At 36.0% G+C, this 66,002-nt stretch overlaps 1 protein-coding gene across 4 annotated transcripts; it reads left to right on the top strand.

Annotated features, from left to right (window-relative positions):
- The first annotated feature begins 5,264 nt into the window (after positions 1-5,264).
- LOC128998788 (LIM/homeobox protein Lhx1) lies at positions 5,265-64,903 on the top strand. Of its 4 annotated transcripts, none has more exons than XM_054425145.1 (8): positions 5,265-5,749; positions 18,701-18,908; positions 30,148-30,347; positions 54,712-54,930; positions 55,473-55,690; positions 62,852-63,122; positions 63,213-63,368; positions 64,377-64,903. In XM_054425145.1, exons 2-8 carry the CDS (start codon positions 18,736-18,738, stop codon positions 64,436-64,438), a joined length of 1,299 nt encoding a protein of 432 aa, XP_054281120.1. In that variant the 5' UTR covers positions 5,265-5,749; positions 18,701-18,735; the 3' UTR covers positions 64,439-64,903. The 4 variants fall into 4 exon arrangements, with proteins under 4 accessions (XP_054281120.1, XP_054281118.1, XP_054281119.1 ...); XM_054425143.1 differs by having other exon boundaries at positions 63,195-63,368; XM_054425144.1 differs by having other exon boundaries at positions 55,455-55,690.
- Positions 64,904-66,002: the final 1,099 nt, after the last annotated feature.

Here is a 66,002-nt window from a genome sequence, read left to right as displayed (position 1 = left end):
AAAATTAATGTAGCAATACTCTCAAGGGTTGGCTTAATGACTGCTTTACAAACTGACAAAATACGTATTAACATTACGCCATACTTATATGTAATAGTAGTTTACGCAACGATTGCGTTAAGTGAGTCTTTACGACACGAGTAGAAAATTTAAGGCACGAGCCTTGGCGAGTGCCTTAAAAACTTCTACGAGTGTCGTAAAGACTATTAACGCGAGTTGCGTACACTACTTTACCTACGACCGTTTTTTAATTACTATCAATCTGGATTTCATTACTAACAATCACTAATGATAACTTTTTAGAGAGGTTATGTTTTCGTGTATTGTCATTGCCACTGAAAGTGATGCAACGACTTGTTGTATAATCTGCTGATTTCCTGTAATTACGTGTTTGTTAAACTTCGTTAAATATTACATCGCTAGCAGCATTCTTACCATAAATAATATTGTATCAGGTACAATTCGGCAAATATTTCATTTATTCTTGGACTTCCACCAACTTAATTAAAAATACGCGAGTATCAACTTGAACAAGTCGGATCAACAATTAAATTGGTCAACTGATCAGCTGATCAGCTGATTAGTTGACGTTCGAAGCATTACAATTTTTAATTCTTTTCTCTCAATACTTGAACCTCATTGGTCCGTTACCTGTGTGGATATGAGAAAACTATGCGGATATGAAATGAAACTATGCGGATATGAAAGTAAACAGCTGTAAAGTGAAACTTTTCAATTCTAAGAACTGGACTGAAATGGCTACTTTAAAAAACGGTCGTAGGTAAAAAATATTATCGTTCAGATTTGAGTGAAAAGCGTTCTTCAATACAAAATAGGTTCTTCACGTCTAACTTTTTCTGTTGTTTTAAAGTGGACCTTCATATATAGATATATATATATTTATCGTTGCTTAAGGTGGGTTTTGAGGGAATCAGCACATTGGTGATTAGCGGGATTTGAACTCTGACCTTCAGACCAGTAGCAACGAACACATGAAAAACATGGACATCATGATATTGATTAGCAGGTATTATATCATAATGTAATAAGACTTTAACCTGAGGTCTGTGTAAGTCAACTGATCTCTAACACAAAGCTCGGCAACCTACACAAAGCACTCAAGAGCGTGACTCGTGCGTATTTCTACTTTATGACACCACTCTGGTCCTGGCAATGCTTTTATATTGTACCTTTCAACTTTTATCAAACTACTAGATTGTATCTCGTGGTAGCGGAATAAACTTTCATGTAGTTAATGCAGTTTTTAAACGACGATATTACGATGTAATCACTTTATTAGCAATTCAATTTTTGTTTCTTAACACTAGTGAATATCAAAGGCGGTTTAAGATCGTCTATCAGAGTTATTAGAGAAGAAAGGTAGCTCCATATTGGTCCTGGGAAAAATAAGGTCTTAACTTAAGGTCATTGAATTCTGAGAGGTTGTGATTCGGGTTTGAGATGTCAATGGTACTTATTTATTTAATGTTAGCATGGATACCAATAACAATAGGGTTTATGAATCTTTTTTTATTTTCAAAAGTATACGTGACATCTCCAACAAATGCCGCACGTCCTAGAGGCCACACCAGTAACATTTTTACCACAAGGTAAGGTCAGGAGGACATATTATCCAGGGTTGATTGTTATTTAAATACAGTTGTGGGTAAGAATTAATACCCACAACCATAAACTCAGGCGATCATAAACAAAATTGATTTCTTCTGATTCTGAAAATATTTAAATTCCTATAACGATTCAACAAACGAAATAAAATACGCAGTAAGTTTTAGATTTCATGTTAAAAAAATATGTTGTTGCATGTTGTTATACTGCCCCTGGATAGAGATTTACGCCATTTAGGGATATGTCTCACTTATCATTTATTTGTTGATGTGGTTTTCCAGCCTGCTGAAACCAAAAATGATAAAAACACAAAAAAAAAAATAAAAATCCAAATAAACATTATACGAAAATTGTTATAGGAAAATCACCATTAAAATAAAAAATTCAAAAAAAAATTCCCGGAAATAGTTTACTATGGTTAACCCCACATACCGAATTTCATCAAAATCGGACGACAGGTGTAGTCTGCACACATCCGCAAACACAAATACACACATCACTTCAAAAACCACTTTTTTGGGCTTCAGACTTCAGGGTGGCCCAAAATAGATATTTCCACCCAAAAATCAAGCTCAAACATTTTGAAAATACCCCCACCGCAAGCAAACCTGCAGACGAAGCGAATTTCCATTTGCCTGATTTGATTTTCACTTAAATCTGTTTAAATAACATTACGTTTAACGAGTGCCTAGGTTTGCTGCTACAGAAAGGATAATAAAGAATGTTTTTAGAAAAATATTAATAGTTTAGTATAAAATAAATACATTTGCCAAGTTTGATAAAAATATATCTTTAAACAAGCAAACTACAACAGTAAACTAATTCTCACTAAGAATAACATTGGAATTTTAAATTTACATTTATTTGAATTTTCTTCTTGATCAATGACCGTACAAAAACACTTCAATGTACAAAATTATTTGTTATTTTAAGCTCTCTTTAACAAACTATTTATACAATAATTTCCCGTTTTATCACAAAACTATATGGTGAGAACTTATGACTCCAAGTGGTAAAGATTGTATATTTTACACAGATCGTGATAGCTCAGAATCTATATTTGTATTTAGACCATTGAATCGTAAAATACAGTTAGGAGATGGTTTTTAGAGGTCGTCCAATGGTCGAAAACTCGACCTTAAATATGTAATGTACAAAATTTCCACCCCACTCTGTAAATAAAACATGTGATTGGAGTTGTTTCCATTTGTTTTGATTTTCTGTTTATATTTCATTGTTATTTCGTCACCAGCATGGCAACCCATAAGGCCCATGTTAATTTTTCTAAATTTTAAACAAATTTTTGTGCTTATTTTCGAGCATATTTTAATCTATAAAGGGATTCTGTACATCTACAGGAAAATATCTTTCCAACAGTATGCGTAGATTTTCCTTCCGATGCACTAGCTGAGAAAACAGGTTTAAAGAAACATATTTGCCTATTAGGCCTAATATATAGATGTGGTTAAAAGCACTTTTAGTTGTGGTACAGTAAATGAAGGTACAATAGTTGTAAATGTTATATTTTAGGAAGTAAGTAGACAGTTGATCTGACGAGTTTGCACCACGTTCTCGTTTGTGGGGACGGACGAGATAAACTACAATTTTACATACACGCGCTCCCTTCTCCCCAAGGGTTTGAAGTTTGGGGTTTGAGCTGCAGAGGGGTCGGTTGGACATCATTACAAAGTTATTCCTACTAAAACCTCCAACCGAACTTTATTTTTTTCGCCTTTCTTACCGCTGCAACGATTTTTATTATTCATTTAAAAACATAGACTTTATATTTTACGTAAAATCATCCATTACGTTAGACATAGCATTGCCCATCTTTAGACTTTATTACAAATTATAGTCTGCAAATATAAATTAAATCAATCAGGTGGATTAGTTATACAATCAGGTTGTATTTAAAATAAAACATTTTTAATTGTTTTCATATTCAATTTATTATATTAATGCCCGGTTATGCCCGCTGTTAATATTATGCCCGGTTTTTTTATTTGCATTTAAATAATGTTACCAAGTGTGGGAACTCAGTTTTTTCTTTACTAGATCTACCGGTAGACAATGTGTTGAAATTTTTAATTTTTAATTTAGATGTACACTGATTAAACTGCAAAATCTAGAAATCCAAAACTTCGATTATGTATACATCTGCGTTGATTTTCTTTTGTTCACATTAACAAATTAACAGTTCTTCAAATATTTTATCTCAAGTTATTGTTATTGGGCAATATGCGATAGGGATACATTAAGATTCACGATGTAGAATACAATTTTTCGTAAAGTCACCTGCATTTTTAAAGACAGTTGATGAGCTAACTCTGAAGATTATCTCACTAATAACTTAAACAGCTTTTCATGACCAATACACTCTGTACACCTAGATATGAGTATACCCACAATTATCGACACAACTGAGCATTTTAGACCAGCTAAATGAAATAATTATTCATGGCGTGGTTTTCTCAAATTTATATATATTCAAAGGTGGCTCAGCAAATTTTCCAAACACACTTCCACAAACTAATATTCTACAACGAAGGAAAGATGTCTAATGGGTATATTCACTGTATGTCTATTAGTCACTTAGTCAATCAATAAATCTACTTACAAAATTAAACATTAATTTTTAGTTTTATTTTGTGATGAGAGTAAAATCCTCTTACAAAACAAGATCAAGAAAAATAACATGTTGGAGGTCAACTAACAACACTAAGGGTTATACAAAAGAGCTACAGTAAATCTTCTAAAATAACAATCTAACAGTAGTATAGTAAGAGTTGCCTATTTGAAACACAATTTCTGTCAGTGGAATTTAAATCCAAACTAAATAATAAACCAAGTTTTGCTTGTTGTTTTTAAACATTTTACATAACCTACAAAAAACTAAGCTGTAAAATATCACGTGGAATTACAAGACCTCTTCCCTTTAAACAATTCCAATTTCTGAATCTCTAACTCGGACTACGCAGTTAAAACCACTTTTGGGTTTCGTAAAACATAACTCAACACTTTTAAAAATAAACAAACAATTTAGAAACAACTCTGCTAATCCTGAATATCCCAAATAGACTTCACACGCTCACGCCGACGATTTTCTTACAGTATTCTCAGGATTATGTACTAAGATAAGCATTTTAATAAATCATATGGTTGAAAATTAACAAATACTGTATGCTGAAATCCGTAACACAAATAATACATCATGCAGTCAACTGTTAACTCTTCTTTTAACGCATTCATTGCTAAGATTTATATCAATAGAAAAATCAAATAAGTAAAGTGAAATTTTAGTTGGTCAACCCGTCTACAGCAAAGTGAGATTGAGACATGTGATGACCGGGAACAGTATCAGTAGGCTAACAGTGCATAGACCGCGTATTGAACTGGCGAGTGGCGTGGTCCAAGGCAACCGAGGTAGCGTAATTAGTACAGTAGCGGACAGCGGTCCTGAGTCCGGAGCGGGCGAGGTACACGGGCGAAATGTCGATGTTGGCGAGGCGTATAATAACATCTGGCCAAAGCGCAGGGGATTAGACGCCATACGACGCGCTCCCCGAGACCGACTCCGGTCGAAAATCGCATCCAACAGAACCGCACTCGATATTTCCTCCCCGCGGGAGGGGGGTGAGTGTCTGTGAGGGGGTCGGTGATACGTCGTCATGGCCACGGGGAGGGCCTGCGCTTGGCGATTTATCACGTGATTGGTCGAGAACGCGCATGCGCAGAGGGAGTTGTCGGCGCGCCGGTGTGCGGCGGGTCGCGGCGATGTCAGTTTGAGTTGACTCTCGTGCGGTGCGGACTGTGGACTGTGTGACGAACGTTATGACCCTGTAGTGTTGGTCCCGGTGTAGGGGCCAGTGTCGTAGGAACCCGTGAATCTCCACCGCCACCACGACGCCGATCAAGCAAGATCTACACCAGGCACCGCCCCCGTATGGTAGGCGCCGCGGCGGCAAGCCGTCGTCCCTCGCATCCACGTTCGGACTGCAATACTTCCAGGAGGACGGAGGCTCCGGATCAGGGGCTCTCCTCGGGACCCCGGGTCCTAGGGCCCACGCTCCCCTACTGGCACCGTGCTGCGTACCTCTACCCGTCACACAGACTCACAACATAGGTACAACAGTTCTCCAAGTAGGCCTACTCGTGTATAGTGCCGATGCCGTCGTGCCCGTAACATTGTCACGGAGAACGGGCACGGTCGACATGTGTTTGTATACATCCTCTAGGACAAACACTATCGTCCTGTCCATATCTTCCCGTGACAACGCGTCTAAACTAATCAAGGCGTCAATAACAATGTCAACATACAATTACTCACTCTTTCATTCATGTTTGCATTCAGTTACAGCTTTGATTAACCGGAGCACCTAATCAACCACATTGCCCCAACATTGATTGACCACACGAACCATAACGTGTTATCATAGTATGTAGCTCGGCAAATATAGTTAAAAGGCATAGGCCGCTACTTATAATACTATAATCGACTTGTTTCATGCGATTAAAAAGTATTCTATTGAGAACACCCTTAGTGAGAGCACGATTAGTTTTAGTCTATTCTAAAGGAAGCTGTTTTAGCAAGCAATCGGTTAGTACTCTTACGGGTTATTTGTTATTTTAATCAGGTTTATCCTATAATCTACATATAAGCCAGCTAAAACTAAATGCGTACAGTAGTTTAATATGATCAATGAATAATATTTTTGTTATCTTCTGAGCGATTCGACTTTCAACTAATTTTAAATAATAATATTGTAGCCAATAAAATAAGATAACACCATAAGGTTATAATTGTAATAAAGTTATACTAGCAAAGTTATATACCGAACGTAATCAAAATGTTTTTTCCTTAGCCTACGTGTTATCAGTCAAATGTAAGGCATATTTCTGGAAATAGATAGTATTTTGCGGGATTCGTTGCATGGTAATACAAACCTTTACAGCAAGATCTATTTATACTTAAAATTTAAAATACAACTTTTTGTATAACTATTTTTGTGCGTTATAGGATACATAGCACGACCTACTTATTTATTTCTAAAAATCGTTGTATGGATAAAACAAAGTAATAACAATGGTTTATATATTACGAAATAACATTTTAAGCGTTGACTAACACTTAATCGCGATTGCATCGGAAAACTGCTATAATTTTATTTTTAAAGTCAAACGATTTAAATAAATATAATGTGTTATTTTTAGGAAAAAGTATAAAAATAAAGACAAATTATAAAATGAGCCCTAAAAATAAAATTGGTTACTTTTTAAAAGATAGTGTTAATATATAGTGTATATAGTATACACGAATGTATTTTTGTATTCCTGAGAAGTACTGTATACAGTCCGGGTGTCGCAGGTAGTTTCCGAGTGGCCCCCGGGTCTGTACCCGTATAATTGAGGCCCGATTTTGATTATAGTGATTACCCGGTCGTGGTGACACTGTCAGCACCATGTGCCCCTGGAGGCCCGCGATTTTGAAACTCCCAAACGAGACCAAAATATGGAAAAAGCCCTAGAATCTGTGTGAAAATATATATTTCTACATGACTACAACATATTTTATGCTTATTGATTTTCTAAAAGGAAACCAAAAAGTCTTGAAACCCCTCAACGGAACTAAAATATCGAAAAAGCTGTAGTTAAAATATTTGTTCGACCACAATACAAAATGTTTTACGATTATGGATTTCATAAATCGAACTAAAAAGTGTTGAGACCCCTAATGAGATTAATATACATTCAAAGCTCTAAAATCAGTGTAAATATATTTATTTCTATGTGACTAATACAAGATATATTATTATCGATTTCTATTTTTAAATCTTAAACGAGACTGAAGTGTTAAAAAAGCTCTAAAATCAGAATATATATCATGTTTATTTATATATGACTATAGTATATAATTCTAAATATTTTAGCTTTCGACTTCTTAAAACCAACTAAAACTACTTTAAGCCCAAAACGAGACTACAAAATAGAAAAAAGCTCTATAATCAATGCGAAAATATTTATTTCTATGTGACTACTTAATTATTAAAGCAAACTAATTGGTTTTACAACACCCTACACAGTGAGATTTATTGAAATTTATTGATATGTCACTTCAATGCAAAATAATGTACGCTTATCAATTTTTCTAAAGCAGACCAAGTTTTTAAAACCCCTATTTGTACATTTTATAGAATATATAGTTATGTCGCTTGCTAAAAAGCAAAATAGAAAAATGTTAAATACAAAAATATTGAAAGAGCTCTAGAATCATGGTGAATATATTCATTCCTATATGACTTGAGTAAAATATCATACAGAACATTTTATTTTGAAAACCCTCTTTTTTAGAATCTTGTCGTGTTACAAGAGTAAAAGATAGGAAAATATTAAACATAACATTTTGGCTAAACCATAAAATAATGATAAACAAAATTCATAGACTTATTCTTGTATATTACAATTAGAGAATATTAGAGACAGCACAATTAACTTTATAGATTTACAAATTATTCAATAATTAATATATTTACTTTATTTTACAGTGGTTTGAGTTCATTCATTTTCATACATTTTAAATATTTTGTATCGGTGAATTTAAATTAATAAACGTCCTAAGTTATGATATAGGTTATGTCTGCAAATATATTTTAGCAACATTAAAGGCCAAGGCATAGTTGTAGGACATTCATTTACTATAGGCTATATAATGAAATTTTCTAAATCACGGTCGCCCATTTTTTAAATTTTAAGCCATCCGAAAACTATTTAAACCCTGAATGACATTCATACACAAAGTAAAATTATTTTCCTCTTATTTTAAATACGTTATTTATTCCTAAAGATATCAATAATCGCTGTTGGTGTGAAAACAGCCTAACAAATTAAAAAGGTTTTGCATTTAACTATATTTGAGTGGTGTATAACATCAATTTTACACAAGTTTTCATCCAACAAAATTTTTGTTTTAACATTCAAATACTGGCAATGTGTTTTAAATGAACCCACTTAACCGGTAGGTAAGTAATTAGAATTACCAAAAATCATATTTGAGCTTGTTATGGTAATGGTTTTGGACTAGAGCTGATAATAAATAAATTTATTGATATATTTGACACCTATTATTACAAATAATAATATTGAGACACAAATGAAAGTTGATCATCCAATTTGTCAATTAGTAAACTACATATGCAAGAAATAGTGACTAGTCTTATTGCATTAATATGTGGCCAAGAACTCATTTGAGACTAAGAACATGGATCGGGCACCAATATTATAATCCGCTTTTTGAAAATTTAGTTACAATTTACTCGAATTGCGCTGGAGTAAGACATTTTTCATTTTGTAATTAATTAAATTAAGTCTAAATAATAACCGCATGATCACTTTATATTTTCGCACCAAGTTTATCCTACTGTTGGTATCTTCTTTACAACTTAACGATCTATAATAGGTTAAATATGTGGATTACTTATTGAACTTGATTACATCCTTACATACATTTTATACATCTATTATAGGGTGCGTTAGGTATCGTTCATATCGTCACAACATTGCATGAAATCGTTTACTTCAAAGTAGACATACATAAAATACAATAAAAACATAAAATACACATAATAATATAAAATTACAAGATTTAGTTCAATTATTTTCTCAAAAAGGACATTTTAATGCTTGCAAAAATTAAAGAAAAAATTAATGTATGGTGACGTTTAGTTTATGATACTATTTTTATAGTATATTGTACTACTTTATAATCTTATTTTAATGCAATAAGTATACGAAAATCGTCGTGCTTCAAACATGAATAAAAATGTATTGGTAGCTTATTACATTCACATAATTTTGTAGTTTTTTTTTTAAATTATAAATTAACTAAAGAGAAGATTTAAACACATAAGATACACACTATTCTTGATTGAAATTCTTATATTAACAGTTAATTTTGTCAGTGATGACAAAAATAATAACTAACATAATACATCTAAAAAAACGATCTCAAAATAAGTAACCATTGGCACAAGAATGTCAAAAAGAAATTGAATTTGAAACATGGCCTGCGCAAAAAGTATTCATACTTTTTTACATTGTTGAAAAACATCAATGCCGAAAAATATACTTGCCAGACTAAGTTACACTGTTGATGTTGATACAGTTAGAAATTTATTGGAAAATGCTGTAGGTATGTACTCTAGGAGATGATAATTTTATCAGTATGTAAACATGTCATGTATGTATCAGTGGTATGTTTAGGTATTTTTAAAATCACTCTATTATCGCATGAAGCTGTTGGTAAAAGCAGGGTTAAACTTAGTAATAAAAAGTAGGCATATAGTAGTCTATATATAGTAGTCTATATAAATTAGACTATAGTTTATATAAAAATATACTTTAGCATAAGTAGTCATTAAACCTAATTTTATGCATCATAAGGTGAATATCATGATCATTTTACTATAAGACATTATCTTTATTCCTACGAATTCATATTTATCTAAATTAAAACCCATTATTAAAATATTCTGTGTCGTAAAGAGATAGTATGACATAAATACCTCGTCACAAAATTTTGGAAAAAAAAAACAAAAACTTGGAAGGCAAACCTAATTTTCCAATTACTCGATATTACATTATGAACATTTATTGATTTCCATGAACCAGTATTAAGATCAATATTTGGTCACTTGAATAGTACAAACTAAAGTAGTAAACACCATTTAAAAATGCTATGTTGAATAGGTAATTGTGTGATAAATACTTCACTTCATCTTTCCAAATGTACATCGAGGGTTTTACAATATATAAATATGTTTATATTTTAAGCCATCCGAAAACTATTAAAACCCTGAATTGCATTCATCTTCTATATCAATGAGAATTTCGTGTACAGATGTTTAAAAGATTGGAAGGTAAATATAGTAGGATAAAGCCTGATACTTATACTGTAGGATCATCGTAGGATAAATTAACTTGAACAATATTTTTGATTACCACGAGTAGTTTTCCGCTAAATTGAAAACGAATATTTAATATTCTATGTGGAATAGAAACAAGGCCGAGACTTTAACAATCTACATTTTGTCAATAGTTCACTTCACAAAAATGAAATACAATTTAGTGGATAGGATAAGAGTATAAACATCATATACTATATTCTTATTTAAACAATTGAATATGTATTATGCATGTATGTAATATGTATATATTATTTAAAATACGTGGAAAGTAAATACATATAACATTGAAATCACCCATAAGCCATAGAGATAAATAAGTAACATGTGTATTGATTTCTATAAGTAGTAGTATCCAACTAAAGCAATAACAACTGTTCAAATAGTGTATGTCGAATAGAAACACTTTTGTAGTATTCTAAACACAATTTTGTTAAGCGTTCATTTAAAAATACAAAATATAATTTCGTTGACGTCGTACCACTTTACAATTTGTCAGTATAAAAATCATCAGTAAATTGGCAGTTTTAATGTAGTATATATAAGTTAAAACGTGAAAGGTAGACCTAAAATTAAGATCGTCCAAGTTGTGATAAAGTAGTCCTTGTATATTGGGTGGAGTGGAGGCCCATTTTCGGCATTACCAGTCCCCAGTGGCTAGCTCTGTACTGAGCCGCCATTTTCACACAATCCAATACCTTCCCCTGACGCACCCTCCTCATCCTGCGAGTGTTAAATCTCCATTCCTTGCATAAGATGTCGTCATAATGAATTTGTGGCTGTAAATAGTCCTCAAACTCCTTGAGATACTTTTGACGGTTACATTTTGGTTTAGTAGTACCTATTTAGTCGTTTATTGCTATAGGATAAACTAATTAAGTTTTATTTTGTAAAACAGTACGTGAAATACAGTGATATCAAATTTGTAAATTTACACAAAATTTAAATACCCTAAGAATAGTATGAGAATGATTGGAATGATTATCATTATAAACCAAGCAAACTATCTTATCAAATGTACGCTCCATTAAAATTTGTTTCTCGTACTTAATTGAAAGCTACTACTTTTATACTTTACAAGTTAAGGTCGTTATGATTCAATGGTTTCAATAAAGAACGGAAAAGTTTGTCCTTGAAATTTAAAATCTGCAAACATTTTTAATATTTTACGTTCTCTCCAATGCGAATTACATGCAATATGTAATCGTTCTAAATTTTAAATTCGAAGCTATTTAAATTAAGATAATTTAATTGTTTTTATGCAAACATTCTATTGAGGTATGTGTTATATTATTTTACATAATAGTGTATAACACGATTCAATACAAATTGTCGGAAAGTAAAATAAATAAAATATCTTAACATGGAAATCTAGATTGCTATAAGTAATATGGGATTTTATCAACATTTTTGTTTAGGTGGTCCTTAATGCTAAGTTATCTCAAATTACTTAATATTCAACCTAAAAAAATTTCGATCATAAATGACAAATCTTCGTCGATAAGTATTTATAAGGATTCAAAACTCTTTAATTAAATTGCGTTTATATATTTTTGAAGTTGAACCGTACATGCACTGATGGTAATATGTACTTACTGTGTATGACTAGTATGCAATGAACATCGACAAATTTGGAAAGCCATCTTTACGATAAAAGTCATTTAATTATAGAAGATATTATTTAGTACAATAATAGTTGTCTCTTCTAATGTGTTGCTAACACGCCTTCCTGCTCTGTAATATATTAAAGGCTCCTAATTTTGAAAAAAATATCCAAATATAGGAAACTCTTACCGCAGTGAATTAAATACAGTAGGTAGGGTTTTTGTTATTAAATAAGTTAGAAAATGATCAAAATTCTATGGAAGGAAAATATATTATGCCAAAATAAGGATTTAATAAATTAATTAATGTATCTTACAAAATAAATACCAATATAGGCGGAAAAAGCAAAACCTACTAGTTGTGCATATGATGATAATATTTGAGCACGACATGATAGTATTTTACTTTAAACAAGTGTTTTGTAATAAATTAAGAAGAAGAATAGCTCGTATTTATGACGTTCTATATCCTTTTGAATGTACTACCACTTTGGTTTTAACTAGGAGATTGGTAATTTATTTTCAAAATAGTGATATATAAGACCTTAAATAATAGTGATTTTTCAATTGACCCTACTTTCATAAGACCGGGGTTTTTCAGTTCCGTGTTGATACATTTTTATCGGTAAAGTTTAAAATCGCTAATTTATACATTTACCTTGTAAATGAATACATTATAACTGTGAATACATATTCTTTAGGGGTTGTTAACGTTTTAAATTACATCCAGTTCGTAGAATTGTCATTGTTATCAGTAAAATAGATTCTATGGCCATCTTATTTTGCCCTTACATATTAATAGTATATTAGACTAGAAGATTTACATTGGATAAACCATTCGCATTCTATAATTTTCAATTGATACTAGGTAATATTCCAAATAAGTAATGTAAATAATAATAGTTTGAGTGAATAGAAAATGCTTTTGAAGTTTTAAATACATTTTCGCATACAAGAGTATTGCACCGAAAAACATTACTGACACATACAATTTGCAGACTACGGCTATTTCCAATTATTTATTTAATTTTGACTCGAAGAGTTTCACAATAAGTTTCCAAATTTGATAGAATTAGAAACACCAAGCTATGTTTCACTGTGTATATTACAATCGGTTGTCTAAGATAAACCATTGGAAATGTTTAAAACAAACCAAAAGTGTAACTCTTAAGCTAATTCACCTAAATTTAATCAATGTATTTTACAAAATTGTACGAAACCTTACTGAAATTGGTCATTTTAATAGAGTTTTAAAATTAAAACTAGTATGAACTAGAAGATAGTAAATACTACTATCTTCAAAAATAACAAAAGCAAAAGATTTTGAAAAGAAGCCTTGTTTGTTACAAGGCCCTATGGTAAAACTAGAAGTAAATAAAATCCACAGATAGGCCTATATACAAATGGCTAAGATCTTGTAAATATAAATTAGTAGGGGAGTGATAATAATAGCTTATTCCAATATAAGAAATTCGTCAAAAATTACTATTTTGCAAGTTACTAACTTGAGTTTGTTATTTGGTTTCTAGACAATAGAACTACTCAATATATTTTGTAGAATAAAATATATTCTAATTCTAATTATAATATTAATACTAATATTAATATTAGTAATATAATTAAGACTAAATAGTTTCAATAAAAATAGACGGTTAGCAGGGGAATAAATAAATACTATGTATGAATAAATTAAAGGAACTTACTAGAAATATTACAGAATAAGTTATATTTAAAAAACTCAATGAAATTACATAAATAAAAGCGTTGATACATGTAAGATTATAAACAGTTCATGGTTACCGAAATAATACCGATTTGCCAATCCACGGAATAGTTTGGATAATTTAGGGAATTTTTATTGAAAATTAATTAATGGTGCTTTAAAACTAAGAACACTTTGTAGATAATACACCCAATGGCTTAGAAAATCTCAAATATATAATCCAGTCTAAATAACGTGTTGCAATGATCATTTAGCGATACTATAACCTAATATTAAAGTGATAAAATATGAAATGTTGGATTAATCAAACATTTAACAGTTCTGATAAAATGTTAGAATTCAGACCCGGTAACGTAGAAACACACAGATTTAGAACACGTGATTTGATTGTCATGCGCTAGGTTTGAACGCGTAGTTTCATTATATCATTATATTGTTGCAGTTAATCCACAGTGTTTTCTGGTAAGAACTTGACAAGTGTGAACCTTTTCAAGACTCAATTTAGAGTAAACCCCTTTAAACAATTTTTTTTCGATGTGTCCTGGTGTAGAAGTGTCTTTTTGTGGTCAAGTCAGCTTATGTTTTCTCAGCTTCAAAATAAAACAAACATAAATAACAAAAAATGCAGCAAACACAGCTTAAAGTTTTGTAATGTAATGTAGTCTCATATTACTAATAATATATAGTTATTTAGAACGATTTATATTTTTTTTACACAATCGTTGCACCTATAACAAATTTAAATAAATTAACATACACGAGAAAACATTAGAAAATATTATATTTACGTTATAAAAACGTTACTGAACAGTTTTTTAAGCATGACCAGTGAAATGCAAAATACTCAAATGTCACTATCATGAGCGACTCATATTTTGCACGTCATGTTTTTACAGCTCTCCAGTTATGTTGACGTTTTATTGTCCAATGAAATATAAACTATAAATTCGATATATAATAAAAACGCAATTCTATTTGGATGTAGAAATTAACTAAATTTTATATTTTTGTAATAGTTAGACGTTAACTAAAATTTGACGCATGCTATAACACAAACCTTATGATTTTTAACTTACATTTCATACCATAAACTCCAAAACGTCCGATCAACGTGTGGAATACTAGGTACCTTTTAATATATTTGTGTAAATATTTATTTAAGTAGTTGCAAATATTTTAAATATATAACAATATTCGCAATGAATTTATTTTTATGGTCGTAAACTCGTTACCTCGTCTTAACAATATTAACATTGCAGAGAGATTGATCCAAATTTGCCCTTTTGGATTCCTTGTGCTAATCATGTATTGATGTTTTGCAAAAATTCAACTTTGTGAGAAGTACTCTCTTGTTGTTAACTCATCTCCAATCTTAAATAATAAACATAGTACAAAATACGTTTATTATTTAAAATAAATTTGTTTTTGAAGTTTTCGAAATCATCCCGGTGGTTGTTTAAATTTTTTTTAACTTTTCATTGACAACATGTTATTGAATTAAATAATATAAAAAGGACATGTTTTAAGAGGTAGACATTGTGCTTTACTTTACCCAGATTGTGATACAGTTTATCAATGATGTTCTGCCAAGTTACGAAAGATTTCGATTTTAAATGGTATTGCAATTAATTTTGACATCCCCAATAGCATTTAATATTTTCTATATGAATGCCTACAGAATTTGCAATTATTGGCAAAAAGGTATGTATACATTTTTGAAGTAAAAATGATAATTGGTGATGATAATGATGAAAATGATAACATGATAATGATCTTGGTCTATAATCCTTTGCCCGATTTCCGAAAGATAGATGAATGTTTATTTCCTTGCATATTTATACAATTTGTTACAAACTCTCCCTAAACTTTATCTAGAATAGGAACCATAGTAACTAACAACGCCCTATCAAGTGTTTGGTACTCTACAATGTAAACTATAAAAGACTACGGAACATTCGGCCACCGACGATTCACGGCACGCCTGCTCAAATCGTGACTACACCTTTCCTCTCCAAATATTTATGGGTACCAAATTACCTACTACAACTTTTGGAATGTAAATTACATAATGATCTATTTCAGTAATAATAACATTCTTTTATACGAAGTATTTTCGGTACAAACTCCTGTATAACCTCACATTATGAATCGATTTAAAAAGCATTACGACAACTTAACTTGCTACAATTACTTTTGTGTTTTCTGAAGGTTAGGAATTTCGGAAACTATGCTTTGGTACTCATTTAAAATAATATATTAATTAACTAAGGTTACAAATCTGTATTTTAGATTTAGAGTACATTTTACTAACTGGCATAGAGATACACACACAAAATAAATAATAATATAACTGGTATTAACAAATACCTGCTTTTAAAATCTGTGACCTGTAAACTATATGGTTAAATGAAAAATAACGAAACTTAACACTGTTGTTAAAATTTATTATATTCACACAACTGTGCATTTATGAAGACTATTTTCTCGTCAACAAGTCTCAACCGGTCACAAAAAAGAATGTTTTTGAGGGGAAACACTCATTTAAACATCTACAAACACATTTTGACTCGAGCCATTTTTCACAAACTATAAGTTACTAATTCCTCAGACCCTTTATTGTGGTTTGAATTAATGTCTATGTTAGTTTTATACAATATACCTAATTGTTGCGTCAACTATTACAAATAGTTATCATCTTAAAATCAACTTACCCCATCCTCCCATGATATTTATCTTGTAAACGACTTTTCAGTTTCATCAGTTCATGAGTGAATATGTTATATGCTAAAACACTCACAGTAAAAAAATTATCGTAAATACATATTTTATGGTGTACAAATAAAAAATAGTATCAGTAAACACGATTAAGGCAATTTTAATTTTAATGAGATAGTTTGCGGTTCATTCATTGTTAAAATTCACCCGGTTCCGATACAAATTGAAAACGCATGGCTATCGAAGCAGCTCAGAACTTCGTTATAAAAACCAAATTTTGAGTCTTTGAAGATCAAACGCGTTAAAAGAACGATTACATGGGGCTCTTAGCCAAGAGGGTTGTAGCCGATTTAAAAACGCTCTGGAATAATCGCCCCGTAATACAATTGCGTGAATTATGCCATTTGAGAGGGTCGGAGATCCGGTTAGAGCAAACGCTCGCTTTGTGAAGCACTGAGTACTCTACAATACATTACTTGTACATCGCGATTGTCTTATTTAGACGCTAAAATCTTTGTAATAAATCAAATTAATATTATTTGTTTCGCTAGTTTTGTTTAATACTTTCTTTAACCCACTGAGAACAATGAGAACCAAATATGGTGTAAGATAATTATCGCGTTTCTTTTTATTATTTCTACTTTAGCTTGGATTTTGTTACCTTGTTATAGAATTTTTCACATAAAAAAAACCCTGCATTGTTGCATATGACTATTTAAAATTATAAAGACTTTATATATGAATTAGCTTCTACAGTTAAAATGGTTAGATGAATATAAATAATCAACCGATTTTAATGAGATTTGGATAAACATTTTAGTAAAAACATGTGCTCTTCTCTCGACATTTTCCAAAATACAAACAATGTGTTTACCATTAACATCAACCCATAAGACTTTCATTTATAGTGTTTAATTTCTTCATTTGTTCAAAATAAACGTGATGAACGCGGCACGTAAACTTCAATGTTAATATTTTGAAGAACGAATTGTTAGACTTTTTAGTTTGTAAATATACTTTCATTTTAGCTTGGGTTATTCACTTTATGGCAAGCTTTTGAAATGTTATAAAACGTCCAATTTTAGCGCCCCTTTTAACCGTAGACCTAAGTATTACAACTACTTTCCATATAATGTACAAGTTTGAACATAAGTTTTATGAGGAAGAACTTCAAGCGTTCATCGGAATTATATTTTAAATGTCGTTTATGCATAAAAACATGATCCAACGTTACTTACTACGATTATATGATAACTATTTCCCCCGTTTTTAAAGTCATTTACAACCTTTTGGCCATGAATGGAACTTAGAGAGCAGTCAGGCTACCATTCAGTTGTCCGAGAAAATTGGTCGAATTCGGAACGTTTTGCGAAAAACAATAAAACTCCCAGTCATTAGCCTACCTTCCTGTCGAGGCCCTCTAATTTCCTTCTCGGGTTTTTGTGTTATTGGCGAACACAATTCTAGTTTTACACTAGACAGAGAAGTGGTCACAAGAAATCAATAGAAGGGCGTAAACACCGTGTCCGCGACGGTATCGCGCGTTGCCGTCCGCGTCCGTACCTCCCGCCGCCTCTGTCCGTCACCGCGCGTGCTACATTCGTCACGGCTTAAATGAATTTATGATGATTTTGCTGAAATTTCAAACACAAGCGTCTTTTTCCGCCACGGAGAATGTAAAAAGAGCGTCCAGCGGGTTTGGTCACCGGACCGAAGAACCAGAGATTGGCTACGCGTGGCACTCGCTCCTGCAAAAACTCGGGCCCACTCCAAAAACTGTTCCCCCACACAAAACCTGGATCCGTTCGTGCAGCAAGCTGATGCCTCATGGCTGATTATGCACGCTGCAGTGAGTACTCCCACCACACTAACCGATCATGTTTGTTTTGTTTTGGGACTTAACTATAGGGTTCACTCTGCAGTGGGATAATTCTAAAAAAAGACACGTTGGTCTCGAATCCCTTTGACGTGTGACGCATATTCAAAGTTCTTGCAACAAAGCTCGAGTTCAAAAGTTGTTTATTTAAAATTAGCTGAGTATTTTTGCATTTGTTCCTACGACTGGTGTGTTACAGGCCGAGCTCCAGGGTCGGCGTCGTCCGCCAACACCATGATCATCGCCTGTGCCGGCTGTGACAAGCCAATCCTGGACAAATTCCTTCTGAATGTTCTCGACAGGCCGTGGCACGCCGAGTGTGTCCGCTGTGTGGACTGCCACAACAACCTCACCGACAAGTGCTTCAGCCGCGAGGGGAAACTCTTCTGCAGGAATGACTTCTTCAGGTGAGATTCTTGTCAATACATGCATATCCCAAAGACATTTTAATAAGACGGAAGTAACAGTAAACCTGTAGATATTGATAATACTGGCATGAAATTAGTATTATAAGTGCTGAAAAGGTCGTGGGCAGCAAGTTTAAACTAAAAGACGCGAATGACTCATTTTGTATGAAATAGTCTACTCGAATGTCAGGCAAAAGCACACGCTTTTCCTAAAACAAATATACTATTTATATACCCAGGTATTTTTTTTTGAACTCATTTCATTGTATGTTGGTTGTCCATAGCGGTTGTGGAGTCATAATTTGTATAAAAGAGTCTCAAAAAGCAAAGAAACAAAAACAGACCGGCGAATGGAGTCCGTCTTGCATACTAGTCTTGCCAGTACAAGGTTATTCAAACAAGGTAGAGAGAGGCCGGCATATAAGCCTACAATTTGACATAGATTACCGATAAAACGACTCCGGGACCGCAAAACAGTAAATACTGACATGTTTGTGGCATTTTTTCCAAGAAATATCACATTTCTTTACGACCCGGCGTCACACAATATTCACTGATTTTTAATAGTCTTGGAGGTCGGCGCGGCTGCCGAAAACCTAAAGAATTCATAACCCTATAAACACATTCCTGAAACGCATAAATAAGGGAGTCGGCGGGTGACAATGGAGGGGCGATTTCACGGTGCACCCGCACGCACATGCGCGCTAATCCACCGACTCCGCCACCTCGTAATCACTCCTGACTCTACCACGATGTCCACCTCTACACAATGCATACTTACAATTACACATTGTAGTAGCTAATCTACCTACTCCGCCACCTCGTAATCACTCCTGACTCTACCACGATGTCCACCTCTACACAATGCATACTTACAATTACACATTGTAGTAGCTAATCCACCGACTCCGCCACCTCGTAATCACTCCTGACTCTACCACGATGTCCACCTCTATACAATGCATACTTACAATTACACATTGTAGTAGCTAATCCACCTACTCCGCCACCTCGTAATCACTCCTGACTCTACCACGATGTCCACCTCTACACAATGCATACTTACAATTACACATTGTAGTAGCTAATCCACCTACTCCGCCACCTCGTAATCACTCCTGACTCTACCACGATGTCCACCTCTACACAATGCATACTTACAATTACACATTGTAGTAGCTAATCCACCTACTCCGCCACCTCGTAATCACTCCTGACTCTACCACGATGTCCACCTCTACACAATGCATACTTACAATTACACATTGTAGTAGCTAATCTACCTACTCCGCCACCTCGTAATCACTCCTGACTCTACCACGATGTCCACCTCTACACAATGCATACTTACAATTACACATTGTAGTAGCTAATCCACCTACTCCGCCACCTCGTAATCACTCCTGACTCTACCACGATGTCCACCTCTACACAATGCATACTTACAATTACACATTGTAGTAGCTAATCTACCTACTCCGCCACCTCGTAATCACTCCTGACTCTACCACGATGTCCACCTCTACACAATGCATACTTACAATTACACATTGTAGTAGCTAATCCACCGACTCCGCCACCTCGTAATCACTCCTGACTCTACCACGATGTCCACCTCTACACAATGCATACTTACAATTACACATTGTAGTAGCTAATCTACCTACTCCGCCACCTCGTAATCACTCCTGACTCTACCACGATGTCCTCCTCTACACAATGCATACTTACAATTACACATTGTAGTACAGTCTAACCTTGATATAACGAACCTCGATATAACGAATTCCTTGATATAACGAATTTTTTTTTTTAATCCCCTAGAACTCTCCATAAGACACAATGTATATTTTACCTCTACATAACGAACAAACCATAACAACGACCTTGATTTAACGAATATTTCGTGATTTCGGCTAAAATAAGACACCTCAATATAACGAATTTATCATTGTCAGAACCTCTACATTGCGAATTTAACCTCTGCATAAAGAATTGTCTACGTCTTTCCCTCGATATAACAAATCCCCCACCCAATTATTGTTTTGGGAAAATCTGTTTCTTTATCAAATGAAATGGGAAGGTCACGTCATCGCTTGCGCTAACATTCGTCTGCTCCGTTTTACCTCTTTGTATGATGTCAATCTGCTGTGCGCGCTATGTTGCAACTGAACTGAACTGATTTCATTCACTGAGGACTGATGACGACGTAATGTCTAGTAAGCTGTGATTGGGCGATATGAAATAACTATGGTGAATTGTACAATTTTTGGATGAAGAGAAAACTAAGAAAGAATATAAAAACAAAACCAAAGAGAAAGAATAGCAACATCGTTATCTTAACATTCCTTTTACGAGTGTTTTTATTACCCTTAAGTTGGCTATGATTATACACTTTTATAATAGCTTATCTAATAATTTATTGTTTTCAATACGATTTGTTTCAACTAGCAACACCAATGCTATAGTCAATGATTATTATTGACATTCCTCTGTTGTGATAAATCAGTACTGTACTGTAAGTAGCCTACCGGCCTATCACGAGCACTAGCTTACAAAACTTTCTACTGTTTTGTTTTGTTCTTTACATGGTTTATGACTACGCAATACAGTGTTTGGCTAGGTTTTAGGAGGGTTAGAACAAGCTGTGATTTTAAACTTACAGTGTTTAACCTGTACCAAGGTCAATGCCATTGTCATGATTGCGCAATATTCAAGATCCCTCCCGTTTATTTTGCCGGATAATTTAGGTTCTACTGTACAATGTAAACACTGTACTGTTAAGTATTGTAGCGTAGCCTATGCTACTTTAATTGTATTTTAATGAGGTCAAATCCCGACTTATATTGACCTACGCTGGTTCTGAACCTCGACTTAGCGAAATTCCTGCAAACCTAACCTCTATATAACGAACCTCGTTTTAACAAAATCCTTGATATAACGAATATTCAGTTCGGTCCCTTCAGATTCGTTATACTGAGGTTGGACTGTAGCTAATCTCTGGCAATACATAATTTGACCTACAAATTTGTAAGTTGATTACGTTTAAAATAGTAACATTTGTTGTTATGTGTTCACAAGATTAGAATACAACGGTTATCCGAAAACATATTAGAATAATTAGGAAGTTTAGATGCAGTTTGACTTAAAACATGCATTTAAAGTTATATGGTTTAGGTACATTTTATGTACTAAGATATTGTGTGACTGTAATTTATTTAGTATCGGAACTAAGCTATAATGTTATCAAATGGCAATTCCACGGTTCAAGGACACTTGTATTAAAGTGATTGGTTGGATGCAGAGTGTGTTATTGTTTCTGCATGGAATTATTTATAGGCATGAATGGAACTTTGGCAAGAACTCTTCTCATATCCCGGATTGAAATTCGACTGTGGGTTAAATACCTCATAGCCCACAAGAAAACGAGACAAAGTTCTAAAGTCTTAAATGATGAAGTTTTTTTAATTGAACCTACAATCACCAATACCTTACTCCTTTAGACAAGTGAATAAACATTGTTGAAAAATATAGCCTCCTATTTGTGTTTCTGTGTAGGCCTGTATACCGCAAAAATCTTCACCTGCCTTTTAAGTGATACCAAGAAGCGAATTAGTATGCTAGGGTCTTAAAAATTCGCAAAAACCATCAAATATAAAAAGTATAATAGGGGATGGATGTTGTTCCGCAAAATACGGTATATAAATTAGCATTTTGATGGTTCTCTCTTGGTTCTCCCAGAAATGATTTAATACCCGAGTAAAAAATTAACGATGTTAGACGTTAGGACCAAGCCGTTCGCCGACCGCTCCAGAACACCCAGGCCCGGCGCGGTTGGTTTTTGAAGCTTTAGACCCCAAAATCCACTTTCTTTAAATACATTTTGTAAACTTATTTGCATTCATTTTTATCAAACTTAATCGAAATAATTCAATTACTGATTTGATTTATGACGACATTATAGTTTTTTGATCATACGTTAGTGTATTGTAAACTTTGTAATATTGCAAGGTATAAGTTATCAATAGGCCTACTATTGATAAACCTTTAGTTAACACACCAATTTAGTTCAATTATTAACTGTAGGCTGCGGTTGTGGATTCTCGATTAAAAATAGTCGCAAATAAATTGTTAATATGCAACCAAATTAAACGTGCATTAATTCTGATTTCAAAACTTTAAATGAAAAACAATGCGCCGCTCACATTAGGTGTCAAACAAGTCTGAAACGAAACATTAATTACTACAAAACACAATTAGACCAACACTTATAAGAATCCAAAGATAGCGAGGAGACGAGAAATAGACGGAGTTATTTTGAATAATTCACATGAGTGGCTATGACTTGACAGCTATTTCTGAGGCAATCTCGTGTCTTCAGGCAATGGTGCGTAGTACAACAGTTCAACACGATCGCGCTTGTCTTCGGACACGTTCAACACGCGTGAAGACACGGGACTAGACTCGCGGGTGATGCGACGACTAAAACACTACGAGAAGTAGAACAGGCTCAAGTACCGTCATACTACTAGGGTTCTTAGATTTTTTACCTGAAAATATATTTTCCAATAAAAGATTCCACGTTGTGTAACATATTTCAATATTGTCTGCATAAATCAAACTGAAATAACAATACAAATTTTCTGATCCGAAAACCTTTTTCGGAAATCTAACCTAAAGAAATATCACGGATGGTTCACTAATATACTTAGTACATAAAAATGGTTTCCTTATATTCCAGCTGATACCCATGCTACCTGGTTAAAAATTACTATACCTCAGTATGAACTTCAAGGACCAAGAAAAATAGTCTTATAGAACATAATATTTAATGAATGTAATACAGTAGTATCAGTTAAATGTATTTACAAGTCGAAATGCGGGTACCAAACATATCATTGTTATTAGTTCTGATTTCATTCGTTATTCACTTTTGATATTTTTGTCATTGGCACTAGGCCACTCCAGCAGACTACTTACTACCTGAACCCATTATTATTAGAAATGGCAAAAGAAGCCAGCTGATACTGTAATGATCATTTAGGTAACAGTTTGGTAAAACAATGCAAACCGTCTGAATCTTTGTGATGATTAAATGTATCCACAATATTGATCCAAAACACACCTACCTACGTTAAATATGACGGAAAGTAAATAAGAGAAACGTCTTATAACACTTAAAAGATATATTTACACTTATACTGTTACTCACAAGACGGTAAATATACAAAAAAGATGGTAAGTGGTGATCGATTTCGATTGGACACTCCAATCATCATCAGACCCAATCGGCGAATCTGGGTCTTTTTTCGCTGAATTTCGCCTATTGGGTCTGATGATGATTGGAGTGTCCAATCGAAATCGATCACCACTTACCATCTTTTTTGTATATTTGCCGTCTTGTGAGTAACAGTATAAGCGTAAATATATCTTTTAAGTGTTATAAGACGTTTCTCTTATTTACTTTCCGTAAATTTAATAACACGTACAATGCTGATCAAGAAGTTATTTAGTTAAATATGAGTCAGTGATGCGATAGTATTTCACTACAAATTTACAGGTCTATTGCCGGCATGAAGTAATTCCATGTTGGAAAATGAATTAGTTTTGCATAGGAATTCATTTATTTCGGACATTGAATCCTGAATTCTTACGGTGCGGTGTGGAGTCAAAAATGTTACTAATTTTTATAATCACATCAAAATCACTACTATTGGCTAATTTAATCTCAAATGATTATGATCACGGTGTATGAATGTAAGAAATATTTTTAGTGAGATTATATAGTAGATGGTAAAAATGATTGTATTCGACATTGTTGTTCTATTTGGGTGACCACTCGAAATGTTATTATTTTCTCACTTTTTTTAGCGTTTCTATGGTTTTACACATGAGTTGGGTTAGATCCGATGTCAGTCCATAAACTGTGTTATGGATAGATAATTTCCGCATCAGGAGGGGTCGAGTCGTACTCCATATTTTCAGCCTCTTCAACCGATCTTTTATCGAATATGGTAACTCATCGAACTCATTCTGAAATTTTAAAACATCGTTTTTAATTCAAATCACAAACTAAATTTACTCATTGTAATAACTAATCCAAGCGTTATGTAATTTTTTATAGAGATATTCAAAACACTTATCAAAATGTTTACTCGCTTAGTAGCTTTGTAAGTAGGATTGGGTTTGTTTTCCTCACGTGTCAATTTCGTGACAGTATATTTGAGGCGAGGTACATGATTAACTTTAAACGTACATTCTGTGTTTTAAGTAACTAAATAACTATGTTTCCAAGTCTAAATCAAAAGTCAAATTAACGAACATTATGGGTATACAAAATTATCACAAGGGCCTCTGTCTGTATGTGATTAAAGAGTTCACACTAAAGGAGATTGTGTAACTGATAAAAGTCCAGTGCATTGTCCCTAAATTATTTTACCATAATTTTAATTCCAATTAATTTTAACAATACATGGTACCCATCTAGGTCCAAGCTTATATTGAGAGCTTAGAGTGTAATACTAGGGTTCCGGTGCCAATGGTTTAAATTATAATGGTTCCAAGTACAGATTATATTTCCAACGTATATTCAAAGCTTAGCATCCAATACTAGAGTGCGCTGCCTAAGTTAAAATCACTATGTTCCAAGTACAGATATATTCAACGCTTGGGCGGGGGTGCCTCTATTTCTACGTTGACAGCACGTCGACGCGACTGTAGCGGGATGACTGTTCGCCATGACAATCCATCCTCCATGATGGATGTACCGCCTCTCCAATCTACAACGGAATGTTTTCATCTCCCCACAGCTATTTTTACCAAAACCAATTTCAGCGCGAGCCGGAAAATGCTCGCGCTCGCTGTGACGCGCCGTTCCATCCATCCCGAGTGATCCCTGTGATAGCTTTCCCTCCCCGAGTTTATTTTTCTATTTACGCTGCACATAACAAGCTTTTTTGGTGGCTTGGAAACATTCATATATAGGCTAGAGTACTGTCACAGAGTGAACGGACTTGATTCCTTATATTTTTTATATGACCATAACATGAGTGATACATTACGATAAGCGATGCAGTTTTTACTTCTTGTATTGATATTTTTGTTCAGCATGTTTGTTTGCTCGGGTTTGTTTCTTTTCTCTTCGTCCAACCTGATTTTCAAATAAATGTGTAAGTGGATCGCGAAAATTTATTTTAGGCATGAACTCTTGTAACTATTGTTAATTAAAAGTTAACACTCGAAGTAGGCCTAAATTTTAAATTCCGTGTTCAATGTGTATGTGTGGACTCTGGACATTCTTCTCCCCGACACCGTCAGTTCCAGTCCCGGAGGCCGCTGTCCCGGCGCACGTCAGATTTCGGATGACGCCTGTCCCGGGATGTGTGTGGGATGTACGCCCGCGGTCACTTTTTGTTAAGCCAATGCCGCGTCCACAATGCCCAGAACCCACCAGCGCGTGGTTCAGACCGTTGACATGACAGCAACCCTTTTGTTGCTCTTTTCAAACTGATATTTCGTTTCGAGTCAGCGGCCGTCAAGTGTTGCCCTCTAAGCAAATCTAACCCCACTTTTTGTGCACCTGCGTAGATTTCGTTAACGATTTAGGTTTAACGAGCGGCTTTGGCTTCTGACTCTGTTCCATTGTTGGGTCGGCACTAGTGTTTACGGTCTGTTGTTATTATTGTTTGTTAACGATGTTTTTGGTGACAGTATTTGTGAATAGAAGAATTTTAGGTAGCCAATTATGCTGGAGAACTATGGTTAAGTAAAGTTAAAGTCCCTTTCTACGGTCGTGAAGTAGAAAAGCTGCATAGTAACACATTGGTCTTTTGTAACTATCGATATAGAGACATGTCAATGAGTTTTTTTTTTATTAGTATCCTGATGGTTGGTTTACCTTTATATTTTGTATCCGTCGTATACACCAAAAGAACGTTTCAAAAATATAAATACAAACAAGTACAGTAAACGTGTTAACTGTGTTAAAACAGTTACTTAAACCAACGAAATCATGTAACAATAATTCTTTTTACATTTAATAATTAAAATGTTTGGAAGTTGTATTTATAGTTTATCTGTCGATACCGTTAGTTTATTGTAACTTTACTCTTTTCTAATTTACCATCCCTGACCACAACAGAAGGAGATATGGAGAGGGTACGGTGGATTTGTCCAACATAATCCCTCCTAGATCATTACAGACCACCGAAATCTGTTTTAAATAGGAAGCTGGGGTGTCAGAAGCCTACCTTAATCTTTTGGGTTGGCAACTCTGTCCAACCAGAAATCCGATCTCCTCACAAACAGTGGAATCATCTTAATCAAAATTATCCTAATCATTATATTCAACCATATATATAGTGGGGAAATCTATTCGGCGTGAAAATAGTTCAATTGATGCTTCGTTTTCGATTGCTTTGAAATAAGTCAATTTCAATAATCACAATTTCTATCGGACCATTTATTTTTTCGTCGGTATACTTTAGTAAAGAGTTAGTGCGGTTGAGTAGACAGCGACGCGAGCGGAGCGGCGGCAAACTTCGTCATCAGTTGCAAAAAATGCGAAAACAAATGACGGCGAAACGGAACGGTCTTCGGAAAACGGTGAATGACAAAAAGCCAAGAGGGCGGAGGTCGGAGAAGCACAAAGAAACGGGACTGTCCGAGAGGGCATTAAGTGGCAGCCTTATGCCTATTATCGGGCCTCACGCTGGGCGAGAACCTCTGGTCGGCGATCTCTGCAGCGCCTACGCCAGGGCTATATACTCTATCATAAAATAAACCTCGTCCGTGCAATCCGGCCTATACCATTACCACTCGCTGAAGACAGTTGTTAGCACATACTTAGCAAAAACATAGCTTAAACCATGCATAAAATATAGTAAAACTATAGTCACCAACAGAGATTAGGACCAACGAGACTAAACCAAAAATGTACTCCTTTTCTAGATTAGTTTGGATGTCCAATACTTTACACATGTTATCAGGTGGCATAATAAAATACTCTATAAAATATTGAAACGATTGGTGTTGATAGAAACACCACAGAAACGATTGTGATGACACGTTAATAGTTTGACAGTATTTGCCATTTCTTTGAAACAGTTATCTTTTATCAGTTCCAGTATGGTATTTAAATAATTGTTAGTTATCCTATACGTACAAATAAAAAATAACTTGCTACAACTCAGTCAAATTCACATCTCGTATCATACAAAATTATGGATACTTTCTAATTTTATGGAGCGAATGTTTGATCAATATGAGAAAGCAATGTCATTATACCTGTAGGTGAATTTTCGAGTTATCACTCTGAGTTGTGAGAAAACAATAGCAATCACCAGTTTATGTGATACTTAGTTTCTCCCTCCTAAAATAAGTATAGTATGGGGTATAAATAAGGCTAAGCTATTCAGGTTTGCCTCATTTTACAACTAAAATTTAAGATATTTATGTTATTTTTTATTCAATATTTTTAGAAATTGGTGCTGTGTGAAAGAAAATTTAATATTCTAAATAAAAGTATTCTCGACATTTTTCATAAAATCAGCCATATTTTAGTAATTTAAGTTTAAATTTTTAAATGGTCGTCATTTTATTAATTAAAAAAAATACACAATTATTTTTTTAATGCCTCTTGATACAATAAATGTATGTGCAAAGTTTGGTTTCCGTAGCTTGAAATTTTCTTGAGATATAAATTATTTTGTAAAAAATACAAAATGGTGGCTCGCGGCTAATCGATTTTTTTGACTTTATGTTTATATGAACTTTTTTGTTTGGATTGATTATAACTATCAGCCCCTGACGTCTGTGACACCCCTTCATGAACACCCTGTATTATTTATACATTTTGAACGGATGGTGTTTTTGGCCTCTGGGGCATTAAAACGAAAAAGTAAACTGGTCCTGGGTCCACGTGTTACCATGAGACCTACGGTAATAGCTTATTCCCTTTATGGGAAATTCGCTAAAATTTACATCTTGGTACCTTAACAATATCTGAAAGTATACTATTAAGTAGACATTTTTATCCCGCTTTGGCCGAGTCTACTTAGAAATATCATTAATCTTCAAGTGTAAGGATATACAATATATTTTGAACCCGACACTTCGCTAATCCATAAACAACCCGAGGAGTAAGTAAGGTTCTGATACGAGGATGACTCGAAAGTACTTCTGGATTTACAAGGCTGTAAATGACAAGTTAACAATATGTTGACTGCGCTCCTCGAGATCGCCGATTCGTTCATAAATAATATTCGAGTCGGTCAAATTTCTCGGAACACCGCATGTGTCCCGGATCGCACTGTGACATTGGGGTACTGTAAAATAAACAGTAAATCTTCAAGTGCAATGACGGAAATACTGCATGAAGTCACCACCATAAATGTCGTTGGTCGATTAGCACATTCTTTGTTGGATGTTTTGTTGACGATTTGTTAATGCCAAAGAAAAATTCACCATGTAATTCTTATGCTAATATTTAATATTCTTATCTATATTATCTATAGTTTTTTCATGCTATCTGTGTTAAATTACATTCCTCGATATTAAATATACGAGTTGGGTACATAAATCGAGCTGTTGGCGTTTGAGTACAGTACTCAATGAGTAGAGCTATGTATTGATACATTTATTCGCTTTTCTTTTGCAATTGAGATGCAATTTTCTGCGAAAAATCTTTTATGTAGGTACTGCACTGAAATATATTTTAAAGACTAAAATTGATTAAATGTGTTTAGGTCCTAAATAGTTGGAAAATTACCCATTACTGGCCAAAACCAGATAAAAGTCTTTTAGACCATTTTTTCTAAGTACTACGAAGAGTGATGAGGACATAAGTTATAATATTAGTTGATCTTGTCCAAGTAACTGAGATTGGTTAATTGGTTGCCATTGGCTTTTAGATACTATTAACATTCTATCTATATGGACCTGCTGTAAGCTGCACTGCTGACAAAACTCCTTTTTGGTACTACGCTATTTGATTTGACTTGGTTAAAAAGTTTGCGTGTCCTCCGAAAATCAGTGAAAGATAACAGCTCACACCGTCGGTGGCTCACTTCAAGTTTGTCAATTTTTTTTTTAACTGACCACTGATTTATCTTGGGAATGATTTGTCTAATTCTATAAATGGTCTAAACTTTTGCTGAACTTTCATTTTCCACGCATTAGTTTTGGAACTACTTTCAAAGATTATCTCAAATTTGAAGTTTGATTTTGTGTTTGTTTGCAGGCGATATGGCACCAAGTGCAACGGCTGTTCGCAAGGAATCTCACCCAGTGATTTGGTGCGGAAGGCTCGCGACAAAGTGTTCCATCTCAACTGTTTCACGTGCATGGTGTGTCGGAAACAGCTGTCAACTGGCGAAGAACTCTATGTCTTGGACGACAACAAGTTCATCTGCAAAGAGGACTACATCACAGGAAAACATGGTGAGACGTCAGTCACTAACTGTAGAAATATGACAAGAATAATGAAAAGTATCTTTCAAAGGTGCAAAAAATATCACCGAGGAATGGAAAGTTTTTATCGAAATGGGGTGACGCTATTTGTGACTTATCGCATTCACATATCTCTCAGGTTCGGGTTGTGGTTATCTTAAAGTGACGATTACCAAGATAACTTGTGAACAATAAGCTGTTCCAGCTGCGATGCAATCCCATGGTCTACTTATAAGCCTGGCCCTCTGTTATAAAAAAGATAGCTTGGAATTGTGCAAAATATTACACGTTAGATGATAGTACATGCAAAATTGTTTTATCATCGTCCCCAATCAGTTTGGTCAAGCTGTACAGAATCAATTTTGTGTTTTACTCCTTGTAATTTTAGGGAAGGGAGTTTTATATAAAGAAATAATAAATTTGGTTATAAACTCTACATCTAGTAATCTGTGGTGGGCATCTTCTCTATACCTTCGAACAGACTTCAATGTGTTTTTGACGTTGGACCAACTATGTTTGTATCAATCACGCAAAAGCGCACTCCTAATTTTAGAAATACACTTGAGAAAGAGGGTACAACCGATGTTTTCTGAAACACTACTCGATGGTTACGTGATCATAATTGGAGATAATAGAAGCTAGCAGTATTGCGAATCTGTCGAGGCTGTTTCTTTTGAGATTCTGAGATCAGGATTTACATATCAAAGAACCTATCTATGTATCAATTCTTCGTAATTGAACATAGTATAAAATAATAATATTACGAAATTCTCGAGGCTGTTTTCTTACGATATTGGAGTCAATATCCACATTTTGGGGTGTCGTGGAATCATCGAAGGACTTTCAGGACAAGTCACAGACAGTCTTCAGGCGCCACGGAGCCACCTCTATTGTGCTCTCCTCTATTATCCCATTCTCACACTCTATTTTATCCTCACCGTTGTCTTCACGCGGTGTTATCCTCTCTATGGTAGCTGTCGTATCTCTCTGGTGACCGATCAAAGACACCGCAGACACCGTGCATCATTCTTTACAAGTCAAGACGCTTTCATTTTTTATTTGTCTTAGAGCTTTTTAGTGGATGATATTCTATGAAGTCTTTGCCTCATAATATATTGTAGACGATTAAGGCTAAATACATTTTCTTGCTAGTGCTGACACTTTATCACATGGTGGAGGGAAATTTACCATGTTGGTGTTTTTATTTGGGGAGACGTATTGAAACGATTTTATTTCTTGAATTAAATCTATTCCCTCCGAGGTTTTTGTACCTGCATTTCGTGACTCTTGAGCGGATTTATATATTAATGCACACTAGTGAGAACTGAAGTATGATTTTCAATACAAAGTCTTAGCTAAATGTAGTATCCCCTTCCAGAAACCTAAAAAAGAGAGTTAAAATTTCTTTCAAATAAAGTGAAGGTCAGAGAAGGTTTTTACGCCAAAAGAGTGTTTAAATTAAATATTTTTAGTATTAATGTTTTTCATCCTTATAGGAATACTATGTCTTAATTTCTAAATCATTTATATTATATGCATAACACCATAGTAAATGTGTTCACTTGCTTTTAATTCAATCATATTTTACTTCTCTGCCCATAAACTATTTTCTGCATGCGTATAGCTCGAAAAAAAACCTAAATAAAAAAAGCTGAATAATGTCGCCATGTTCCGGCGATGCATATAAAAGCTCACTAGAATTGTTTATTGTTTGTGAAATATTTACTAGAAAACAATATTTTTAAGCAAGTCACGCCAGAGTTATTACTGTTCCAACAGCGACAGAAGTGCTGAGTTATAAATACGGAGTGTTGTTGTTACTTGTTGGTGTTGTTTATATTCACTGCTGCTACTGGGTGGCACACGACTGTTTCCTTCTCGCATAAACCTTAAAGGGCTCATAAAGTATTGCTTTGCCAATGCAATATAATCAAAACTGAATTCTAGTATTATTCTTCTAGGGTCCTGAAACTGTAAGACATTTTAAACAGTCGAATAGAGATTGACAGGCCTACATAGTACTCTAACATTGGTTTAGTGTCGCGAAGTCCTAGGTCGGGTTTAGTGCTACACATCCAGGGTATTGAGTAGTCCCTTGCCCTGGTATAATGTGGTTGTTACTAGCAACCACAGGGCACCGAGTGCTAGAGACGGGTGTATAGTACTACACACCTTGCCCTGGTGTTATGTGTTGGGTTACCAGTAACCACAGGGTACCGAGTGTTAGAGATGGGTGTGTTACTACACAGTATACACCCAGGGTACCGAGTAGTCCCTTGCCCTGGTGTTATGTGTTTGGTTACCAGTAACCACAGGGTACCGAGTGCTAGAGACTGGTGTGCAGTAGTACACAGTATACACCCAGGGTACCGAGTAGTCCCTTGCCCTGGTGTTATGTGTTGGGTTACTAGTAACCACAGGGTACCGAGTGCTAGAGACGGGTGTGTAGTACTACACAGTATACACCCAGGACCCAGGGTACCGAGTAGTCCCTTGCCCTGGTGTTATGTGTTGGGTTACCAGTAACCACAGGGTACCGAGTGCTAGAGACGGGTGTGCAGTACTACACAGTATACACCCAGGACCCAGGGTACCGAGTAGTCCCTTGCCCTGGTGTTATGTTTTGGGTTACCAGTAACCACGGGGTACCGAGTGCTAGAGACGGATGTGCAGTACTACACAGTATATACCCAGGGTACCGAGTAGTCCCTTGCCCTGGTGTTATGTTTTGGGTTACCAGTAACCACGGGGTACCGAGTGCTAGAGACGAGTGTGCAGTACTACACAGTATATACCCAGGGTACCGAGTAGTCCCTTGCCCTGGTGTTATGTTTTGGGTTACCAGTAACCACGGGGTACCGAGTGCTAGAGACGAGTGTGCAGTACTACACAGTATATACCCAGGGTACCGAGTAGTCCCTTGCCCTGGTGTTATGTTTTGGGTTACCAGTAACCACGGGGTACCGAGTGCTAGAGACGAGTGTGCAGTACTACACAGTATATACCCAGGGTACCGAGTAGTCCCTTGCCCTGGTGTTATGTTTTGGGTTACCAGTAACCACAGGGTACCGAGTGCTAGAGACGGGTGTGCAGTACTACACAGTATACACCCAGGGTACCGAGTAGTCCCTTGCCCTGGTGTTATGTGTTGGGTTACCAGTAACCACGGGGTACCGTGTACAAGGGTCGGGTGCGGTATTGCGGTACTGCACGACTCTGAGGCAGCCATCATGATTTCAATGGTGTTTTATTTCGAGTAGCCGGTCACGCCTTCCCCCCTCCGTACCTGTCTAGATGAAGGGGCTAGGTAGCATTTCCTAATGAACGTTTGAGCACGACCGCGGATTTTTGTGGCCGCTCGCTCGCTCGGACCGACTACTAGCTTATTATCCGACCGCATTGAAATCTATGAAATAGCCTAATGTTTCGTCATTCCCACACTCCGGGTAGCGATAATTCACGCTTCCTCAAGCCTGTGTACCCTCTAAACACGACTTTTAAGATACGATATTTTTGTTAGAATATCGAAAAATTAAATTATGGAACAGTTTTAATTCTTTATTTCTTGAGATTGTTGTTCTTGCATAAACTATTTACAATAGCACTTTTCATATAGATTCATCTCTGCCATTTAAATGATTTACAATAAGAGATGTCAATGATATGACGCATAACCCCGAAATACGCAATGGATCACAAATTGTATTCCTTGTCTTAAGTCCATAGGAATCGTTTTACTTGGGGGTACATGAAGTGTATTTCACAAAATTATGACTGTTCTCAAGATACCAGCTAAAGTCGCTTAAGCAAATCGACAGGGAGCTCATCCCCCTACCCCAACCTATACCTTCCCACCCCCTCGAGTAGCAATCGTGCTCTGCCTGAAGCGCCTCTCCCGTCGCTTGCTCTCTCTCTTTCTCCTAACACAATTTCCGTAGATGAGTTTCATATCGAGTCAGCCAGAAAATGAAGCTCTCTTAACCCCGCCCCTTTGAATATTTTTAACCTGACGACACATCGTACGCTCGGCAAAACTCAAGTTGGGATTCCAATTACGCTTCTCGCTGGGTTGCAATAAGAAACGCGGGTAGAACTCGATTCGTACCTTTACTGATAGGAATACAGTTTTCTTCGTTGAACTTGATAAAACAAAGTAAAACATATATTGTATAAGCATTCTTCTTTAACGTTCTAGTACGTTTTCTATTCGATCTAAACAATATGAACACAAAAGTGTCAAAAATATTACAGTAACTCATTTAAAATACATTATATTACGAAATTATATTATTTTGAAAATCGAATACTTATGAAATCAACAAATACTGATACTACTCAGACTAATTTCTTTCTTTTAACATGTATGACAGGCCTGCATTCTGAAATTTCATGTTTCATTCTCAAATAAATTTTTCATTAGATTCTACAATATAACTAGCTGTTAACAATCCCTTTGAAAATATACCATCCATACATGAATGGCATTGTTATTTGACCATACTCATTTAATTCACTTTCTTGTATTTTTAGTTGTGTTTTTTCAATATAATCCTTAACTCAATTCTATCACAGTTCTGGTCATAATAAATTGCGATTTTTTGTTTAAAATAGTTCATAAGGAAATGCAAGTTCTTCCTCACTTAGTTTACCAAATCATAAAAGTCAGTCGGTCGTCCCTTGGCGCTGGTCGGTGATTCTGTAGGACCACGGGTCCGTCGAGGCGAAGCGACCCGGGTAAGCCTTCATCGCAATGGTTGTATGAGATTGAAATTAGCGTGACTCTTGGCACTCAAATCGCTACAGCTGGCCAGCTCAGTTGACTGTTGAGTAGTCTTACGAATCGTTGTAGGTAGATTGACTGTCGTAAAACGGTGAACTAGCGTTTCCAAATACATGACAAATGATCTTTAATCGTCCCTACATTTTACTCAAAACGGTTGATGACTGCATGATCAACAACCTGTTGGATTTTTATATAAACTAAATAGGTATATTCACTTAATTCACAGTGCCAAACGAAATGTATTTAACATACAGTCAACCTAACGCAAAACTGCCAATCTCTTCTAAATAATTTCTCTCAATTGTTCAAAAATCCTTATTTTAATATTTTCAAATATCATTTTTTCATATCTTAAAAATTATAACAACTCTCTAGAGTAAATTCTCCTTTGTGGGGGATAATTTCGCGTACTTAAATTTAAAACGCCTTTTCAGAAAATTGGTATATATTAACAAAAATAAATATTTTTGTAAATACTTTTGTTCAGTGACCAATGTAAATGTAGATGTATCATGTAAATTGTTTTTGAGAAATAAATGATATTTTGATTTGATTTGACTAATAACTAATCACATCTTGACTACCATTTTTACTTTGCGCTATCGTACAATTCTCCTACACTTTTCGATATATGTATCTCTATAGTTAACTTGTTCAAGATTTAAAAACATGTTACAATGGAGATCGATTTTCACAAGTCACTAAATACTCATCTAATTCAATCGGACACTTTAATATATGCTATATGGTTACTGCGTTAAAAATATTTACAATGTGAGTATAGAGCGTGAGAAAAACTACACAATAACAATACTTTAGAGTACATCTTTATAAACAAACCCAATAGTCGTATCAATACGATGTAAATTAAAAAAAAACCTGTGTTATTTAAACCGATTATAGTATATTTTAAATTCTAATCACGATATTGAATTCGTATCGAATTGATCCTATAGCCTACTTTATAATAAGTAACAAACTATAACTACTAACTACACCACCCCTAGTCTTGATAAGACGATCTTGTATTGTAGCGATATACAAGCCCCAGGTGCTACCAAATTGACATTTACCCCACACTATGTTGTTTCAGCCGCTTTACCCCCCCCCCCCCCCCACTAACCCCCCCCCCTACCTTCATACCCCTGTACACTGTACAAACGCAGATCACCGTTATCGTAATGAAATCCCGGGCGCATTCAGTACCTTTTGTTATTTTTAGGAATCGATTTCATTCGCAATTGCAATTAGCCGATGGGTAAAAATCGCGCTCTTTATTTGCGTGGGCTGTTTGGTTGAAACTTATGTATTGTTTATATGAAAAAATAAATTGATGTATTTGGATATTTGTATTAGTTGTAAAACATAGAAACTATCATTGTCAACTGACATAAACTCTTAGGTACATAGGTATATAAACATTATGGGTTTAAGTTAAATCGGAAAATGATGCAGGGATTTTAGTGGTGGAAAGGAATCTAATGTATTGTTTATCTAACGTATCCACCGTTAAGTTCGTTGTTATTACTTGTTTCGTAAAGAGATATCTTAGTTATATATTGAGTCATCTAATAATTTCTTTACATAATGAAACAATTTGATAACTATAAACTATAGGCTTCATAGAGTCCTCGAAGAGGTTATAAAATTCAACTGTAACGCTAGCGTCATGAAAGAATCTCAATCACAAGTTTACACAACTTCTACAACAAGTCTTGATTACTACACCTTTTAGAGCATTTTTGAAATGTATTCCGATCATGCCTATCCTAATTTGTAAGCTAGAAAAATTTAAATATTTATGAATACTTGCTGTAAAAGAATTTTTCCTCTCTGGAGATTAGAACAACAATACTTTTTCACCCCGAAATTATTATAAGGTGCTTAAGTATTGTAAAGAATGTCAATGTCAAGTTTTTTATTAAGTTTTTTTATTAAGTTATATTTTTATTTGTGGGCCACACGACTTCTACAACTGTTATTTTGGTTTTAATATTAATACTTATGGGATTTCTGACATGTATTAAAAAATCTACTTTTACAAACACCTTTCCAAAAATAACACATTTACACTGACTTGAAGCAAGCATAATACTACTTTGTCGCCCCAGAGTTATCATTTCAGTGCTCCTGAAAGATACGATCTCACTGAACATCAGACCTTAGAAATGTAAAACAGTATTGAGGACGCCTCGGTACAACAATGGTACACAGTAGCCTGTTCAAATATGATTTCCATGCAATAGTGATATGATCGCCCCCTGGGGTAGTCCTGTGGCCGGCAGCTGTGGCAGGGAGCGGCGACTCTGACACTAAGCAGCATCCAGCTACCAGCGACCAATAATATTTGTCTAAGCTTTTGACGAGATAGCACTTGATCCCGCCAAATATTTGTGTCGCCACTTATCTCCCTTCCCGTGGTTCTACACTTACAAAGCTTCCATCTCGAAATCAATTGTCGGAGCTTTAGTTCATGATACTCTATATTCTCGATTGTTTCAGTTTCAGGAACTGGTAGTAAACATGGAACGAACTGTTATGATTTGTAAATTGAATGGCTTGTCTAATGTATAGCTGAGGCCAATCACAGGAAAGTGGTGTTAATATTAATAACAACGCTGCTGAACTAAAACCATTTTTCCATAGTTTGGAATCATGTGTATTGTGCAGAGTATTAAACATTTCTTCAACGTTTATAGCGGTGACATAAATAAGCTTATCTGCAAGGAACATTCAAGGTTTAGATAGCTGTTTAGTAACGTGTTTAAAAACTCAAAGAATAAAACATCTTTTATCAACTTTCATACTGCCCAATAATAGCTTATATTAAATTATTTATTTCAGACAAGGGTATTCATATTATACTCATTTTTGACTAAGTATAAACCAAATTTGTACTAATCCTTAATTCAAGAATGGGTTCACATCCCTTTTAAAACAACATTTTCAGTGTGGTTCATTTAACAAGGAGCATCCTTAATAAGTAAAGTTAGGTTTGATTTAATAAGTAAATTATTGAATCAAATAAAAACTCAATTAATTTTTACTATGGAGTAGCTTTTTATAATAAGGTTTTACTTTGAGAAATCGGGCGTATTTTTACCCAGTCAGTATTTTTAATTATCTATAAAACCATTTCTTCAGTCCGTGTAAGTATATAAAGAAGTTTCGGTAGGCCTTCAGCTTTGACTACATTTATACCACATTTTCAAGAGCCTGTCAATTTGTGACGTGAAATATCCAATGTTCTTTTCTAAATAAAAGTATTCTGCGTAGGTTAATAATTGGTTGAAGAATAAATATGCTCTTAGCAAAAAGCTGTATATTTACAATCTAGTAATCCTAGCAATCCTAATAAACCGCCACACTGGGGACCGGGAGCGTGGATAACCGAAATCATGTTATAAACCTGTTGGAATAAAGCAAACCCTGTACAAGTGAAAAATAGTTACAGTTATATTTCAATTACTTACATACAACAGTATTACAGAGTATGTTGACCTTGTTCAATAATTGTACAGAGAAATAAAATCATATTAAAAAATAATCTAGTATTAAAAAAAAACTGTGACGGATAACAAAGAATGACGGTTAGAAAGTGTAACTAATCGATGTATTATTCATATCAAATAAATACCAATGATAAAACGATGTCCAGGAAAAAATATCCTTCCGGCAAAAGCAAGCGTCCTCCAGGTCCAACGGTCCCTAGGAACCTTCCTGAGGCGCATTTAAAGTTAATCGGAGAAAACTACGTGCTAATTTAAAGCGGATCAGGTAGAGAATGCAATCTTGGTCTTCTGACCAAACCATCGGTCCTGGCGATTGAGTCGCCCGTCTTATTTATATTTGCCAGTTGCCAATCGCCCATCGCACCTGCTATGATTACTACGTCACCTAAATTACGGACCTCCGACGCCGACGAAGATAGCGAACATGACGATCTTATCGGTATTAATTTACGGCAACTGAGACTTCACAAGGTTAATGTCTATAACGGTATGAGTTATGACAACGTTTATAACTCGGCTTACGTCGGAATGTTTCGTCGGCTAGTTAGAGGAGGCCGGAGTTCCTGAACAAAACGTCGATGGACTACCAAGAAGGTATCCTTAGCCTATTTTACGTTGACAGGTAGTTCTGGTAAAGATTTGTGCCAAAGTTCAAAATAAAGTGGTTAGATCGACAATCCTGAAACCATTAATGACGTAGGTTAGACTCTCGGCAAAGTATTATACGATCTTACTGTAACTTCAAACTTTATCAGCTAGAATTCTCAAGCCTCGATAATTTCATTGCGATTAATTTATGTACACTGCGATAAGCTGTACAATGTTTTGTACAGGTCCTAGTGGAGTTCGGTATGAATGAGATAAAGTCACTTATTGCCTAGATGTTTGATAAATAGAAAAATAATTAACTTTGTGTAATGATAGACTACTTAAGAGATGTGCCGTATTTTAGTGGGTGTAAACACTGTATCGTGTAATCGTCACCACACGCAGTGCCGGGTTCGTAAGGCTTGAATATCAACATCTCGTTGCATATTGTCGACGGATGAGGCAGAGTGCGACTTAGGTGAATCGCAGTACCTGCAAGGAAACCTCCTATAACGAACGCCAGGAGTCGGCAGCCGATAACATCTGCACCGATCCGTGTTTTAATTAGTTTAATTGAGAACGGTGAAGGGGGGAGGTGATTGTTTTTGAATGTGGTAACATAAGAGAAGATGGATGGTAGAGGGGGGGCGGCCACTCTTTGCCCGAGTCGACCTTGAAAACTAATGAGGGGGGCAAGGAACTTCTGTCGGGACTGCTGTACTGAGCTTGCATGTGCAATCAACGTGGCCCCCGCCCCCTGCAATCTGCAGTAACCACGTACGGGCATTACGCGGAGTTTAATCTTCGAATCTTTACCTACGACATCACCTCAGGTTCCCTCATATTGTTTTAATGGAGGTTTCGTTATTGAAAGAGGAAAGGCCAATAATCATGTTACGCTATTTTAATGTATAAGAGTGATATGAGGATATTTACTTTATATTGTATATCATAACAGATTAACTTATAATATTCGATTTTCGAAACAGTAGGGTGCACGAAAGTATTTCGACGGGAACTCAGTATACATTACATACAGTTGTTACAATATACATTTTTGTGCAATTAACATTAAAAAACATACAATACTAATACTAACTAACGTTCACTAAATTGTTATCACTTGATGGAAATATAGTTGTACTGTATAACAACTCAGAAGTCGATTGGAGACGTTACGTGTTGAGGTTGTGCAGGGTTGTTGGAAAGTGACCTACAACTCGCATCGCGCAACGCCCCGGGCACTACAGATGATCGGACCAGGCCCTAGTTGTCGCGCGTGGGTAGTTGTAGTGGGATCTAAACAAGTAACAGTAATTAAAACTAGTCGCACATTCCCATTGACGTTGTGAGAGTGTGTCGTATTTCAAATCTGATAACGAATGAGATACAATCCCCATAACTTTGTATTTGGTTCATCCTATGCAGGATATTGAGCGACTCTCAATTAAATAAGAATCTATTAATTTTTTTGTCTGTATTGTCTACGCAGGAACGAAAGAGTCCAAGTTGATCCTTTTTTTACGAGATCGCAATTTTATAAAATAATTGTTGTTTCTCATTAATCTGATGGAATCCACGTGACAGAAACATGAGAGCGCCAACAATTGTCGACATTGTAGTCACACCTTGGATTGGCGAAGTAGGAGTGCTGTTGAATACAAGGCCTCGAACGATGCCGATCCAGCAAATGAGCTGAAAAACAACGCCTTTCCCATTTCCATCATGACATACAGTTTTGTAAAAGGATATAATTTACATGTTTTAATTTTTCCACGCTTTTAAATCGACCGATGGAGGTACGGGTTGGCTCGCGGCGGGGTGAGGGGGCGGGTGGCGGCCCGGCGGGCTATGGTGTCGACGGGGGGTCTTCTGCGCAGAAGGGGGTCTCTTCAAACGTGCCCGACTCTGAAATATTACAACAACAACGGGACGAAACATGAAAAATACTCGAGTATACATAATGCCCTGTATTTAGTGTTTATCGTACAAATGCGGTGTGGACACGTCGATATTTGTTGTGCTCAGTGTTTACTAAGTATCTAACACCTCGGGTTTCGAGGTTACTCTGTCAAGAAATGGTACAACGATTTATGACACTGTGATTGCAAATACGGTATTCAATTACAAGCTTTGCTACGATGGAGTGTTTTTATCCAACGGATGGGTTTTTATGTTTTTCTTTTAGTATTCAATTTTTAAATTTCAATTTTCACTAGTATTCAATCCTTATTTTCCCTTGCTTAAATGAAATAAATAATTAAATTATTGATCTTTAAAATGTTCCTTCGCAATAACACACTGTCATTTACTGTCTATTGTTAAATAGCTTGCATTGTAAATAAAAATACACAGATTTTACAATTGCAGGACATATGTTGAAGAGGAGATACAAAAGATTGTGAACTTTATTTATTTACGGCTACAGTACTATTTTTGAACCAGCTTAGATATAATCTTCAACTTGAAGACGAAAGCGCGAGTGGTCAAAACGTTTAAGAATCAATACAGGTAACAAATCGTTGTCATTTACACATTGAAAATGCTATTTAACGTGGAATACATACTGACAATATCACATTTTCAGGTACCCTTAAAGACTTCTGCTTACAATAGAAATATCAGATGATTATCCTCAGTAGAAAAAGGGCATAGCGACGTCTACTCCAAATATACCTCATTTTTTGTGTCTGTTTTTTTATTCGACACAAACATAAGATGGCGCTCACCTTTTAAACATTTAATTATAAAATCCTACTTTATTGTTAGCCAATTATGTGTTTAACCCTCCATTGACAAAATACCGATCCTCCTAGGTTATTTTTCACAATCCCATTGGGTCAGAGTGAACCGAAGTCATCAACTCCGAGATGGACTTGAGAACTAACGACGACTGACGCAACAGCCACATTAAAACTCGGATTTACAGTCGGTTCCGATTTCAAATTTTAAACACGTATAATTTACGATCGCTATTATTCGCGGGGCGGACGCCCAGAGCTGAATGAACACTTGGGTATATTCTCACTTTTTAGGCGTCGGGTGTTATACCGACTACTCATAGTCCGATTGTGTAAATACTTTGATAAAAATTTGCATTACATAGAAAGTGTTGCACAGTTTACAGTATTAACACAGCTTTGCTATAAATTCTACCACTTACCATTGCATAAGTGCTGTTTGACATTACCTTAGTGAACAACTAGGTTTTTACATTATTTTGGTGTTTGGAAAAATAACATAAGCACGACTACCGATAAGTATTTCATTACTGGACAATTATGCAGTACAAATACCTTTGTCACAGAAAACCTGCACAATAAGCAAATTTTCATAGAAATAAAGCAACTGCAGTCACGTTATTGAGTTTTTATTCAAACAGTTTCATTATAAAAAGGTAATTTACATTTACATCCTTGACCAATTTAACTAACGAAGAGTATTGAGTGAATAAAGGTTTGTCGATATAAAGAACACAAATATTGTTAATGATCAAAACTCGTGAGTTTATGATGAAATAGCTAAATGTACAAAATATTTAGAAGATCAACATAGAGCGATCTTCTGGAATTGGAATTGGAGCATGAGAGACAGGCAATGCGTTTAACACTTTTATGTTTAACCGATATTAAAAATTATATGAAAAAAACGAGGTAAACTTCGCATACTAGAAGGACTAATGTGCGTTTTGCAGGGGTTTTGAATAAGGACTAGCAAAAGCATATGCATATTGTGATGTAATGACATTGACATATCCCACTTGATTTGGACATTTTACCTAATTAATCGTACAAGGTTTTGTGATATAAAAGATTTAAAGCACATACATTGTCCACAAGGGATGGCTAGAAAACAACACATTAATAAATGATGGTCAATCAATTACAAGGACCCTTTCAGCACACTACATCAAATTATGTGACGAAAACTAAGTTTACATGGCATACTGCAAAGATTGAATTATTTATTATCTGATTTAGTAGCCTTATATAAATAATTTAATTTTATTGTTCTTGTCATTGGGAAATTAAATCACATGCTGGAAATCATACTGGAGTGGTAGGGGATTGGAATTGTAGAACATTGAAGTATCGGAACTTGTTTAGGATATTTTACCTAGTTAACTGGACTAGGTTGTATAGTTGTATGTTTAGTTGTATATTTGATTTTATTTGCATTCCTAGCCCACCTGAGCTCGGCTGTACAGTGTACATAGTACAATGTTCCTAGTTGAGTTAACAACGCACGGCGTGACAAGGCCAATGGGTATCCTCGGGTGACAATAGCTGTCACAGGAGTGTCAGGTGATATTGTGCGGTTTCCTGACGAACCCAGGTCTATACACTATACACTATAGTATACAACCATCGCTGTACAAAGGACAAGGCCCTACTTTATTAACTGATGTAGAGCCGTGTTGATAGTAGTTGTGCAAAGTTTAAATTACGAAAGACGAATTGAAGCAAGAACATGTGCAAGATGATATTTAGGCTGATCAGAATGCTCTAATAAAATAAAACATCTAATTTAGAAGTCTTGTAAACAATTAGGGCTTACATAAAAAAATAGCTATAAGTTATTACGCTGTAAACTTAGCTTATAGGCTACAATACTCTGCTTTTGTGGTAATTTTTTTTTAAACTTGTTACTTGGAAATAGCGGATCAGACAGGCATACCGGGTGCGGCGGCATTCTCTGATTATAGGCTATCACTGGAGTTGTGGTCACACCATAGTGTACCGCACTCTTCCGTCTTCCTCCACCATGTTGTCTCACCACCTCTGGGAGACATTCCTACAAACGAGTGATGTTGTCTCACCACCTCTAGGAGACATTCCTACAAACGAGTGATGTTGTCGCACCACCTCTAGGAGACATTCCTACAAACGAGTGATGTTGTCTCACCACCTCTAGGAGACATTCCTACAAACGAGTGATGTTGTCGCACCACCTCTAGGAGACATTCCTACAAACGAGTGATGTTGTCTCACCACCTCTGGGAGACATTCCTACAAACGAGTGATGTTGTCTCACCACCTCTAGGAGACATTCCTACAAACGAGTGATGTTGTCTCACCACCTCTAGGAGACATTCCTACAAACGAGTGATGTTGTCTCACCACCTCTAGGAGACATTCCTACAAACGAGTGATGTTGTCGCAACCACCTCTAGGAGACATTCCTACAAACGAGTGATGTTGGTCTCACACCTCTGGGAGACATTCCTACAAACGAGTGATGTTGTCTCACCACCTCTAGGAGACATTCCTACAAACGAGTGATGTTGTCGCACCACCTCTAGGAGACATTCCTACAAACGAGTGATGTTGTCTCACCACCTCTGGGAGACATTCCTACAAACGAGTGATGTTGTCTCACTACCTCTAGGAGACATTCCTACAAACGAGTGATGTTGTCTCACTACCTCTAGGAGACATTCCTACAAACGAGTGATGTTGTCTCACTACCTCTAGGAGACATCCCTACAAACGAGTGATGTTGTCTCACCACCTCTAGGAGACATTCCTACAAACGAGTGCTTACTTATTATGTTCAATATCCTCCAGCCAAACACGTACAATTCGGTCTACCACGACATTTAATGCATAATGGTAAAGAATGATAGTCTAGAAGTCGCCCAACATATTAACTTGTACCGTATCTCGATTAAGTTATTAATTTTCTCCTTCTAGGTTTTGAGTAAATATCACCTGAAAGTAAAAAATACGTCAAATAACACCTGTAACAATATATTTACATTTATACTGTTTACTCACAAGATGGTAAATACATAAAATATGTTATGTGGTGATCGATTTAGATTCGACTCTCCAATCATCATCAGACCCTGATTGGAGTTTCCAATCGAAATCGATCACCACTTACCACATTTTATATGTATTTACCGGCTTGTGAGTGAACAGTATAATTGTAAAATATACTATTGCAAGTGTTGTTTGAAGTATTTTTGTAATTTCAGGTAAATTAAACACACGCACGATGCTGATCAAGAAGTTATTTACTAAATATTACTAACGATTCATGCTTAATTTTTAATCCGTAATGGATACTCGACGAAATTCGCTTAAAAACTTATCGATGTGATATATAACGGAGTAGTTGGTTTGTAGTAAAATTAAAGTTGTATACCTAAATAACTAAAAAGCAACACAGTAGTGGGTAATGACTTAATTACTGGAAACTTTGCAAACTACCATTTAAGACAAATCTAACGATTTATATGTTCCGTTGCCATTGATGATTTGGTTCTGTTTAAGATTAGTTTTGTGATTTGGCATTTCTAAGTTCCAATTGGGAATAGAGCGATTGTGAAACGATGTGATTCTGAGGGATTTCTGCGGCAATTTTCCCTCACTGTTGGTAAAAAATTAGGTAAAATAAGTTTTTAAGACGTTTCGGAATCTTGAATCTCAATCCGTCCTCAGGTGCTGTAATTACTTAGAATAGTAACAAGATTAGAAAAACCCATCCTTGCCAAAGCTGGAAATCTTTAAAGAAATCAAAATCCAGAAAACTGTATTGTAGCCAAAACAAGAAGAATCCGAAAGGAAAAATTATAAAATGGAGAGTAGCAACACATACTGGATACGTTTGTACAATGCGATGTTGTGATGTTCCATCGATTGCTAAAAATTCATTATGCCCATTACAGTGTTTCCTGCCATGGACTAAATGGTCACCAAAGGCACTCTAAAAACTTAGTAAATTACCATTCTGCCGTCCAGTTCATCTTGGTACAGGGATGTCTGGCTGAATTTCACGGATCATGCTTACATTTGATAGTCTTTTCTATGCCTCATGTACACAGTTGAATCGGAAGAAGGGTTGTGACGGGTCGAGGCACCTCCCGGGCGTTTTGGGATATCGCGGGGACATCTGAACCCCTGGGGTTTCGGAATTCGGCGCGTGCGCTCCGACACCACTGTTCTACGGCATAATAAAATGTAAGATAAACTATCTGGATTCTTCAGCTTCCGAAATACTCCAGAGCGGTTCAATGGTATGTAACAAGTGGTTATTATGATGTGGTCAACCTTCGTCGTTTCTTGGATATTCAAAGTTGAATTTATTTTATTTTGGCACAACCACATTTTTATCTACCATACCTATATATTTTACCGTTTGATTGCAAATTAAATATACACGATTACATAAAGAGAGGTATATTCTTTTGAGTTGAAGTTATACTAATTTTCTTCACTTAACTATTAATTATGAACTCCTAAAACGAAATTTTCTTTAGGAATTCGCCCTAGGTGTAAAATTAAATTAGAAATACATACATTAGCTATTGCTCTCAACATAAATCGTCGTACTGAAATTGAATTTTTAATCAATATTTTCTCATGATAACTTCATTATGTTTACATTGCGTTCAAAAGCAAGTCTAGAGATGGAGGTAAAATAAGTAATTTTTATTCGTAATCTTTGATGGATATTGCAGTTCTAAAAATAATATTTCCATATTACAAAGTACAAAATGCAATCCTTTTTCCTGTTCACTGTCATAGCAACTGTGACATCATTAGGTTCAAATATCTGTTTAAAGGATTTTTACATTAACACATTTTTATTTCGCTGCTGGATAATAAATCCCTTTGATCACATAACTGTAACTTTTTTCAAAAAATAAGTCAAAAACGCGTAAAAAAGTTGCTGTATGTCTTGTCACCTTTAATGTCACCTTTAGATAAGTATGTTCTGTAGTTTAGGCGTTTTCTGTGGTTTAGGGGAGAACGGCAATTGAGGTACAACATATATTTGTCATTTGTGGAATTGAAGGGGCTGTGCCCTGAACAATAATATTGGCAGTTGTGCGTAGATAGTTACTCGATGATAATTATTAATTAATTATGCTTATTAGCAAAGATAAATAAAATATACGAGTTTATGGGGCATAAAGGCATTGAAACAGTTATAATGAAAAGTTATGAAGTTGTGAATAATTAATTAATTGGGCTTTTGTAGGAAGAAAAATATGCCCCTTTTTAAATCAATCATTTTGTAGATAGGTCTGAAATGTATCAACCTTCATATATAATGTTATTAAACTTACGTCTTGTTTACACTACGTTTTACTTAAAAGTTATAAAAATTTTACTGGTAAATATGTATAGAAAACTGACCAAAATCGTCACGGGAATATAGTTAACAAACAGAAAAGTAATTGCAAAGACATCCTTGAAATCTACCTACCTATTACATAATCATCGATGTAGTAATTGAGCATGTGCTAGCTTGGGGAAAAGTTGTTTCAAAATTAAATTAAAATCGTATCAATCCTAGAGTAAAAGAGTTTAACATATTTCTGACCGCACTAACAGTAAATGTTATTGATGAACATAACCGTCATACTCAACACAAGTGGATGGCCAGCTGTGAGACAGGATGTGATCACATTAAGGGACTAAAGTTGGCATGCATGTATGCCACTAGTAGTGATGTTTTAGTGTCGTCTTGATCCACTTCACATTGATTATTTGTGTGACGACGGCCGCCGGTGTGGCAGTCTAGCAGGACGTAATAGACTGTGTATCGACCACTATTGTAGTTGACAACATTGCACAAACCACCCTTCCCACGCCTACACGATTTGCTCAATACCTGCACAGTTTACTTGGGATTTAAATAACCCCTACTGATTCCCGTGCAACAGACTTATGTAGATTAAAATAGGTAAAGCACGAAAGTATCGTTTGAGACCAAAATATATCCATACATTCCAACACTCTTATTCTGATTATGTTGACATTTTAAAATGAGGCTAAATCGAATTGTTTCTGGGTTGTACGGTTGGTTGGCGTTGTTAGTTTGTTGGAAGTCAACTGGCTAGTCTCGAACCTCGGTGCAAGTTGAGGGGTCCGAACCCAGCATATCCACAAACATTTATGGGTTTGGACAGTTTTTCCTTAAACGTGTTTGCGTTTCTTCATTAACAAATCCACTTGTGTAGACAATAACTGTCAAAACAACTACAGTAAAACTTTTACTTTCTAATAATTTTTTATTTCTCCGACTATTTGCCAATTCTAATGTCACCTTTTTGAGAATTCAGGTCTTATACTTAGCAGATCCGAGGGGAGACTAGCTTGGGGCTATGTGGGCTAGAGAGGGAGTGTGTTAAAAGTACGTACGTTGTTGAGCTGAGCCCCCCGCTGTTTCGGACACAAGGACCGCGACCCCCCGCCAACATACCCTCGTCAAAATGTTCCCCCGCCCCTGCAGTTACTTTCCCGTAGTTTGTAACTCTTATATGGCATCGATATCATAACACCTATTGGTTCGAAGTGGCGTCATATGACATCGCCCTGTAGAACTGTCAGTTCAAAGTGATATCATAGCAATATTATACAACTCTTATTCAAAATTGATATCATAGTCTCTACAACTCTTATTCAAAAGTGATATCATAGTCTCTACAACTCTTACTCCAAAGTGATATCATAGTCTCTACAACTCTTATTCCAAAGTGATATCATAGTCTCTACAACTCTTATTCCAAAGTGATATCGTAGTCTCTACAACTCTTATTCCAAAGTGATATCATAGTCTCTACACCCAACTCTTATTCCAAAGTGATACCATAGCCTCTACAACTCTTATTCAAAAGTGATATCATAGTCTCTACAACTCTTACTCCAAAGTGATATCATAGTCTCTACAACTCTTATTCCAAAGTGATATCATAGTCTCTACAACTCTTATTCCAAAGTGATATCGTAGTCTCTACAACTCTTATTACAAAGTGATATCATAGTCTCTACACCCAACTCTTATTCCAAAGTGATACCATAGCCTCTACAACTCTTATTCAAAAGTGATAGCATAGCCTCTACAACTCTTAATTCAAAAGTGATATCATAGTCTCTACAACTCTTATGCAAAAGTGATATCATAGCCTCTACAACTCTCATTCTAAAGTGATAGCAAATCCTCTACAACTCTTATTCAAAAGTGATATCATAGCCTCTACAACTCTTATTCAAAAGTGATATCATAGCATCTACAACTCTTATTCCAAAGTGATAGCATAGCCTCTACAACTCTTATTCAAAAGTGATATCATAGCAATATCATACAACTCTTAAACAACACACTCAACTCAAAAGTGGTAGCAAAGCCTGTACAACTCTTATTCCAAAGTGATATCATAGTCTCTACAACCTTTACTCCAAAGTGATATCATAGCCTCTACAACTCTAATTCAAAAGTGATATCATAGCCTCTTCAACCCTTACTTCAAAGTTATATCACAGCCTCTACAACTCTTATTCAAAAGTGATATCATGGCCTCTACAACGCTTACTCCAAAATGATATCATAGTCTCTACAACCTTTACACCAAAGTGATATCATGGCCTTTACAACTCTTGTTCAAAAATGATCATAGCCTTTACAACTCTTATTCCAAAATGTATCATAGTCTCTATAACTCTCAGTTCAATTTTATATTGCCGGTACAATTCCTAGTGTAAAGTGATATCCCATTGGTTACAAACTGTTCTACTTTCAACCAAATTGGATATATATTCTACAAAACAGTCTGACTATTTCATCTACAACATAAGAGCAATATATTTATTATAGCACCTATGTTAACCCATAAGTCGTCTAGTAAGATACTTAACATTAAAGAATCTTTCCCTCACCAACACATCCGTTTACAATACTAGTTGAACGCGTATACATTTGCTCTAAGATATACTAAGACCTCACTAGAAAAACAGGCCATGCTGCAGGATCCATGACGTCACACTAGTGGATAGATTTTATTGATAAATTCATTGCCATCGCCATTCCCATATGTTTTAGGTAAATAAACAAGCTGGCTGTTTGTAAGATTTCAATGGTAAGATTTTAGTACAACTATCCACCACTGTGACGTAGTGTTGTTCTGCCCGTGCTGCAGCATGGCCTGTTTTTTCTAGTGGGGCCTTGGATATACAAATGTCCTCGATAGCCTATCAACTACCACCTTTGTGGACACATACATGTACATACTTATGATTTATTCCAGAAAATAAAGTAGGACTAATTAGTTTAACGATAAAGTAACCGATGGAATTTGAAAATGCCTTCATTAGTACACAACTCGGCCATAAATCGGGGCTAATAAAGTCGGTCGCGCATAGCGTTGTGTGTATGTGAGATGGTAGTGTGGCTGGTTAGTCGGGAATGTGTGTTTACTCAGACGAGGCAATTAGGAATGCGAGCTAACTAGGGCCCAATTATGTTGGCAATCCCGCGTCAGCGACTTTAGCATAACTCGATCATTAGCTGACGAAGGTCGCAGGGCCAGTGATTCAGAGGATAATTGGTATTGGACGGTTTCCGGGATATCTCACTAGTAACATGTATTGTGTATGCGGAGTGTTAGCTGAAGGTCATACTGGGACTACTACAGAAGTCCAGAGGTTGTTTCTGAAGGTTACCTCCAGATATCTCCGTGTCCCGCCACCTCCGTGTCCTGCCACCTCCGAATTTCAGAGTGACCCCTATAATCCTCGGTTACTACCTGCGTTAAGACTTTCCGTCCTAACCTAACCTAACCTAACCTAACCTAACCTAACCTAACCTAACCTAACCTAACCAAACCTAACCTAACCCACGGGTTAAATTTTAATTAAATCTCCCATCCACGGGACTTCGCAGCCGTGGATGCAATGACAGCTACCAACGCAGGCAGTGACGGGATTATAAGGGTCACTCAAGAATTCGGAGGTGGCGGGACAGATTTGGGTTCGGAGGTGGCGGAACGCGGAGATAGCGGGAGCACACGTTTCTGAAGGGACTGCTACTGACGATGTCTTTCGCCCTTCACTACATGTTCTTTCAGGTTTTATTTGCCTGACCTAGTCTCATTGGTAAAGAAAATTTGGCCAGGGAATATGGGGCTACATGTTAAATCATATTTGTGTACTAATTAATTAAAACAAACCTATATGTTTTCGTGGTTTTGGGTGCCTCATGTTCTGTTTTATATTGAACCAACCAATGTGTAATTCAATTATGTTGTATGAAACCTGAAAACTGAACTATCTTCGGAACATTGGCCTATCCCCCTTTCTTAAATAAATTTGATCAGAACCTTACTCATACAGTAGAATGCAATAGTAATTTACCTTCGGTGACTTTGACTTTATGTAATACTGATATGCAGTAGAATGCCAAGTTAAATTTTGTTCACATTAAGATTGAAACAAAGAAGTACGTTTCATAAGCCATAAGTAAGATTATCTCAAGATAAGAAACAATAGGTAAACTGCGCATTGTATCCAGCACGATTAATTTACAACTGGTCTTTAATGTGGACAATGTTGCCTCAGTTCGGGATTTAGCAACTAACGAATCTTTGGAATTCGAGAAATCTCTATTAGAAATGTAATATTTGTACCTTAACTCAAACATAGTAAGTTAAGAAAGTATAACACAACTTATTTGGCTTACATACATTAGTTTCGCAAAGGATACAATGAGATAATTTTCTAGCGAAAATGTTTTAAACAAAATGACAGGAGTCAAAATACCTTTAATATACAAAAACAAATTTATACCAATTTAGTGATCGAAAATTGTAATAGATATGGTAATGGGATGAATAGGAAAACTATTATCCAAGTTTCTAGCAAATAAGCAAATATATGTGGAAAACCGAATGTCTTATAACCAAAATGTTTGAACGTTCTGTGAACATTATTCCAATTGTTGCAGCTGACCAAACCAATCATACAAAAAACTTGATTGTATATCGTTACACCAATAATACAGTTACTAGACTTCATTATATGCTATAGCCTCTGTATTACCGATAAGTATTTAAAATGTTGTAAATACCTGCTTTATAATATGTATCTCAGTGGTGTTCGAACGCCGGTGTTTAGCCTCCGTGAACAGCCAAAACTAGTTGATAAACGCAATTTCAATGATTGTCGTAAGCAAGTTTGATTTGTAACGATTCAGATGGTCTACAAACCAATAGAACTTTCAACCAAACGGGAGCTATTAAAGCCGCTTGACCCAGGTGGCGATGAATTCATATGTGAAATAGTTTTGGTAGCCTGCTATTACAGCGGGAGCGTTTTAGAATCGCATCTCACCTAAATGCAGCTACCATAACTAAGTATGCCATTACTTTTGATGGGAAGGTGATTAGTACAGCACTGCGCGCTGCCCCGTGCCCTTTGTGAAGACTAAGGCATCATTATGGCTGCCGTGTAAAATAAAACCTACGCCCAAAAATGGAGGGGGTTGCCGTGAGCAGCGGAGGTGAAAACTGCCGTTCCGAACAGTAATGGTTTTATTATTGCATTTTGTTCGTAGCTTCTGAGGCCATTTCAATGCTGTCTGGTCGAACTGTAAGCTTTCGAAGAAGATTTGAATTTGGCAGGGTACAGTAGTTTATCATTTAATATGCGGTGATTTAGTATCAAGTATATTCCACATGAAATTATCTAGCACTACCTAGCGTCTCTGCCACCAAAGATGGCCAATTATATATTTATTTTTGTTATGACATCAATATTTGAAACTCGAATTTTGCTTTTGTGTTTGGATAATTTAATTTAGATCGCTATTGATAAATCTTTCATGAATATTAATCCTTAAATTATCAGGTTTAGGCAAATTGTTCAGTAAAAAATGCCAATAAAAAAACATTCGTAATTATAACTAAAATAATTTATAAACCTTTTATTGCCGAGTGATTTTTGCAGTCTTGTCTGGGATTGGTTTTGTTGACTCTCATGAGTCTTCTTCAGGCTAAAGGTGTCACCTTTCGTTCATTCGCAGCACCTTAGTTTTGTATGACTAAGTTTCAGCACAGACAATAGAGACCATTAATGGTCTATTGTTCGTGGTTTTAGTCATAAAGCGGTTGGTTTAAACAATGAGATTAGTAATCCATAAATTTGAGCTTTTCCATGTTGAAATTATTTATGGCTACACTCATTTCTAAAAACTTCCGACCCATATTTTGAAAGGAAATGTTACAAGGTTCATAAAATATGTAAAATATGTGGCAAAACAATTTGGGTGACCATGTTATCATAAATATAACAAGGTTAAATCAGATTAAAAACAACCATCTAGTACACGTACATTTACGTGTGCATGGTCGTGTGACTACAGATTAGACAAATGTTTGGAAACCGTGCTCGTTGACACGCACATTAACCGCGTTCACCGATACTTGATGCAAGCTCAAACAACTCCCCATAATCTTGTAATTGCTCTTTGAAGAGTAATACAAGTTATTGAGAGAGTGGTGGAGGAGGGAGGACTAAAGCCCACGAATAAAAATGCAGGGTCAAGTTTTCGTTTCTCAACGATATATCGGTATAATATATAAATGTTTTGAAAAGTTGGGAATTTCTTTTCTTTGGAAAATCTCAAGCCTTTACGTTATCCCACATATTAAGATTCGAGAAGTTGAGATACGAAATACTTATCCCGACCAAAAGTGAATAACTTACAAACTACAGGACAGGTAAAGCGAATCGTACACAACCTTACTTTAAAAATAAATACACCGGGGTAACAACAAAGAGAAAAATAAATGTTGACAAATGTGTCCCCCTTTATTAATGTCTTGCATTTTCCAGTGGGCTATCGTTCTGCAGTATTTGATTGATCCGGCATCTCAGTCGGTACAACGGTCACTCCCTGAGATTTCCCACCCCTAGCAGCTGCTGCACTAACACCCGATATTTCCCGACGCAGTCATGTCCCACCCAGGTCGCGGATGTTTTGGCAACCGCGGAACACAAAACATACCTCCCTAAGCCGGGTCCCGGGTCGGGTGTTGCGATACGCACAACTATTTTTGTTTGTATTAACCATACACTGGAACTGGCGATCCGAAAAAATCCCGTTTTAAAAGGTGAAGGTAAGCCGTTAGGCCGCACACGTTGTCGGCTGTGTATGGTCCAGCGCGCAGAGTCTACCTGTCTGTCTCGCCCTCTAGGTGTCTTGACGACGAGCGATCCAACTGACTACTGGATTGGGGTAGACAGTTGTCGATAACAACAAATGTCTTGTGAGACTGAGATTTATAGTGAGACATGCCTATTGGACTTCAACGTCAACATCCTCTTTTTTCTTGGTTCTGTAGTTCCATTTCTCCTTCTGCCACAACTATTGAAATGGCCCTAGATAGTTCATTTACAACTTCTGACATCATTCTTTGGATATATGATGGCTGGATTGCAAGGTGCGTACGCAAGACTCGGCCATTTAATAAACAAAATATAGTGTAAATGGAAGTAAAAGTATGGAACCTTTGGCGTAGTTAGAGCTTAAAATGTCGTAATTATCATTGTATAGTAAAACTATGTTTAAAAAGAAGTAATTAAATCAATTACTGAAGCCTCCAGCTATAAAGCTACGAGTAATTGTTTCCCCAAACTGTTCATAATCCTTGGACGCCAAATTACCTCTGTTGGTCGTGTTGCAGGCGAATCACTACCGTACTCAGGGTCCGAGGACGAGGAGGACGATGAGAACAGCGGGTCGACGGCGGGACTGATGAAGCACCACCATCTTCATGGACAGCTGCATCCAGGAACACCAGAGACCAACAACAACTCCTTGTCCGCAGGAGATCTTCAAGGTCCTCTCGGACATTCTACCAACCCCGACACCAAGCCTGGCCAAGACGACTCTGAAGATCAAGGTGACGACCGACCCTTAGCTTACCAAAGCCTCCTTCTTTCCGTCTTCTGTAAACAATTGATATACGTGCATATCTCATATTTCACTTTAAAACTTATTTTCGGATAATTTGTCTTGACATAAACATAAGTATTCAAACTTACACTATTAAATGTTAGATATGCATTTCGTTATGTCGAGGAAAATATAGTAAATTGCATAACAGTTTGTATTGAAACAAATTTACTAGCCCGTAAACATATTGTACGTTTTTTTGTGTCCATAAATAAATCTGACACTGAATCCTTTTCTATTAATCATTCAAAACATCCTAATCAGTGTAAGAACAAGAAATACTTATTGTAATGAGAATAAGGCTAGCTCAAACCAATCATGTAACCTGTGCTTCTGGCAAAGCAACCTAGTTCAAATGAATTATAAACTGTAGAATGAAGACCTCTCATCTGTCTCAGGTTTCATTTCTGTAGTTTAAGAGTTGCCAGTGCGTTGCCCATGTTCGCGGCTCCCCTATATAACACTCAGTAGGACTATGGTTGGGTTCAGGTTCCCTGGACGGGGATGCGGAGACGAGGGACTCCCAGACAGAGAACAAATCCCCGGATGATGGAAACTCGGGGTCCAAGAGAAGAGGGCCGAGGACTACGATAAAGGCGAAGCAGTTGGAGATCCTAAAGACTGCGTTCTCACAGACTCCCAAACCCACGAGGCACATTCGGGAACAACTAGCTAAGGAGACCGGCTTGCCTATGAGGGTTATACAGGTAAGACATCATTTCTTCTACCCTAGAAAACCCATATGTTATTAACCATATCGTATTTTTCCAACGTAAGAAGGCAAGCTTCGATTGAAGACATAAGTTAGATTATTAATTTCATTTCATTGGACTAAACTTAGTTTCTAAAAACCATTTGTTATGATTGTAGCAATTGACTAATTAATTCTCAATGCCCTTAAGAAAGGGCTCCTTTGTTATCGCCATAGAGTAAACTTTTAGTAGTTATCACTTGAGTTGGGAATATAGATCATATAAGTTCTCACTAGATTTAGTCACATATCTCAGTGCATCAATGTGGATCCAACCACGATTTTGTTGATTGCTGGCGTCTGCTGCGGTGACACGGCATCAAAGGTCCTCCATGTGTGTGGCGAAGTGACACATCGCGGCAAACGACGCGTCGTCGGCGCTAATTGAAATGACTACCGACGACGCTCGCCACATTGTTCACCGACACGAGTCTATAAATTGTCAAAACTCCGCGCCGGCTCCTCTCTGAATCAAAACTGCGCCCGCTTTATTTATTGCTCTACCAGCTCGGATCTTGGATCCAATTTGTATAGGAGACAAATGTTTATGCGCGGTGTTTCAAGAATAAAAAATAGTATGGTTGATTGAAATGTTTTTTAATCATACAAAATATGTTGACATTTATTAATTTACAGCTTTCACAGTTCGAATCTTGGGTGCAATTTGTATAAAAACAAATTTTGTTCTTTGATTTATTCATACTAAAAGATTGTATTTCTATTATTGTTGTTTTGGTGTTCATAATCAAATATGTATTACATTTTGTATAAGGGAACCTATTATGAGCACATAAATAAACGTAAAAGTTTCTAATTCCAATTCCTCCCCCAGGTCAAAGACTTAGCATTAAATTTTAAATTCCTGTTTGACGTGGCAGGATTAGTATGTTATTTCTGAATTGAATTTATAAGTTTTAAATATAAAAAAATATATGCTTCCTCGATTCTGTCTTACTCATTTTTTGTATAGCGGCATTTAATTAAAACAATTAATTGTACTTAGGGTTAAGTTTATTGTTGGAATTTGGCAGGTTTGCAATCTATATTCAAAGGAAAAACTATTATTTTAATAAGCCTACTATTATTTTATAGAGATTTACAGTTGAATAAGTTTTACTGTCATATAAGCGCATTTTGCTCGGTGCTGTCACATACTTTTCTGTTTTTACTCCAATCTAACCACTGGTAATCAAGTTGACCTAACATAATGTATAAACTACAAATTTGCCTGCGTGCTCTGTTCCATTGCAGGCAAAGTAATATACTCCAGAAAATTTGAAAAACTACTACGAACACGTACAAATATTAAATTCAAAGCTATGATTTGTGTAGCTCCTTTTCAACATAAAAGATGCCTAAATAGTTTTCGTTATGAAGATGTTGGGGTTTGATAAATTACAAAATAATTGTCGAATGAAAGGGTGGTTTTGCTGGATGGTCTATTTCGTCCACATCCGGTGGCGCTGTGTTTGACATATGTTCTCAATCCTTCGCGCCGCGTCGTGGCACTAGCATGAAGAGCAGACTCAATTACTAACTCATCTTTGATGAAATCGGAAGAGTTTCACCTATTTTAATCGTTATTCAAATGATCAATTTTATTTGTGATAATTACGGGTAACGTGGTTTCTTAGAGATGTAAAGTGTTAGTACATAGGTAATGGAGAAGATGGAAGCTAAAAGAAGAAGAACACCTTAAGAAATTTGTAACAAAAATCTCATACGAAACGCAAAGCAAACACAAATTTCAACGTATTCCGCGCCAATATGCATTTTCATCTAAAGTAATAGAATTCTGCAAACGCCATAAAGATAAAGATAAAGAGCAAAGAAGAGAACCGTGTGATTTAAAAACTCCAAGTTTTTAAGAAGTTTATTTTTCTTTTTCATCTAGGTAGATTATGTTTCAAATGTATTTCAACTATAAAAAAAAATTTAGTACCAGACTTTAAAAGGTTACTCTTGACAACTCTTAACAATTGACGCATACTGTATGTAAAATATGTTCAAATGTCTATTCACAAGTTTGCATCCATGGAAATGTATCAGTGTTCAAGTTTTTAAGATTTACACATTCACATTAGTTTGATCCGTGACAGTCATGAATACATCATTTTTAGGTTGCTTTATTCTATTATTATTAGTTAAAAATGTGCCATGGTTGTATTCCAGTTTTGCAACATCACGAATCGAAAAACAGATGTTAAAAGTCTTAAGTGTCATTATGCAGAACTCATGACGATTTCCATTCACTCTAAATCAAAAGGCAAACCCTATATTTACTGTTTGACTCTGTTATATCTGAGCGTAATAGCCTACGATAGTTTAGTAAACTAGCTGATTACGATAATCGCATAGTTTGCTTACCTCAAGATAGTGACTCATTGTTTAGGTTACGCCTCTGATTTTCGTTAAACATTCGTACGATAAGGCGAGGTACAGTAATTGATCATGTTAAGATTGTGCTTTCCTCAATGCGTCAGAAAGATATTCCAGTCGTAAAATAATATTTTGATGTAAACATAGCGGATACCGAAGAGTCATTGGTCCATAGTTCAAAGACAGCATGCAATGTATACGATGGACGGAGGAATTACCTATATATTCTAGTTTGCCAAGATTATGCTTATCTAGATTAGTTAATAAGATATCCTAGAGGTAAATAAACGTTGCGATCCAAGCAGGGGTCGGTCCTTGGTCCACGGACAGCATACAATGTACGACGGCGGAGGCGAGGCGAGTACATGAACTATTAAATTATTGTTCCGCAAGAGTAATGGCTCCTGATACAGATAACAGGCGAGATAAGCGTCTGTCATCTCGTTTTAATTAGGAATTAGCATGAGGTCTCCGCCTCGAGCGGGCGAGCGGGGTCCGGCAGGCCAGCGGTCGGACGCGTGTATTCGGGGATATTTACTACCGATGATTTACTCCACACATAAATATTTCTGTGTCCGAGCACTCCGTCCATGGCCACTTCCCATTTCCATATTCCTTCGCTCGCTCTCGCTTCTCAGTTCTCGACCTCTTAATTTATGCTCTCCGGGCGCGGTTTTAATTTAATTCTTCGCCGGGACGGAACGAAACAGCCCCGCTCATCTGGCCATTTAGATCTTGTTTTGTTTTGGCCACAATGGATTTCTTAAATATTGTCGCTTTAAATTTCCAGACGTAACTCAATATCGATTAGTAGTCTGAGTGGAGTGGGCGGCAGTATTTATCGCTAGGAGCTGGGCGTGTGGGAACGTATGGGGTTCGTTTATGGTGTACAGTCGTCGCATGGGATGGATATTTTCATGTTTACAGCACACCCCATAAATATATATCATCACAACGATGGCATCAAGAACAACGAATCTTATCGCACCGGTTATGCATTGTATGGTTATTAGGTATTTGATGACTACCTACCTCTTTTTACTTGGATTTTGGAGGAAGAGGACAACGGGAAAGGAATGAGGAACTCAGTATTTCTCCCAGCTATTACTAAAATTGAGAACATTTTAAACTAATTAAAGGGAAAGCTAGTTTACAATGCAGGGACACTCTGAAGATATTAAATAGCCCACTTTATAAATATATAATACTTATACTCTACTCGTACAAAAAGTGTTAAGAGATGATCGATTTTGATTTTTACTGAAAATTGCAACCCACCAGTTCTTTACAGGCTAATCAATCAGCTTAACTTGAACCTTAATGGCGGTGAAACTTATAAATCATAGAATTACACAGCACCACAGAGAACCTCATTTAGACGCTAACAGGTACACAAGAAATATTTTAAAATCATCTTTCAGTGGCACATATTAAAAAATATGTTATAGCATAGGAAATCAATAATATTTAATTTTGTTCATAATTATTTTATCAATATTTTTGATTCCCAAATTTACTATTTTCTGTTTTGTTATAAGCGTGTTAGTTGTGTGTTGTTTTCTTATAGGCCATATAACGGTCAATGTTTAATTTGGGAACTCTTTGTGAAATAGAACAATCGTCATAAAACTTTGTTCATGAGAGATATAGTTATTGACTTGCAATATCAGTGTAACAAAAATCTTTTGAATAAAAAAAAAACATAATTGAAAAATATAGAACCACAACTTATATATAATAAATAATGCCACATACAACAAAAATGTTTGTAAAAATGCATTATTAAAAAATTTAACACCAACAATATACTGTGATTGAAACTTTAAGGATTTTTGAGAATATACATTTGTAGTTTTATTATATTTGTATTAACTGTAAAATAATTATTATTTTGCTAGAACTATATAGTTTTTAAAATAAAAATTAACTATCTAATGCCGTTAAAAATAAACACGAATTGGTTGATCCCAGTTCAAGTTATCATAATACAAATTCGTCGGCGTAGCAAACCTAATGTTTAGAAATGTGTTCCTAGTATTATTTGAATGACATACGATACCCCTTTTCAAGGATGAAATATTTTTTTATAGTAATCCAAATAAAAAAAATTCATTTTAATGAAATATATCTTCAATAACGCCGCTGTATTTTACATATACTATAAATAGTCTCAAGTTGACGGCTGATGAAATATCAAATTTGAAAGATTCACAACTAAAGATTTAACTATAAAAAATATTCCGAGTGGAATCTTGGGTGTTTTGGGGTTTGTCAGGTTTTATTTACAAAAAAATGTTTCGACCGCTTTACTAAAAAGAGTTTGAAACTAGTAAAAAATGTTACTGGATACACAATAAACAATTAATTGCGTGAAATCCCAACAATCAACAAACCATATAACTAATTAGTGCAATATAAATATGTTGTAGTGTCAGTATAAATATGTTCATATTAATTTAGTGTGCCTACATATCTTCCGTTTGCCCTGGTGAACCATCACAACACCGAGCGAGGCGGCGTTTTGGCAAGGGAACATACGCGGGAGATAAATGGAGTTCTTTGACAGGGCCCCTGACCCCCCAACCCCCTCCACTCCACCTTCCTATTGTCTAAACCTAAACACCCACTACAAGTGCAAGAAAATAAAAAAAATTATTACCCCGGCCTTCCCGGGTAAAAAAGGATTCCCTACTCCATAAGTCATTTACTTTGGAATGCATTTTTTTAAAAGACCGGGCGCGGTGTTCTAAAAAGGCGATTATGATTAATTTCTTAAGGGGCTCCGAGTAGCTGTTTTTACATCGGTTCACCCTCCTCCCACTATAGTGAACGTAAGAATTTTATGCGAGTTATTTGTTTGTGTCTTTCGGGTTCTACTAGTCAACATAACAACTCTATTGGTTGTTGGGACCAAAAGTGCATTTATAAATGTCACAATGCTGTTTATATTTAAGACACAAGAAATATTGTGGTCCATATACTTATTAAAGAAGAAGTATAATCTCATAAAACAGCCCAACCTCATGTTAAACTGTAATTAACCAGAATATAAAGGCAATTCATCCAGTTATTTATTATAATACAACACAAAATCCATAAATATCAACACGCTGTAACGTAAATAATGCTGGTTTAAAATCTGTTTTATTGCGACTCTCCTAGGTTTAAACTAAAACAATAGTCTAAGTAGTCTTATTAGAAATAAATGGATTACGAATTTACATGGAGATATGGAGGCTGAAATAAACTTGTAAAACTTTATTAGAGTTATACGGCCTATGAAATATTGGATTTGATTGTCAATTCATCCACGCGTTGAATTAAAAATGAAAAATAAAAAAGTTTCGTTGTAGAATGATTTACTGTAAAGTTGAGTGCTTCAAAATATGTTTAAGACCCTTCAGGCCATAAAAATAAAACAGCTATAAGCAATGTCAAGGATCATTGACGTATTCCTCATCTTATTATGAGCGGAAAGAATTCCAAAGAATTTTATGAGCTTCGGTCGAAAAAGAAGACTGAGAACAAAGCGCGGGTGTTTGGACAGCAAGCAGCGGAGCCATAAAGGGATTGAGTTGGGGTTTTATTCGGTTTTTGTTTTGCATGCGAGCTGGGTTGACCCTTGGCCGGTGAGCTATAAAAATCGTTGCCACCTTTAGAGTGGAGCCGACGACGCCGCGCAGCGCGGGGCCGAGCGTGCATCGCTCATCTGTAAACAGCGCGAGCGCAGAGACAACGCACGCAGCCGACTGCGCAGGCGTAAATATTTTGTCAAGAGCTGTCGCGCGTGACGCCTAGCACAGCCCAATCACGCAGTGTGACCGTCGTCACGCAATGCTCGGAAAACAGCTTTTCCTGTTAAACAAATTTCAACTCTTGTAAATAGTTCTCGTTAATTCATGTTGTTTGCTCAGCGCAATTGTAGGTCATTCGCGTCAAAAGTAAACAACAATATATAAAAATAAATAAAGTATTATATGAAAAATAATGATTTGGCTAACATTTAAACACACGAACTATTTAAATAAATATTTCAGGTCTTCAGGTAGCTAAGACATTCAATGTTCTACAGAAAAACTAATTCGAAAATATAACCTCCCAAATTCTATAATCCATGTTCTTCACATTCGTCTACAATTAATTAAGTTTCTTTGGCAATTTTGAGACTAAGACAACTTAATTGAGTTTCTTTTCCATCTAGCCTCATGTCTGTATTATATTACAATAAAGTCGATACGCTCATGGTGTCCATGGGTGACCTTTTCATCGACAACACGCGGGGTTACAGAAATGGCTAGTCAGATTATTACTGTCATAAACCTGGGGTGAGCAGATGCAACAGAGCTGAGCACCGAACAGCTTAGAACAGCTCGACTACGAGAGAAGCGTACACGTGCGCTACGACAGCAGCACCTGGTGTATTGTCGGCTCGCGAAATGTTTCAGTAATATTTACTTCATTACTTCTCACTCTGGCAGGCACGTCCGGTAGTAATAAACTGACCGAGTCGCTGGCAACTCGCTTATTTACATCCATGACGATTTTTTGCGACCGGTCACACTTTAACTCGACGTTTTGGCTTAAATACCCAGTGTATCACATTGTGGCGTTTGACACAATACGTTAACAAGTTGAACAGCTTCCCACGAGGAATTCGCTTGGTACTAAAACATGTAATTTGCAATTAGTGTACTACTGGACAGTGATGTGTTATTTTATAAATCGAACTTTGTTCTAGGTTTGGTTCCAAAACAAGAGGAGTAAAGAAAGGCGACTAAAGCAGCTGACGTCAATGGGCCGAGGTCCATTCTTCGGTGGCTCTCGCAAGATGAGAGGGTTTCCCATGAACCTGAGTCCCGGCGGTCTCGACGAACCTCCACCGGGATTCCCGTACTTCGCCACAGCCGACGGCAAGTTCGAGTTCGGTTACGGCGGCCCTGGAGGATTTCCTCACGAGTTTTTCCCCGGCCACCACGCTCACGGACAACCTCTTCCATTCAACCCCCAAGGTAAAATCAAACCCTCAGTCTTGAACCCTAGAATAGAATGTTCTTAAAGTCGTTTGATGACGATCTGATCAGTACTCTTTGCCTTCCCAGGTGGACCCATGGACCCAGGTCCGATGGGGCCGATGGGCAACGAGTTCGGTGGGATGACTCCCGAGCCTCCCCCAGGGTTCATTCCTCAGCCCCCGCCACCCACCGACCAACAGCTGCTATCGCAGCGAGCCAGCCCAGAGTTCATCAACCCTCAAGGTACTATAATTTATTAACGTGGAAAATCTTTTGCTAATCAAGCAATATTTTAAATACTCCTTGATTTTTCTATCATGTTGTTGTATTTGTCATAGTGGCCTATCATTACTGTATATGAATCTTCCAATTATGGGATTTCGGAAAGAGCACGTAAATATGTAGTAAACTATTATTATATGCCTACTGCCACTGTCTACTGCCAGGTGTTTGTACAATTGCTATATTAATATCGTAACACCGATTTATATTCACAAACTGAACGGTTATCTCCCGTATATATAAATGCATTTGTGTAACTCCTGTAGCCTTTTGAATAAGGCAAGGCTACATTTGTGAAACCAATGAAACCCTGCTGACAAAGGCGTATCGCAATCACAAGAACGAGAGAGTAGACTGAGTGGTGGTACATACAAGTAGCAGGGCCGTTGGTTGACCACTCATTCTGTCATGTCCCACTTTCACACGTAGCCCCCGGCGCGCCTTCGATCCGCTACTGCACTATCAATTTGAAACCACCGCCGCCGCGCCGCCTTCGACGTGACGTCTACCCTACTCTTACGTCCAAATCGATTCTAATCCCACATTTATATACTTATACTCCTCCAGTTCTACTGGTCCGTCTTATCACATAATGCGCAGTTATGCTCGCACACCCAGCCGCCGCCGTTGGCCTTCGCTCTTTTGCAATCTTTTCACAATTTCGTCGCGGAAGCCATCACTCGATATGCTCCAAGATTTCAAGTCACGACCGGTTCTGCTTCATGTTGCGGGTTGGCTCACATTTCTGTATATTCACTTAAAACGATTCCTACGCAACGACATCTTTCCATCGTACGTGTTTTCCCCCAGGTGTACTTACAACCATTGCCTAATGCTGTTGTCTTCTTTCTCCGGTGTCTAATCATTGCACGTGTATTGTTCATCTGGATTTGTCGCTGTTGTTTGGTTGATCCAACCATTTTACATGTGTTGTCTCCACAGTTGTCTGATATTGTTGTCTTGTTGCAGGAGTGAGTGGCAGCACGTTTTCCGAGCCCCAATCCTTGCAGAACGAAGGTCTAGTGTGGTGATAGCCGCAGTCCGTGCGACCAAGTGCCATATTGCAACACAAAATATTGTGGGACATTGTTACGATCAATGATATGACACAATAGCCAACTTATGTTTTCGTTATCGAGTTTCAACTCGCTGTGAACCTTAAGTGTGGACCCTGCTATTTTTTTACTGTACTAGATGAGTATGTATGTCTTCGTTTAAACTACGCGTGGTCGTTACTTTTGTTGAAGTGTTATGCTTATGTATATACATATACATATATGCACGATTTCGATAGACTTTACTATACATCATCATTATTTCGAATTGTAAATTGTATAATTTAATATTCTCGATTATGTTCTTCCAGTGAGAGACGTAGGGGCGATGAGTTTCTTTACTTTGTTCTGTAACATTTATGTACAGTAAGGTATCAGCTGTCCGTTATTAGAAGTACACCTGTCTATTGATCGGCTAGTAATAAAAATATATTTATGTTCGACTTGTGTTCGCCATCACGGTGGTATGTTATTCCTCCCTTCTCCCATTAAATATGTCACTGCTTTATCGTACTAACTTGTCTGCTGTTCTTACTTTAAATATTTCAAAAGTAATACTTTATATCAACTCATTATGCGTTTAAGTCAGTAGTATCATAGATTAACCAACACAAGTAGACTTCTCATCCCATTGTACATTTTGAAGCTCGTTTTTCGTGTCCAGTTCATGTATGGTGGCACTGGGCACTAGTGTCGACGAAATTGTGTTTATATTAGTTTAGGGTTAATTTCTTGATTTGAGCTTTTACTGTCTTGTTATATAACTAGAGGACCAGTTGTTGTTTATGATTAGATCGTTTTATTTAGTTAAACTAGATTTTAAATAATTACTGAAATAACAAGAAACAAATTGTAAACAAAACACGACCTCTGCAGTACACCGTACAGAACTAACAATAAAATTGGCTTCAGCTGTTCCATAAGGATGAGAAATCTACTAAGGGAGTATGTTTTATCTATGGTAGTGTCAATAAACTCAGTATGTCACTGTCAAATTTAAACCAAATCAAAACCAACAGATTTGTGGATGAAAAAACCTATCAAATAAAAATAATGCATGGAAATCAACGAATACGATTCAATCCCTGAAAGGGTTATCGGCTTCATATTTACTTCAAAAATATACTCTACAACAAACTTCTGTCAAAAAAATCCTTAAGGCCAATCATAGCAGACTAAGTACCATTTTACAATTTGGTTTATTTATAACACCCTAGCCCAAATAAATTCTGCTGATATAACAAATAACACACTACTTGTGAGTTGTAATACATTATGTTAACTTAAGCAGGGAGTTACGGAGGTCACGGATCACTAAAGGTTGCACTTAGAGTTTTGTTTAAAACTTATAACGGTAAATAACTCAATATTGTTTACCACATTTTGTCTAAATCTACTGCTTAAAGTTTTGATTCTTTCATAGGAGCTGTATAACGGTTTCCGCTTTGCAAACTGGTTTGAAATTTACAGTTTCTACAAATTTGAGTGTTCACGAATATATAAGCTCTAACATGATAACCGATAATTGGATAATTTAAAT

Source organism: Macrosteles quadrilineatus, unplaced genomic scaffold, assembly GCF_028750875.1.
Source record: "Macrosteles quadrilineatus isolate MER2022 unplaced genomic scaffold, UCM_ALF_1.0 Scaffold_7__1_contigs__length_78375512, whole genome shotgun sequence".
NCBI lineage: Eukaryota > Metazoa > Arthropoda > Insecta > Hemiptera > Cicadellidae > Macrosteles > Macrosteles quadrilineatus.
This window is presented reverse-complemented; position numbering and strand designations above follow the sequence as displayed.

Coding starts and splice junctions, on each gene's coding strand:
- LOC128998788 (XM_054425142.1), top strand. CDS start 18,736: ATGATCATCGCCTGTGCCGGCTGTGACAAGCCAATCCTGGACAAATTC. Junction 18,909..30,147: donor TGCAGGAATGACTTCTTCAG/GTGAGATTCTTG, acceptor GTTTGTTTGCAG/GCGATATGGCACCAAGTGCA. Junction 54,931..55,454: donor AGACGACTCTGAAGATCAAG/GTGACGACCGAC, acceptor AACACTCAGTAG/GACTATGGTTGGGTTCAGGT.